Source organism: Neomonachus schauinslandi, chromosome 2, assembly GCF_002201575.2.
Source record: "Neomonachus schauinslandi chromosome 2, ASM220157v2, whole genome shotgun sequence".
NCBI classification, from domain to species: Eukaryota; Metazoa; Chordata; class Mammalia; order Carnivora; family Phocidae; genus Neomonachus; species Neomonachus schauinslandi.
Genome location: NC_058404.1, coordinates 72519158 through 72591246, shown reverse-complemented (window position 1 = coordinate 72591246; position 72089 = coordinate 72519158). Strand labels below are relative to the sequence as shown.

Below are 72089 nucleotides of genomic sequence, written 5' to 3'. Positions count from 1 at the left end.
GTGTTTGTTTTTGTTTTTTGTTTTTCCTATTTATTTATTTTTTGGATGTAGTGTTCCATGATTCATTGTTTGCCTATAATACCCAGTACTCCATTCAGTATGTGCCCTCTTTAATACCCATCACCCCCCTCCCCTGTAGAACCCTCAGTTTGTTTCTCAGAGTCCATAGTCTCTCATGGTTTGTCTCTCCTTCCAACTTCCCCCCCTTCATTTTTCCCTTCCTACTATCTTCTTCTTCTTCTTTTTTTTTTTTTAACATATAATGTATTATTTGTTCCAGAGGTACAGGTCTGTCATTCATCACACAATTCACAGCGCTCACCAGAGCACATACCCTCCCCAGTGTCCATCACCCAGTCACCCCATCCCTCCTACCCCCCTCCACTCCAGCAACCCTCAGTTTGTCTCCTGAGATTAAGAATTCCTCCTATCAGTGAGATCATATGATACATGTCTTTCTCTGATTGACTTATTTGGGTTTTTTTTAAGATTTTATTTATTTATTTGTGAGAGAGAGAGGGAGAGCACAAGCAGGGGCGCGGCAGGCAGAGGGAGAGGGAGAAGCGGACTCCCCGCTGAGCAAGGAGCCCGATGTGGGATGGCACTCGTCGGAAAGCCACAGGATTGGCCTGGTCTCGTAAGTATAGGCCTCCCAGCTCCACGTGGCCCCACTGCGCACCCGTTAGGACCCAGACGGAATGTTTGTAGCAGTGTGAGGGGAAAAAACAGAAAGACTACACCTGGAGTGCACGACGTGAACTGGTGGATGCAGGCCCAGCAGCTGCCTTTCTTGTGATTCTCAAATGGGGCCTAGGGCCAAGTTCAAGAGGCTAAAATGACCCAAAACATCACATGCTGCAGGTTTGAAATCAATGCATGTGCCTTGTTGACAGTTGGTTTGCCAGGCTCCTGCATTAAATGATAAGTTCTTTTAAAGTGTTTCTGAGTGCTTAATAAATTCTAAAAAATGAGTATGATTTCACTGTCTCCCATGTTTTTATTTTCCCCCTACAGACATTCAGCCAAAGGAAGAGCATTCTCTCACTTTTAGATTCGCAGCAGACTTACATTCAAACATCTACCCGGCCACACTTTGGTTCTTTTTCTTTTTACTTTCTTTCTTTCAACAAGTATACATTGAGTATTTGAGTGCAAGGTGCTTTATGTGCTCTGGATGTGGACGATGAGGCCCTAGGTCTTCCTTACCACCAGAAGGCTGTGAGTTGTCTCTCATAGTCTCGTGCCTGGCAGTGTTAATGGTGATATTAATCAGGCTGGGTTTTATAGGCATGAACATGGCACTTATCCCTCAATGTTGTCAATTTCTTTTTCTTTTCTTTTCTTTTTTAACTTAAATTCAATTAGCCAACATATAGTACATCACGAGTGTTGTAATTTTCTTGTTTAATCCTTTGTTCCTCTCATTCCATGATTTAACATCTTGCTTCTTAGCACTTGGTTCTGGGTTTAAGGTACAAATGGCCTTTCTTTTCTCCACCTTGCTAAATTTCTTCTGTTGCCCAGATAACTAATGTACAAGAAAGAGTCTGGGGTTGGGGCGCCTGGGTGGCTCAGTCGGTTGAGCGACTGCCTTTGGCTCGGGTCATGATCCCGGAGTCCCGGGATCGAGTCCCGCATCAGGCTCCCTGCTTGGCGGGGAGTCTGCTTCTCCCTCTGACCCTCCCCCCTCTCATGTGCTCTCTCTCTCTCATTCTCTCTGTCAAATAATAAATAAAATCTTAAAAAAAAAAGAAAAGAAAGAGTCTGGGCCACGCACTGATTTCAAGTGTCTCTGCCTGGATCTGCTTCCCAGGGCGTGGGCCCGTTGCCCAGCTCGCTGCCCCAAGCAGACGCACCGCACCTGTCAGCGAGGTGCATAGGCTTGCAGACTGGCTCCCTGACGCATTCCCTTAATGACTCTGAGAAGCTGCCAAACGCCCTGTTCTGTCTTGCAAGTGTTCCTGTTTGTCCACCATCTAATCTATGGGAGACTGTCAGTATAATTGTATTTCTAGATTTCATGGGAAGAGCATGTATTCATCCTGGAAATGTTGGTGTCCTTTAATCCTTTAATTTTTCTGTTGTTTCATAAACATTATCACATTTATCTGTGATTCCCCACCGTAATTTCACTTGCCCCCTACAGTTGTGTTCAGTCTTCATCAAGGATCCTCTGGGGTAAAATGGAAAGGTCGGGCTGTGGGTCTGGCTCCTGACCAGCTGAGAGTCTTTGGCAAACTAGCTCATTCTTAACGTTTTCCAGTACAAATGGGGGACGATATTTCGTACTTCTCAAGCTTATTGTGAAGGTTACAGCATGTCGAGCCTTTCAGTGGGCTTAGTCCAAAGATGTGCTTAAAACATGCTAACCAAGAGGCTAGAGTTCCATGCTCTAAGCTGTAAGCTCTAATTTCTAGGCTTACAGTTCCCTCTGGGACCCACACACCAATTCTTTCTGTTAATGTTTACCACAGGGATTCTTCTGTTCTCAGCTTCTGCTCTGCGCCTTAGCTCTAGGGAGCAAAGCAGCTGTTTGTCTCCCCTGCTGAGGTGCTTTTGTGGAGCAGGGCCTGGCCAGTGAGGTTCTGGGGCGCTGCATGAGGTTTCCAGGCCAGCAGGGCGCTCAGGCCCCGAGGTCCCTGAATGGTTGTTTAGTTGGTCTGCCCGTTCCAATGATGTGCCCCAGCTGCTGACCTCTTGGAAATCCCAGCAGTGGCCAGGCTGGCGTGGCTCTTTCATGAAGAGAAAGGGCTACTGCCAGTGAAAAGCTTTTTTTAAGTCGAATCTGGGTAATAGAGAAAGTCTGGAAGCAGCCGGGGAGAGGAGGAGGGAAGGAAAATGAAAGTGTGGCCTGAACATAGAGGCCATGAATGTGAACCACAGCTTGGGTCATCACTGGGCACCTCTTTTCTAAAATCGGAACCTAGGAAAGCTAAAATAACTGTTCAGATTCATTAGCAATCATATTGATAACTGGGATTTTACAGAACTCAAGATTCCACCTGAAAGAAAGATTTGATTATGATCAGTCTCTGGATGCGGGGTGGGGAGGGTGTGTGTGTGTGTGTGTTCTCGTTTATTCCAAATACTTGGGAATAGTAGTCCATATATAATAATATGACAATACTTAGCCAACTAATTTTTTTTTATTAACACTCACACCCCATTTCCAGCATTCTTAATAAATGTCAGTTTTCTTTTCAAGGTATACATTTCATTAGGCCTGAGTGCCTCTGTTAAATGGACTGCTTTTTTTTTTATCCTTAGTATCATCCAAAAAAAAAATAAACCTTAATATCATCCAATTCTACTTTTTCCCTTATTATGATTGTCTACAGTACTGTTCTCCAATGTGTACTCCATGGGCCACTTGCATCAGAATCACCCAGGAAATGTGTTGAAATCGCAGATTCCTGGACAACATTCCACATACAGTGGAGCTGGGATTCCTAGTCGGCTATCACAACAGCATTGTTCCTCTCCTCTTCAGTAACATGATCCTTATTTAGTTGGGGCTAGCAAAACACCTATTAAAATACATTTCCTGTCTGCCATTTCCACGGGACAATGTTCTGACCAATCTAATGAAGACAGATGTGCTGTGTAGGATTTCCAGGAAGGTACCTTGAAAGGGAAGGAGTGCTCTTTTTCTTTTCCATTTCTCTCACTGCCAGCCTGGAAGTGGACATAATGGTTTGAGGGCCAGCAGGTGTTCTGGGTCATGAGGTGACTCTATGGATGGGAGCCAGGCACCTAAAATGGTGAAGCAGGAAGAAAGAACCATGAGTCCCTGTGATGACCAAAGGACTGTGTTCCTTCAGAGCAAATAAGCTGTTAATGTATTCAGACAGTTGGAATTATTTTAGAATGTTCTGTTCTGTGCAGTTGACCTAATTGCTATTGCTAAATTTGCTGATTCAAAATCTTGGCAGGCATCTTGAATATCTGCATTTTTAATGACCCTCCCCCAAGACAATTCTTAAACACAGTTGAATTTAAGAATCACTGCCATGATATATAAGGTCCATCAATAGTTTTACAATTACCTCTTGGACCAACCAGACAGGAATGGTGTACATGACACCTTTGCTCTTATCGTTCAGGGTTTAGTACTCTGACAAATACTGGAGATGGTCCATCAAAGCCTACAGAATGAATATTGTCTTCTGTTTCACCCCTAATTTTCTTCCTTTAGCTACCAGAGAAAATACTTCTTTACTGTGGAAATACTTAAGAAATACTTGGAGGTCAAATCTTTTTCTACTGCTTTGAATGTCCGAAGTATACCCCCTCACTGCCACACAGTGAGGAACAGCTTTGCAGTGACAAGTTTCTTGGCGTGGTGCCTCTTCTGCCCCTGGAGTCCTTTCCAGAACTTGTTCCCAGGATAGCACGAGCCCGGTGATCCTACTTAGTCCTTCAGTGAGGCCAGCCCCATGAGGAGTAAATCCAGTTCTAAACACAAAGCAGTTAAATGCTTACCATATTGCTTTAGTGATCTATATCTTTATATAGACACACACATCATTTTATGAACAAAATAAACTTACAAGTTCCTGGGCATTCTATGGCCTCCTATATTATGGTAACTATTAACTGTGATAATCACCCTAGTGAAAAATGCCAGTTATTTGAATGAGAAGTTATGTCTTTCGTTTAGAACTGTGGTGCTAGGGGGTCAAGGATGATGCATGTTAATGACCTACGGGATTCTCACCAAGATTTTTGGAAATAATCCACCTCATGCTTCAAGACATTGATTATCCAACGTTTCTAAAAGGGTGTAAAAAGGGGCGCCTGGGTGGCTCAGTTGGTTGAGCGACTGCCTTCGGCTCAGGTCATGATCCTGGAGTCCCTGGATCGAGTCCCGCATCGGGCTCCCTGCTCGGCGGGGAGTCTGCTTCTCCCTCTGACCCTCCTCCCTCTCATGCTCTCTGTCTCTCGTTCTCTCTGTATCAAATAAATAAATAAAATCTTAAAAAAAAATAAAAAAAAAAAAAATAAAAAAAAAATAAAAGGGTGTAAAAAATCCAGGTTTTTGTTTGTATTTCCATATTCCCTCGGACACTGAATCTGTCAACTTACCCAAGTTATTATCTTTTCTTTTTGCTCTGTGAGCATTGGAATATGCTACTGAGATCTAGTGCCAGAGATTTCATAATTATTATCACAAGGCAATGCTTGATGATAAAGTGGTTGTTAAATTCTTATCTCTACATATCAGGAACACTGAAGTTAAAAAAAAGTGGGGGGGGGGCGGCGCGTGCCTGGCTGGCTCAGTTGGCAGAGCATGTGACTCTTGATCTCAAGGTTGTGAGTTCGAGCCCTATTTTGGGTGTAGAGATTACTTAAAAAAATAAATAAAACTTTAAAAAAGAAGAACAACTAAACTTTCTAAGCTTTGGTTTTCTTCCCTGATGAAACAGAGATAAAAATAGTACTTTTACATCAAATTGTAGTGAAGAATAAGTAAGATAACACATTTAAAGTTCTGAGCACAGGGCGCCTGGGTGGCTCAGTTGGTTAAGCGACTGCCTTCGGCTCAGGTCATGATCCTGGAGTCCCGGGATTGAGTCCCGCATCGGGCTCCCTGCTCGGCGGGGAGTCTGCTTCTCCCTCTGACCCTCCTCCCTCTCATGCTCTCTGTCTCTCGTTCTCTCTGTCTCAAATAAATAAATAAAATCTTTAAAAAAAAATAAAAATAAAAAAAATAAAGTTCTGAGCACAGTGCCAAAACAACGTAAGTGCTCAGTAAATGTTAGCTGTGATTGGTAAATTTTCCTTCTATTAAATGTTTCAGCTTCATTGTGTGTTTCTGACTAGATGATAAAACATCTGTGAGACTTTATTAAATACATTCTCTTAAACCTCTTCTCTGAAGTTTCTAATAAGGGCAAACCAAAATCACTTTCCTTGAACGCAGACATTTTCCAGATCCTGCTTCTAACATTTCCAAAATTAATAACAGAATGGTGACCTGATATTGCCTATGTTCCTGGGAGAACATGGGAACAATTTTTGGAAGAGTTAGTGTTACATCATTTCATTCATTCAAATTCTATTGGAAAGACTAGAATCCCCACAGTGACACTGGGATGCAGAAAAATGGCAGCCCCTAGTGGGAGGAGCGTACCAGGGTGGTACTGGCTGCAGTGAAGAGGGGGTCCTGGAGTTCTCCCTGCTTCCTCCTTTACTCTGGGAGCCTCTGGCCAGCTGCCAACCCCCTAAACTCACCAGCAAGGATACAATATAGGCACTGGGCCTCAGTTCACATTACCAATGAAGAGCGTCAACGTGACCCTGAGCTCGCAAGGAACATTAGAGAGCTGAGGAGCACCACAGCAACCAAAGAACGGGACAAGCTGTAGTGGATGAAGTTACATTAATGAAATAGCTGTCAAATTTAAAATAAGCATCATACATATTCCCGAAGAAATAAGGGAGGCTAATGGTAACGTGAAGCAAGAACTAGTACTTACGAAGAAAGAAACAGAAAAATAGCGTACGAAAAACATGAGCTAAAATAAAAATTTAATAGGAGAGATAAGTAGCACAATGTGTATAACCAAAAATTAACAAGAAGCTGGATAAAACAGGTCAAAAAACTCTACCCGTAGCATTAGGGATAAATAAAGACAAGCTTCAAGGCATAGTGATTTTAAATAAAAATGTGAACTCTGAATTTAGACGCAGAGGTTCAAATCTCAGCTCTGCCACTTACTGGCTGAATGACCCTGAGCAAGTCACTTAATTGTAACCATTTTCTCATCTGTAAAATGGATAGAGTAATAGGACCTACCCTATAGATTTGTAGTGAAGATTAAATTAGTTAATATATGCAAAATGGACAGAAGAGTCTTTGGCACATAGCAAATGCTACATAAATATAAATTATTATTATTATTATTATTAAGGGATAGGATGTATAAGAGAACAATTTTAAATGTAGGAGAGAAGTACATTCAATTAATAGGAATCCTTGAAGAGAAAAACAATTAGGTGGAAAAAAGAAAATGTTTGAGGAAAAGCCTACGACTATTCCAGAATGAAAGAAAGATGAAATATCTCTGAGTGAAGGAGCTCAGAGAGAGCTAAACAAAATGGATGAGAAAAAAAATATATATGTAGAGGGGCACCTGGGTGGCTCAGTCAGTTAAGCGGCTGCCTTCGGCTCAGGTCATGATTCCCGGGTCCTGGGATCGAGCCCCGCATCGGGCTCCCTGCTCAGTGGGGAGTCTGCTTCTCCCTCTCCCTCTGCCCCATCCCCTGCTCATTCTCTTTCTCTCTCTCTGTCTCAAATAAATAAATAAAATCTTTAAAAAAAACTATATGTAGACACATTATGATAAAATTTAATGTCAAAGAAAGAAATTATAAATGCTTCCAGAAAGAAAGAATAGAACACCTTCAAAAGAACAAGACTGACATCAGACATCTCCACAATAACACTGGATACAAGAAGAAAACAAAGTACTATTTCAAGGTGTTGAAATACGAGAGCTGAGAAAGTAAAATTTTATATCCAGGAAAACTATTATTTAAATATGATGGAGCAAGAACGATGGTGTCAGGCATTCAGGGCTCAGAAAGATTGTATTCAAAGGACAACTTTGAAAAGACTATTGGAGGAAATACCCTAAGAAAAAAAAGAAATTAATCTAACCAGTCACCATAAGATATATGGGAATAATGGGTGAATAAATAACTTATTAAATAATTGATAAGAAAAGGAATGTGTGTATGTGTGCATGTGTACACATGTCTGATAATCCAAAGTGAAAATTCCATGTAACAGCAACAAAGCATGTGTGTGTGGTTTGGCTGGGGAGCAGGTAAAGAAAAGAGGGAGCTGAGAGAGTTCTAGAGTCCTTGCCTTAATCATAGAAAAAATAAAAATGTATAGGTCTGAGTATAGGTCTTAGTTAAGTTAGGCATATAGAATGTATAATATTCATATCAACAGAAAAATAATCTATAGTGGAAGTTGGGAAAGGGAAAGAATAAAAGAACCCCATCCTTTTCTTGTCCATCATGTTAAATACTTCCTTTATTCTTAATTTCACCACGCACAAGTTGCCAACCTCATTAGTAGTTAACAATTGGTCACATACTCAATTTGGTTATTCCCTTGTCGCTGCAAAAGGCAGATAAAATGAGGCTAAATTATATGCCAATAGACCTAAAACCTCATTAATTCAGAGCTACACTTTATATTCCTTAACACTACTAACAGGATGGGTTAAAGCTTAATTCTGCAAGAATTTAAGAAAACTAGTAGTGTATTCAAGATTACAAGGCAGAATATTTAAATTGCTTGAGACAATCATTTTAAGGATCCCAAATACTTCTAAAGCAGTCATTTACTCACACCCATTTACTTGCAAATATGCTAAGGTAAATAAATCACTCTTATGTATTCATTAAGTCGGTTCTCAAAAGAATTCTTTCAGTCAGTATTTTATGCTCAAGTTTCTGTTATTAAAATAATAAATGCTTATTGTCAGTCTGGACATGTAAAACATTTGAATTTTTCTTAAATTAAGCTAAAAGCTCTTTCCCCTCTTTTGATCTGAATTAAAGAGGTAAATTTCTACTGTAAAGAGGAATCCAGCATTACATATTTACTAAGTGCAACCTAACACTCTAGCTGACCTCGTGTTAACCTTATTTGATAGCGTAGACTTCATAATAAGAAACCGACCCATCCATGGTGATTCTACTCCTCAGAGTAAGCAGTATCTAGATTTTTTTTAACTTTACATTTATCAGGAGGGTGTGTTCAGATAAGACAAATGGTGCATAATCAAGTAACAGATTCCTTATTAAAACTAAATGCAACACATATTTCTTTGGCGGATTACTAAGTTATCTCTCTTTTCTTCTGTGGCAGATGAAGGCTAATTTTACTGAATGATTGATCTATATAATTGCCTTGGTCACAGTGTACACACAAAGGAGGGGAAGGTTAATTTCTTGGTCTCTTCTTGGACAGATAGCTTCGATGAGCTCCTCCTGGCCTGAAGTGACTCCTCAGGGCACTGGGTGCTTCCTTGGCCTACCTCTGCGGGTCTCAGCCTGGTCAGCCAAGAGCTTCTTGTGGGCTTCTTCAACCCTCAGCTAGTGACGTGTTGCGTGAGAATCCACCTGCTCTTGGACATGATCCCCTTCACTGCTAAGTACAGGCTGTTACACAGGTGACCACCAACCTTAAGATTTGCAGTGCCTTCTGAGCAGCTGGTAGAGAGTTCTCATTCTCCTCATCCAGGTAACCTTCTCGGCATTCGAGCACCAGCAGTACCCTTTGGCTTATCTATGCCCAGATGCCTGCCCTTTTCTGGCATTAAGCCCAGGAACGGGCAGTCACAGGCTTGCACGTGGTCAGCTTCCAGATCTGCCAACCAGAGTTGGTATTGACTATTTCACTGGTCTTATTGGAGTCCAGTCAGATCCTCTTCTTGCCATAACGGAGGATGCTGGAAGCCAGCCTCTTCTGAACCCCAGACATACTCAATGGCTGCCACCACAGTGCAGGAAGAAAAATAAATTATCTGATTTTTTTTCCTTAAAAATCACATTATCTTTTTTCTTTTAACAAAAGAATTATATTACATGTACACTATAGCAGAATAAAATGAATATAGTTTTTTTATTATGTTATGTTAATCACCATACATTACATCCTTAGTTTTGGATGTAGTGTTCCATGATCCATTGTTTGCGTATAACACCCAGTGCTCCATGCAGTACGTGCCCTCCTTAATACCCATCACTGGGCTGACCCATCCTCCCACCGCCCTCCTCTCTAGAACCCTCAGTTTGTTTCTCAGAGTCCATAGTCTCTCATGGTTTGTCGCTCCCTCCCATTTCCCCCCCTTCATCCTTCCCCTCCTGCTATCTTCTTCTTTTTTTTAATATTCTGTTAATATTACATAAGAATATTCTACTTTTAATAAAAATGGGACTCTCCTTTTGCCATTAAAATCATAAGCAGCGTTTTCCACCTCTTAGATATTCTTCCATAACAGAATTTTTAGTGACTATCAAACACACCACCATATGGATGTTTTACAATTTATTTATTCAATCCTTGGATTTTGGACATTTTGCTAGCTGTGTAACCTCTCTTTTCTTCATTTGTACAATGAGATCAATAATAATGCCAACTTTAAGGGTTGTCAGGAGAATTAAAGGAATGAACACATGCAAAATCTTCAGAACCATGCTGACTGATATTCCTCTTTTAGACCACGACCACCATCAAAGCAAGGATCTTGTCTGCCTTTTTCAGTTTTGTTTCTTGAGGGTCGAATATCAATTTGGTACATAGGAGGTGTTCAATAAATGCAAATAGTAGCGTTAGTCTTGGTAGTACCGGAGGTAGAATTAAATTCTCAGTAAATAGTTGTTGAATAAAGTAATTAACATCCTTTTACTGATATACTGATAGAGAACTACTTTAAACAACTAACACACTAGGAAATCTATAATAAATTTCAGAATAAGACATTTTGTTTTTAAATGCTAAGACCTTTTCATTGTCATCCGGAAATTTAGTGAGGCTAAATTTACAGTCATTGGAGTAGCATTTTCCAACAATATGAACCTGTTTGGTAATTAAATAAGTTTGTTAAGGGGCGCCTGGGTGGCTCAGTCAGTTAAACGACTGCCTTCGGCTCAGGTCATGATCCTGGAGTCCCAGGATCGAGTCCCACATGGGGCTCCCTGCTCAGCGAGGAGCCTGCTTCTCTCTCTGACCCTCCCCCCTCTCATGTGCCCTCTCTCTCTCTCAGTCTGTCTCTCTCAAATAAATAAAATCTTTAGAAAAAATAAGTTTGTTAAACCTTGGGTTAAACAGAAGTTAACAGTTATCTTTACCATAGGACATTTCTGAACTTCTAATAAGCTCCTAGACGATAAGAATTCTTAAGAAGGGCGATGTATTGGGAATGGTGTTTTTCAAATTAATTTGATCACATTATTATTTTTTCATGGCGCATTTTCTAGTTCAAGCATTGTACTGAACACAGTCTGTGAATTCAAAGATACTGTTTTTGAAATGCGGGTATCTCTACTTAGTAAACAAGAAGGCATACAGGATGTCACCTTGAGAGAGGAAAGGGACAGATCTGAGGTGGATGCTATCTATACTAAACACTTTATATTTACCATGTATGGCAGTCACTGATTTTGCTGCTCAGCCAAAATGCAGGTGCTCACATTCTGGGTCCCTAGCATTATACCTCTTAGGCCCCTTTGTGAGTGGCACCATGTCACCAGTCGCAGCTAATGCAATGTGACTGGAAGGCTATGTGTCAGTCTGACATCTGGCATGCAATTAAGTGCCTGTGTGAGATGGTCCTTTCCCTCTGCCATGGCAGCCTGCAATGTAATAGCTAGCCGTTCGCCATCAGTCCGGGCTCTTGAGTAAAGGGCTGCAGAATGACTGCATGGGAACCAAACCACAGCTAGTGTAGCTCAAGAGAGAAATAAACCTCTGTTACTTTCAGCTGCGATCCGTGGGATTGTATATTACTGCAGTATAACCTAGTTCATCCTTACTGATAGAGTATCTTATTTCATCTAGACTATCAACATCCAAGGCGGCCAGGATTGCTGTATGCGTAATTGATATGTAGATGGAGACTTTGGGAGGCTAAATTGTTTGTGTCCAAACTTAACACAGCCAGCAGTTGAACTATGTCATTCCAAAGCCTGCTGTATTTCCGCTTTATTACTGTAACTAAAAAAATATTTTGAAACACAGCTCATTAGACTTCCTAAGTGCTTAGAGAACAGTAGGCGGTAGACAAATATTTGTTGAACAGTGTTGCTCATGTCCTTGAACTACTCTTGCAGTGATGCTTGTGGTGGGAGTCCTCTATTGGGCCAGCCAAGTCTACTTCCAGAGGCCAAAGAGAAGGCTGACTGTAAAATTTCCCTTGGGGTTTACAGGAATTTAAGCTTCACTGTAATTTCAAATCCAGGGATAAATAAACAGAGCAGCTTAAGTTGTGCGAAAGCTAATTTTGGAGTCCCGTTTCTATCAGTTTCAAAATACTTCAGTGATAACTTCTCTAAACCCTGACATTATGAAAATCATTTCACTCATATTTTGAAAATAAGTACTTTAGTTTTTCTATAGAGGCAGGGAGATGGAGATAATGTCTATGAAAATTTTAGGAATTTGGGAAATCACATAGGAATTATACTTTCCTTTCATTCAGTCACTTGAAGCATTCAAATTTGAGAAGAAATTAGCTGCCTCTAATTTTTAAACTTTTATTCATTCCTTTGTGTCATTTGACAAATAATTGTTAGGGGCACTGTGCTAAGCACTGGAGATGGGGCAAGGAATAAAATAGTCAAAAATCTCTGCTTTCCTGAATCCTATATTTTAGGAGGAGAGACAGATAATGGTAAGATAAAATATGGAGAGGTAGATGGCGAGAAGCACTGTGGAGAAAAATTAAGCAGAGATAGATACAGCTTGTATGTGTGATGAGGAAGAAGAATGTAATTTACATAGTATGGCCTTGGAGGGTCTTACTGAGAAAGGGGAATTTGAATAAAGCCTTAAAGAAGATGAAATAGCCCTCTACTTGGCCATGTATAGGAAGCACATTCCAGGAATATGGACTAGCAAGAGTAATGGCCCTGAGGCAGAAGTTTGCCTCGTATAATCAAGAACAATCAGGAAGTCAGTGTGGCTGTAGTAAAGTGAAGGCAAGGACATATTTCTGTCTTGTTCACCATGAATCCCCACCCTAGCAACTGGCATTATGCCTGACACGTAGTAGGCACTCCATAAACGTATGTCGAATAAATGAACCTATCAATGGGCAAAGGGAATAAATGGGAGGCCAAAGGAGATTCAATTTTTATCATACGTGTGCATATGTATACACTTTTTTTTTTAAATAAAAGAAGAATTAAAGCAAAGATGACTGGATGTTAACAGCAATCAATTCTGAGTTGTGAGAAAGTTCATTGCACTTAATTTGTTAAATGTCTATTTTTTTTTTAAAGATTTTATTTATTTATTTGACAGAGAGAGACACAGCAAGAGAGGGAACACAAGCAGGGGGAGTGGGAGAGGGAGGAGCAGGCTTCCTGCTGAGCAGAGAGCCTGATGCGGGGTTCGATCCCAGGACCCTGGGATCATGACCTGAGCCAAAGGCAGACGCTTAACGACTGAGCCACCCAGGCGCCCCATTAAATGTCTATTTTTAAACTGCTAAAATTACAATAACACACAACCAACAATACAAAAGATGACACTTAAAAATCTCACATCCCACAAATGAAATGGGCCCTACAGGCCTCTCACTTGTTCCCTCCTCTTACATGACCCGCCTGTGAGACAGTTGGTGTTTTGTCCATTGGACAACCGTGAAAACTGAAGCTCAGAGATGTTGAGTTGACCAAGGCCATATACAACTGGAAAAAGAAGAGCTGAAATTGGCATATAGATTTTTTGGCTCTAATTCCAGTGTTTTCTTTCTTTGTTTGTTTTTTAAACCATCCTACATATGAGATGTATATAAAAACAGGCTTTTCTACAAAGATAAACTAAGATATATATTTAACTGTTGCATGTAATAAATAAGTAGTGAGAAAAACAAACCTGTGTAAAATTTTAATATGATTTGATGCTATTAATATTTGTTCTTAAAACAAAGCAGTCATTATGAATTTAGACCTTATGGTCATTCTACACCTATTCCTTCTTTACTTCTCCACATCTAGCTAATTGATGTATATATTACTCAGCCACTTCCCAGCCCTCTAAACACATACTACAGACTTGCTGTGTCTCTTAGTTATTGTAGTACTAAAGCCCTATCTTTGGGTTACACAGGGCTGCTGGACTGAACCAAAAAAGCGGTTCTAACCCAGTCTGGTTAGCCTGCCTCGTATATACAGGACAGTCCTGATGAAAATCAGAATTACACATCATAGTTCTTTCCACAGTTTACATTTAAATATATTATTTCGACAGAACAAGATTCGGGGGTTTTTTTTGTTTTTGTTTTTTAACTTGCAAGGGCTTAGTAATTCAGTGGTGCTAAGATGTGGGTAGAGATGAAAAGGGAAAGTATCCCATTTATTAAGAATGAGGATTGTAATGGAATAAGTAAAAGTTGGCGAAACTTAAAAGGTCAGTGATTTCAAGGATGCCCTAGAGGTTGTACATATAAGCAGATCAATGCAAATTAAAACAAATATAATGATTTATTAGAAAGATCTGATGCTTTAATTTAAAACACTGACCGGCTGGATTGTGGATTGTAATGGTATTCTACTTCCCCCTTAGAGTTCCATGGACTCTATTCCCTGCATTTGAGAAAATGCAAAAACGTTCTCCTAGGCAAAGAGAGGGAGTCTCCCTCTGCTTCTTTTGCTAAGACAATAACTGAGTTAGAGAGACATAGCTGGAGTCACCTTGGGAGGGCACCACCCATGCAGTGTGAAGAAAGAAATGTCAATACCCAAGAAACTGCTTTGCTTCACACATCCTTTATGGCCAGGTGTATTAATATCCCTGAGCCAAAGCTGACCCTCTTGTCCTCAGCCAAAATAATTTTCTTCATTGAATATATTTATGATGGGGTTTGTTAAACCACTGTAGAATTTAAAGCACAATTTAAAAGTTCTGTGAGAGCCAGGTTTTAAGACTGAAAGTCAGAAGAGAAGCTGGAGATCCCGTATTGCCACGAACTGGCTCTGTGATTTGGGGCAAGCCATTCTGGCTCTCCTCGCTGAACAACTGCTAGGGTGTCGGTCAACTGTAGTTCCACAGTAATTTGTTACCTAAGAAAGCTTCTCCAGTGAGATAAGACAGGAAAGAGTTCATCATACTCTCTCCCCAACCAAGTGTTTAAATTTTTAATCAGAAAGTTAATTTTTAGTGGTGCCTGGGTGGCCCAGGCGGTTAAGCATCGACTCTTGATCTCAGCTCAGGTTTTGATTCCGGGGTCATGAGTCCAAGCCCAGGGTCATGAGCTGAAGCCCGGTGTTGGGCTCCGCATTGGGCTTTGCATTGGGTGTGGAGCCTACTTAAAAAGAGAGAGAGAGAGAGAGAGAAAGTTATTTTTTACATATGCTAGTTATTTCATATGAGTTAAGTCTATATTTCTCAAAGGGGGAAAAAGATGATTTTTATGGGATTGTCAAGCACTATTTCTAATATTGTAGTTGATTAAAAAAATAACAATTGGATGACTGGATCTTGATGTTAACTAACAATTAATACCAATCAGCAAAAGTTGGCTTTACTGCTGCTTCCTTTAGTTAGCACCTATGTTAACTGAGGCCTTAGTTACAGGTTTGGTCCCTGTAGAGACCATTAATTTATGTACAAAGACCTCTATTTCTAATTCGTTGCCTTGGGAAGATAGGTTGTTAATCACGGGAGGTACACTGACTGAATGTAAAGATGGCTCGGGATAGCCTATCACACAATTGGAAAAAGCACCTATTCCACCTTATAATCATCTTGGTGCTGACATTTACACCCCGGAGACATCAAAAGTTCAAATTAATCTGTTAAGCAGAAAGTATCAAATGAGGGTCAGTGAATTGAAATACACATATTTACTCTGAGATTTTTTCTTTTTAAAAGCTCCCATACTTCTGAAAGCATTTTGAGATATCATCTAGACTGGAGAGTCACCAGATTAAAGCATGGTCTTTAGCTTCCAAGCTGTGTCCTGTAGAAAGATCATTAATTCTATCAACACGCAAACAGTTGCTATGTTCCTGGTGGATCTGTGCTAACACTGCCAGATACAGAGGGAGGAAGCTCTAACACTATACAATGCTCTTTTTTGTATGAAACTATTCACCATTTCTTTTGTTAGGACTAAGTTGCACTTTTTTTTTTTTTAAGATTTTATTCATTTATTTGACAGAGGGAGACACAGCGACAGAGAGAGCACAAGCAGGGGGAGCGGGAGAGGGAGAAGCAGGCTTCCTGCTGAGCAGGGAGCCCGATGCGGGGCTCGATCCCAGGACGCTGGGATCATGACCTGAGCCAAAGGCAGATGCTTAACGACTGAGCCGGCCAAGCGCCCCAGGACTAAGTTGGATTTTAAACATTTATATAGACTTCCTTTTGTTTTTCTTCCTTTTTGGGGGGTTTGTCTTTTACAGAAGGTATATGAAGATATTTATTCTGAAAAATTGCATTTCATATGAGAAAAAACACATTTACATGATATCTAGACTACTTGAACCAACTATATTTTTTACATCCCTTTCGATTTTTATTGATAACTTTTCTTCCCAGGTCCCATAGTCATGGAGAGAGCTCCCTTTCTATTTTCTTCCCTTACCAACAAGTATCCAAATTTAAGCTTCTTTTCAGTAAGAAAAAATACCTCCATATCACTTATCTTCATTCTTCCTATTAATATGGATCTCCTTTCCCCATAAACTTGCAAACTTATAACAAACCCTAATTTGGAATTTATTCCTGAAAAAGAATTCTAGTTGGTAAAGGTATTTAAGAGGCTCTTTTCTAGGAGCCTTGAGAAATAAAAGTCATTCCTTTACTTTTATATACAGAGAATATAGTTTTTATAGCATTTGAAAAATACATCTATTAATAGATTTTGGATAGTAAAAAAATTTAGAAGAAATCTGACCAAAAGGACATACAATGTAAGTACTGCAAGGGTCTTTAAATAGCACTGTCTTCATCTAAGCAAGGTTCTATGGCCTGGCTAATGCCAGTTGAGAAGCCTTTGTTTATTTGGTTTTCTTTATATGGGGGTGGGGGAGGGTGTCTGGTGGAAGTTAAAAAGGAAGATAGAAATGTAAAATAACCCTTCAGGCCACTTCCAGGAACTATCTTTTGCACCTCACAAGGTGACATCTCCACCTAGTGAGGTTTTAAGGATCTTACAGCAACTCCTAGAAATACTTTAACTGTTACAAGTCCTAGAAATAGTTTAGTCACTAATGGTAATCAATATGATAGAGCTTGCCACCTTTGCAGTTCTTGAGGTAGAGAATTGACGTGTTAAAAAACAAAACAAAATAACAGCCAAGTAGTTACATTCTATGCCTAGATTTTCTAGTTGTTTTATATTTCATTATCATTTATATAGGCATATAGTCTATATATGTGAGATTGGTGGTATTCATGGACTGAAGGGCAGACAGTTTAGGAAGATATTTGTTAAACTTCTACTTAACATGCTCTGGGCATTACGCCACTTGTTTCTCTGGACACATTTTGAGACAGTATAGCATAGTGGTTATGTTTGCAGGGTTCTGAGGAGAAATAAACTTACTTGCTGTATGACCTTGAACAAACTACTCAAGCTCTCTGTCTGGTTGTCTTCATCTGACACGTGAAGCTACATGGGGCAAGTACCTTTGCCAACGTTATTGTGAGAATTAAATGAACTAATATGTGAAAATACCTTATAGTTGTTTCTGGCACATAACCAAGTGCTCAGTATTTGTTAACATTATTTATCATTAATCCTCCCAATCCCTGGGACACCTGGGTGGCTCAGTTGGTTAAGCATCTGCCTTCTGCTCAGGTCAAGATCCCAGGGTCCTGGGATGCAGTCCTGCATCAGGGCGGGGAGCCTGCTTCTCCCTCTGCCTCTCTCTCTCTGACAAATAAATAAATAAATAAATAAATAAATAAATAAATAAATAAATAAATAAATAATAAAATCTTAAAAAAAAAAAAAATCCTCCCAATCCCCATTTTAAACAGGCTCAGAGAAGTTATGACACAACCACAAAATGGTAACATGGATTTGAGTCCAGCTCTGTCAGACTCCAAAGTCCTTGTTAATTCCTACTGTGAGAGGAGGGGTAAAAAGTACATAAGCATGTCTTGTTAACAAAATTTGAGACATTTGTTAGTGTCTTGAACATATGGAGACAACAAACTGAAATCACTAGTTAATGTGGAAGAAAGCACCTCGAGGTTGGGTATGAGGGCACCTATGTCTTTGTGTAACCCAGTGAATTATTCTGGGCATCAAGTCCCTCATTTGTTAAAGCGGAAGCTACGTGATCGAGGTTCTTTCCAGCCCTGTTCTTCTATTAGTCAACAGAATAGGTCCCTAAAGCCATTTTTATTTTCTTTGCAATTTAAACTCATGTTCTATCTTCAAAGTAAGCAAAATTCAAGGCGTGTATGCAGAATAACACACAACTGTATCTGCGAAAGTTGGTTTTACACAAGCGTAATACCTGGTTCTTCAACTCCGACACCGCCATCTCTCCCCCAAACTGATTACAGGTGGAATCAGGCCTATTATGAGGTCTCCTGATTTAGCCCATTCTCCTAGGCATTTAAAGCACTTAATTTTTATGTGTCTAGTCCTGTTTGCAAATCCGCCTGTTAGCCTTCTACCTTCCCATCCTCCATCCCTACGCCCTTATTAAAAGTGGTCTAAATTAGGAGTTTAAGACTTGAAAACTCCGTCAAATGAGAAGAACCATGGCTCAGTCGTTAGAGAACCATGACCATGTACCCATATTTTCCCCGATGTAAAAAAAGTATGTCAAAATCATAGCCTTTGTTTTTAAACACCTTAACAAAACACGCAGCATTTTCTTTTGGCATCATTACATGTACGCCCACCCCCTAAAACTCGTTTTCCTAATCCCAATTGGTTAAAGTGCCTGTCACTCCAACCGCTTTTACCCCCTTTCGAGAGCCTCCTTCTAATTAAAACCTTGGTCCCGCCCACTCTCCCCTCCCTGACTCCTCCCCGGGGCTGGTCACTGATTGGTTGAGGCTCCACTCCTCGTGGGGCTGCCTAGGCTGCTGCCCGCAGCGCCTGCTGGGAGACAAACCTAGGCGCGAGGACGGCGCGAGCTCCTCCTCGTGGACTCCCCTCCCCCTGTGGCAACCCCCCCCGCCCCCGCCTCCCTCTCCGACCGACTGGTCCCCGATACGGTGGCGGCGGTTTGTGGTCGTTGGTCCCAGGGATTTAGGACCAACATTTGAAGACCCGAAGGGGTGAGGAGGGGATGGGGACAGCGGGGTCACTGCCAAACCGCTGGTAACGGCTGGAGAGCCTGCCTCCCGGCCGCAAAAGGCCCTGTCCGACACACTGTCACGCCAGATACGCAGTGGGGACCCACGCCCCACTGGAGGCAGTGTCTGCGGGATTCGCCCTTCTCACTCCCCTGCCCCGACGGGCATCATAGGCTCGGCTTCCCGGCCCCAGAGGGCATCTTTGACTGGATAGCTCCTGCTGTCATCCTTTGCGCCGCGTGGTCCCAGCCGTCTGGCGCCCAGTTCCCCGTGTCGTCGGGGGCCCTTTGGCGGCTCCTTCCGCCCCCCCGGCGCCCTGCCCTCTCTCTGCCTTATTTCCGCTCTCCCCCGCCACCTTCCGGCTGCTTCCCACCTGCTGCCCTCCATGTTCTAACACTGCGTCCGTCGACCGCCACACGTCAAGGGCGTCTGGCCGTTGTCGCGCCCGCGCGTCCCCTCTAGAGGCTTTGGGACGACGTCCGGGGCGTCCCGACTGCTGGGTGAGATTTGGCTATCAGGTCGCTTTCACTGAGTTCTAACTGGGGATGAGCCTCGAACTTTCTTCTGCCTTTGACTCTATTTATTCCCCAAGTGCTCTCTCGTGTGTAGGGTTTTGAACAGTGGGAGGTTGCGGGTGTGCGGGAAAGATAATTGACCCCCTCTCCCCCCGACACGCGCGGCAGGCAGCCATGGACGGTAATAACACGCAATAGTATCATTTGTGTTTCCTAACGTCAGATAGTTTTAATTACAAACTTTTTAGAGTATTTACTTTGGAGTCCTGGAAAGACCACGAAACCTGGAGTCAGAGACCCGGGACTTAATCGTGGCATTGATGTTAATTCTAAGATCCTTGGGAAGCCAGGACCAGTTAATTGAGCACCAGTTTCTTCCTTTGTGAATTTAGTTAATGTTGAAGTTTCGTTAAGCTCTCTCTTTAGGTTCTTGACAAATAATACATAGCCTTTATAATATACGATGATTTTAATATAGGCCAGTATTGTCGAGGGAGTATCAGGAGGAGCTTTTTAAGACTTGGCTTCTCTTTACAGATCTGTTCCACTTTGTGTTTGAGACTGGCCTTAGAAACAGGAAGCAGGATATATTGAATGTTTAAGTACACTAATATATAAATAACATACGCACATGTCGGTAGAATTTTCCTTATTTGAATAATAGGAAGATATTTTCATTTCAAGAATCACTACAATGTCCAAATGTTGAGCAGTTGGACAAACTTCCATTCAGAGATTTTCAGAATTAAAGCTCCTTCTCAGCTGTAATGATTGCCTTCTTTCCAGGGTACACATCTAAAAGTTTCTTTTTAAAAATTTGTTTGCACCTATATGCCATAATAGACATAAAGATGGCTGCAATTGCTAAATACTAGCAGCACCTTAGTTCCTGTTTAAGACACTGCTCTAATTACTAATTTTCACTTTAGAGGGTGGAGTATTGGACTTGAACATTATTGCCAAAGATTATAATACATATCAACATCTGGAATATAAACGTGTATTATTGGATGTATTATGAGTTAACAATTATGAGAGTATGCCGAATTTATGGACTGAAATTAAGCCTCGTATTTTTAATGCTGTCATTTTTGTTGTTGGAAACAGACATGTTTTAAGGAGTGTTTGTGAATACAAATCAAATAATTGTAAAATCTGTCCAGATTTCTATATTAATGCTGGGTTGTGTCTTATTTTATTTTACTATCTGATCGTTGGTAAAACAAAAAAAAAAAATGAGGAAAGAAAATATTTCTGTGTTCAAATTGTAACATTTTGGATGAAAGCTTATAGAAGACCTTATGTAGGGAATAGCAGTGTATTGTGTAGTGGCATACAAGAATTTTGGTTGTATTGTGGATATCTTTATTCTAAATTCAGAGAATTTTGTGTTCAAAATATTTAAAAAATTTATTTTTAATTATATAATTAAAAACAATACTGCCCTCCACAGTATTACTAAAAGTTGTGAAACACCCTGTACCAACACTTTTTATACATTATATATTTAACTTCTAGGAACAAAAATGTGTCCTCATTTTTTTAATAAAAATAACTTAAAATGGAATTGAATTGATCCATCTATAACCTTTTATTTTGAAATAATGTTAGACTTCTAAATCCATACACTTTTGAGTAATCCTTCTCAGTTTCCAACCATGTGGAAAATAGTGCAGTCTGTCACTAAAATGAGTTGCCACCAAAAAACTTCCACTGACTTGGCAACCGTGGTCTCAGCATACCATACTCAATAACAATTGAACTAACAAATAGGGATTTAATACCATGTAATTTAAGAATTCCATAAAGATCTAATGTGCTTTCTATAAAAGCATTTTGATACCTTAAAAATTAATGTTTTCTTCACTTATTGCATTCACTTTTTAAAAATTATAGTAAAATTTATAAAAATGTTCGTTTTCACTTCATAAATTTTTACAGTAATTCATAAGATGAAGTTTCAATTTAAGTAGTTTGAATTCGGCTGACACATTCCTTTAGATAAGTGATTAATTTCATGTATATTTTGCTAAAATTGTGCTAGTAGTTTTTTTATTAATATATTTTCTATTTTGAAAGTATGAATTTGAAAATTTTTATTTTTGTCAACTTACTAAGATGCTTAAAATTAATGAGGATATAGTTAGCATTTAAAGCTAAAGGCTTGATTCAAACTGTTCCTTGAATACCTATCCTTTGATTGGTTATGCCATTTGGCCTTCTAATTTATAGCTTAGGTTTTTTCTTTAACTTTTCTTCTAATTTTCCTTTTGAAACTGAGCTGGAGAGGAAAGTCCAAAGTTTAGGAAAAAAGGTTTATCTGTGACAACAGATTATTTGTGTTTATATGTGGGTATAACAACTTTTAATCTGCCATCCCCACTTTTTCTTTTCTTTTTTTTTTTTTTCTGTCTATGTCATTCTCTTGCTCAGGACCCTCCTTCCTTTACTCAGATTCCTTGGCTCAGCAAGACTAATTGAGCCTAGAAGCTTCAGTGGTATGTCCGTTTTGTTATAATGTATAGGACTGCTATGCTTCCTTGGAATTTTGGTAATTCTCAGATTGATTCTGGAATGTTTTAGAATAAATATAAAGATATTATATGCCTGTTTTAGATTTGATTTTTAATTCTCTGGTTGAGGTTCTTGGATTCTGGCTTTTTTAGAAATGTATTTTGTTAAATTAAGTGTGGTATTAAAGGTAGATATTTTTAGATTTTTAAATTAGATATGTGTATATGTTACTTTTGTGTGGAGGCTTTAAGATAAAGCTTTACATTCTTTTTTTTTAAAAAAGATTTATTAGAGAGAGAGAGAGAGAGCACAAGCTTGGGGGGCAGAGGAGCAGAGGGAGAGAAGCAGACTCCCTGCTAAGCAGGGAACCTGCCGCGGAACTGGATCCCAGGACCCCAGGATCATGACCTGAGCCAAAAGCAGATGCTTAACTGACTGAGCCACCCAGGTGCCCCAAAACACATTCCTTTCTAAAGAGAGGGTGAGACAAAAAAAAAAAAAATAGGGTGAGATTAGTGACTCTCTGTATGTCTTATACTTCTGTAATTTTAAGTTTTTAAAATATTTTGATTGAGATTTCTTTAAATGTACTAAGTCTAGCATATTTTTCTAGTCATCTATTAAAAAAGAGTCTTTAATGTGTAGATTAACCAATTTCAGCATGACACCCTAGGTAATATCTTTAAAAATACAACTTTAGAGACATGAATTGACCCAAAGTATAGGTCTGTAAGTAATTGCAGGGGTGGGTTGGATTGCACAAATCGGCCATTTAGAGTAAGCTATGAGTTACAGAAAAACAAAACTGTGTATTAGTTAAATTCTACATTTTGGGTAAAATGGAAGCAGAAGGTATATCCGTTGTTTTTATAGCAGTAAATATATATGTAAGGTAGCATATTAAACTAGTAGCATGTTTAAAATATATAAATCGGGGTGCCTGGGTGGCTCAGTCATTAGGCATCTGCCTTCGGCTCAGGTCATGATCCCAGGGTCCTGGGATCGAGCCCCACATTGGGCTCCTTGCTCAGCAGGGAGCCTGCTTCTCCCTCTCCCACTCCCCCTGCTTGTGTTCATTCTCTCACTGTGTCTCTCTCTGTTAAATAAATAAAATCTTAAAAAAAAAATATATATAAATCTCATATTTTCCTATTCTCCACATTGTATCAACATGGTGTCTTTAGTGTAAGGGGCCTAGTGCAGTGTCCCATGGGATGCTTAGACCATTAAGGTCCCTCTGGACTAAATTATGAGAGAGAGCCAGAGTTTATAAATGTCTGAGGGTTTAAGCCACAGGTCTTTTCAGTTAGTAGTTTTGTGACCTTAAGCAAGTCTCTACTTTATTTGCTCTTGGTTTTTTATGTGTAAAATTGGAGGTGGTCTAAGGTCCACTTGCAATTCTAATATTCTCTTAGTAGAAAATCTTCAATGATAGTATAATGTCGAAACCTAGTAAAAACAATCTTAAATGGAGAAAGGTAGCTTTATTATTTAAAAAAAAAGTTCCTTCAGAATATCACATATACTTGTTCTTCAGATGTAAATACATTTTTAAAATGAATTATCAGGACCCAAACAGTATTAATGGGTGGATAATCAGTCACATTACAAGGATGACAGAATGTTGACTATTTAAAAAGAAAATGTAGAATCATTACTATTCACTGGTCCAGCTAGGGCAGTTTTTAGATATTTTCTGATTATATTTGGAAAGTTTGCTCTTAATTAAGCATGAATAAGAAAGTTATGTCTTGGGGGCACCTGGGGGGCCAGTTGGTTAAATGTCCGACTCTGGATTTCAGCTTAGGTCATGATCTTGGGGCTGTGCTGGGTGTGGAGCCTGCTTAGGATTCTCTCTCCTTCTCCCTCTCCCCTCTCTTGCCTCTCTCCCTCCCTTAAAAAAAAAAGTTATGTCTTGGAAAAGGGGGTTAAGTCAGGCCATTTCATAGCTGGGACACAAGTGGGTAAAAGATCAGAGGAGGTTAAGAAGAACTTGTGGGTTGAATCTAATATGAAATTCAGTATGGCTTTAAAATCCAGTTACTTTGACATAGGCTAGGGAAGATTTGGGTATTTTGTTGACGGTGTACTTGATTTGAACCATCAATGCCATGCAGCTGCGTAGAACACTAATGTCATCTTTCCTCTGTAATTTTGGCCACTATGCTTTTAAAGGAAAAAGAGACAGGATAGTGTGGGAACATGAAACTGTATCATGTAAAGAGCAGTTAAGGCAGCATTTTCCAAATAATTTTATAGAAAGTTAATAGAAGTAGCAAGGAAAATTAGGGTATTGTGTTGAAATGTTTGAAAAACAGGAGTTAAAGGTGAAAGGTTTGTTTTAGGTGAAACTTTTCATGGCCTTAAATATGCTGATGTTCATTGCGATACTTTTTTTTTTTTTTTTAAAGATTTTATTTATTTGACAGAGAGACAGTGAGAGAGGGAACACAAGCAGGGGGAGTGGGAGAGGAAGAAGCAGGCTTCCCGCGGAGCAGGGAGCCCGATGCAGGGCTCGATCCCAGGACCCTGGGATCATGACCTGAGCCGAAGGCAGACGCTTAACGACTGAGCTACCCAGGCACCCCTTATTGTGATACTTTTAAGAGAGAGGTATAGTGATTCTCAGATGTATTTAGGTATGGAACACATTTTTGAGGCCTGTTAATAGCTCCTGGAATAATATTCTAAGGGACATAACATTTTAGGAAATGTTGGATTTAAGGAACTGGTAATGTTTAGCTTGAAGAAGAGGAGAATCATTTTTCACGTGCAGTTCTATGAAAGAGGCATGTTCAGTTTGGCCAGAAGAATAAAATGAGGATCTATGTGTGAAAGTTACAAAGGAAGAAATTATCCATTATAAGGAAGAACTTTCTTAAAGAGTTAGCCAAAGTTAAGTTGTTCTAGAGAACAGTGAGTTTCTTGTAAGAATTCAAGAATAAAATAGGTGACTGCTTTGCATCAATTTTGTAAAGGAGATGCAAACATCAGGTGGGTGATAAAATGAAATTATTTTTAAGGTCTCTAATAAATCTGAAATTATTTTATTAGAGTTTTTCCAAAAAGTTTTTTTTATTGACTTTTCTCCCTCTTAAATTAATACAGTTTTTTTTTTAAAATGATGCTATAGTTTTCAAAAGAGGCATGAGTAATTGAATAGTTGTTATAGTTGTGTTAAAGAAAACTATTGATGGGAAAAAGTCTGGATTTAGGTTCAGTTTCACAATTTATATGATTTCAGGCAAATCACATCACTTTTTGGAGATCTCAGATTATTAAATATCTAAAATGAAGGTAATTTAAAGTAGGGCTTTAGGAGCCCAATATTTAGGCAGCAGGTCTCTGATTTGAATATCTACTCTACCAATTTACTAGCACTATAAACGGAATAGAATAATACCTCACATGGTTATTTTAAGTACTAAATGAAATAATGTTTATAAAGTGCCTGTCATCATGCAGGCATAAATAGCTGAATGCAGAAATAAACATAAAATGGAATTTCACAGATTAGGAAAGATAAAGGTTGTAAAGTAATTCATCAAAGTTCTCTTGACTAAGCATAGCACTCAGGTCTTCTCTCATCCAAGCCTATTATTTCTAAATCACAGTATCCCTCCCTTTCTGTCTCATTCACTGAACAGTAATCACATACCAGGGAGTGTACATGGTGGTAGAGATTTGGAAATAAAAGACTAGACCTTTCTTGATAGATGGCAGAATTTAGGGGAGGAGGAGGTAGAAGGGATTGACAGACCAGCACTCTGAGATGGGTTCTGTGATGGTAGTACAAAGAGAGGAATACCTAATTTAGCATTGAGAAGGGAGGGTCGCGGGATGGTTTTCCTGAAGGATATTAGAAATGGGAAAGGCAAAGAGAGTGAGAAAGGACTGTGGGAACAAGCTACACAAAGGCTGGTATGTGAGAACTTGGCACATTTGACAAATTGCAAATAGGTAAGTATTGTTGACATATAGTAAGAAATGAAGTTGGAGAGGTAGGCTGGGCCAGATTATGAAAGGACCTTTATGACTTTTTCTTTTCTTTTTCTTTCTTTCTTTTTAAAGATTTATTTATTGCAGTGAGGGGGAGGACCAGAGGAGGAGGGAGAGACCCAAGCAAGACTCTTCGCTGAGTGCACAGCCCTGGATATGCGCTTGATCTCAAGACCCTGAGATCAGACCTGAGCTGAAACCAAAAGTTGGATGCTTAACCGACTCTGCCACCCAGGCGCCCCTATGGCTTTTTAAAGAGTTTAGATTTTATATTTAAGGAACAGTGGGAAGCCCCTGAAAAGGCTTCTTACTTTCAATACAAGTAGCACATGTTCTTTTTTTTTTTTTTTTTCAATTTATTTATTTAAGACAGAGAGAATGAGAGAGAGAGAGAGCACATGAGAGGGGGGAGGGTCAGAGGCAGAAGCAGGCTCCCTGCCGAGCAGGGAGCCCGACGCGGGACTCGATCCAGGGACTCCAGGATCATGACCTGAGCCGAAGGCAGTCGCTTAACCAACTGAGCCACTCAGGCGCCCCCAAGTAGCACATGTTCTTGACAGTCACAGAAAAGTGAGAAGTTAGGGTGCTTTGATTCCTCATTCCTACTTACCAATGATAACTACTGTTAAAGTTTCTTGTAAATTTTTCTAAAATTTTTTTACGCTTCTACAAACATGTGAATGTATACATGAATATCTTTAAACAAAGCATTCAGTTGTTCTCCAACGTACTTTTTTCCTCATATATTTCTTGAGTATTTGTCCATATCAGTACATAAAAATCTGACATTCTCTGACAGTTACATAATATTCCATTATGTAGTTATACCATAATTTTTGAATACTTTATTTATAGACAAATAGCTATTTTCTAGATTTTTGCTTTTTTTTTTTAAGATTTTATTTATTTAATTGAGAGAGAGCAAGAGCGAGAGAGTGCACAGAGGAAGAGAGAGAAGCAGATGCCCTGCTGAAGAGAGCCTGATGCGGGGCTTGATCCTAGGACCCTGAGCGGAAGGCAGATGCTTAATGGACTGAGCCACCCAGGGGCCCCTCCAGATTTTTGCTTTTACATACATTGTTTCAGTCCACATGCTTGCACATATATATTTTGCATACTTGTGCAACTATATCTGTAGTTAATTTTTTAGTAATTACTAAGTTTATAAACATTTTAGATTTTGATAAATATTGCCAAATTTCCCTCTAAAAAGATAATTCCAATGAAATACATGCCTCTTAACAGTCTATGAAGTCCTGGTAAGGATTTTTCTGAATTTTCTGTTAGACTCCACATCCAACAAATAATTATTGAGTACCTACTGTGTACCAAACACTGTAGGGGATAACAGGCAAAGTGCTCAAGGCAGATGGAATCTCTGCCCTTAAGCAGCCCAGAGTTAAAACCATAGAAAATTTGTAGGTGTTTTGTTTGGTCTGTATAGTTTTTGTTACCGTTTTTATATTTGAAATAATTTTCAGTTTTTTGTTTGGTTTGTTTTGGCTATGCAATACTCTGTTTTTAAGGAACCATGAATCTCTTAGAGAGATTGCTCTTGAAAATGCAGGCTTAAAACAGAAGGCATCTAACTGGATGATGATGATATTACTATATCCTGGATTATAAGTTCTTTTAAGGCAGCATCTATTGCTTTAACTCTGTACTAAATTTTGGAAGGAATGGTAAAAACCACATGGTCCAGCAGTGCCCCCTTTGCTTGAATCTCTATAGCATGTTTAGCCCCTGTTTGAATACTTCCACTTGGCAGGAAGTTACCTTCTGTGGCAGTCCTTTCTAACTTAGTACAGTTCTGTCTGCTTAGTAGAAAGTTATATTAAGGCATACTCTCTGTCCCCAGCACCAAACACTCATGATTGTAGTTCTACCCTTCAGGGTCATCAGTGTGACTGAAAGTCCAGTAAAGTGACTCGGACATAGAAAACATTTAATAAATGTAAGAGAATTGTACTGAATTGTGAGAATTTGACTCATTAAGTTTTGAATTGGAATTTAGAACTAATATATACCCAGGACTAAGTTTGAACATGACTTTCTACCAGATTACTTTTTAGTCATGCCATTTTAATGCCTGTGAGTATTTGCACCTGTAAATGAAATGACATTTATGTAGCTTTGCAATATTTTACTTTATTATTTATTAAAGTATAACATATAGTGTTATGTTAGTTTCAGGTGTACAATATAGTGATTCAGCAATTCTGTACATTTTTCAGTGCTTATCTAACTAAGTATACTGTTAATCCCCTTTATCTGTTTCACCCACCTCCCTTCTGGCAGCTACCAGGTTCTCTGTATTTAAGAGTTTGTTTTGAGGATTTTTTAGGGTCTCTGTTTTGTCTCTTTCATTTGTCCATTTGGTTTTATTTCTTAAATTCCACATATGAGTGAAATCTTATGGTATTTGTCTGTCTCTGACTTATTTTGCTCAGCATAATACCCTCTAAGTTCATCCATGTTGTCACAGATGGCACAATTTCATTCTTTTTTATGACTGAGTGATATTCCGCTGTACCACATCTTCTTTATCCATTCATTTATCAGTGGACACTTAGGTTACTTCCATTTCTTGGTTATTGTAAATAATGCTGCAGTGAACACAGGGGCACATATATCTTTAAATTAGTGTTCTTGTATTCTTTGGGTAAATACCCAGTAATGGAATTACTGGATCATATGGTAATTCTATTTTTAATTTTTTAAGGAACCTCCATACTGTTTTCCGTGGTGGCTGCACCAAATTGCATTCCCACCAGTTTTGCCGTTTTAGTAGGTAAAAGCAGCTCTTTGGTTCTCAAATTTTAAAAATTGCGATTTCACCTAAAAATCTGCAGATTTCTGTCTTCCCTCCTGAAAAATTGGAAAATTTGGCAAACTGGATTTGATCATGGTAACAGTTTGCTAGAATTGGGTAGTCAATGCCCTTTTCAGACGGTGCTTAGCATTTCTTAGAGTTCTATCCTTGGCCTTTCTGCTCATTTAACATTTTTTCCCAGGGCCTTGTAGGCATTTGAGTTGGTCATTTAGTAGATACAGAAACTTAACATGTCCAAAACTGAACTCTGATCCTACCCCTAAAATCTGTTCTAACTCTGTCTTCCTCATCTTTCTGCTTCTCATTGCTCAGGCCAGTACTTGGGTCTTATCCTTGACTTCTCTGTTTATCTCACAATCCATATCTAGTCTGTCAGTGAATTCTGTTGGATATATTTTCAAAATATATCTCATATCAGAGACTACTTTTCTTCTTTTCCCCTTCACCAACCTCTCTGGTCCATGCTGCCATTATCTGTCACCTGAGTTTTAATTATAGTCTTCTCATTGGTCTCCCTGCTTCCACTTTTGCTCTCCTTTGTTGTTGTTGTTAAAGATTTGATTTTTAAGTAAACTCTACACCCGGTGTGGGGCTTGAACTCACAACCTGAGATCAAGAGTCCCATGCTCTACCAACTGAGCCGCCAGGCATCCCACCTCTTTTGACTTTCCAAAACAGTAGCCAAATCATCCTTTTAAAAGGAAAGATCATATTACTCCTGTGTTCAAGAACCTAGGTGGCTCCTCATTTAACTCAGAATAAAAGCTGAAGTCCTTTGTGATCTGACTTACAAGGTCTGTGTCATATGGCAGCTTGTTACCTCTCTGACCTCATCTACTATTCTTATCCCTACCCCCGCTTTACCATACCAGTCCCCTTGCTATACCTTTTGTGTGCCATGCACACTTCTACCTTGTACCTTTGTCTTCGTTTTTCTGTTTGTGAAATAACTGCATGGACAGGTTTCTTAATTCTTTGCTCAGATGTTATCTTCTCATTGAGGTCAGTAGTAGTTATCCTATTTAAAATTGCACCCTGTCTTCTCTCAATTCCTTCCATGTGTCCTATCCCTGTCTCCCCCCACTCCCCCGCCACACTACTACCGTTTAACATATATTATTTCCTTATTACTTTTATTTATTTATTTTTTTTTATAATTTTTTTTTTAAGATTTATTTATTTATTTGAGAGAGCGAGAATGAGAGAGAGTACACGAGAGGGGGGAGGGTCAGAGGGAGAAGCAGGCTCCTCGCTGAGCAGGGAGCCCGATGCGGGACTCGATCCCGGGACTCCAGGATCATGACCTGAGCCGAAGGCAGTTGCTTTAACCAACTGAGCCACCCAGGCGCCCCCTTATTACTTTTATTATCAGTTGTTTTCTGCCACTGGCTAACACGCTATGCCAGGGAGGAATTTTGGTCTTTTATTTACTGATGTATCCAGACAAAAGGAATAGTACAGTGGTGCTCAACAAACATATGTTGAACAAGTGAATGAATCTGAGTTTGCAATTCCTGGTCTGCAGTTTGTGCTTTTCTTATTATTTTATTAATAAATTTACTAGACAATACTTTATTAGAAGTTAGTTTTATTTATTGTATATTAATTAGTAAATACATTTATAGTGTTTATATGCAAAATGCTGTTTTAAGCCCTTTATGCTTGATCCTGGTAACAACCCTGTAAAGTAGAAACTATTAGTATCCATTTTTTAGGGACAAGTAAACTGAAGCCCAAAGTGAGAGCTAGTAAGGGGGAGAACCAGGATTTGCATTTAAGTAATTATTTAGGTACTTGAATTTGCTCTTAATTATGACACCGTGCTGCTCTGTGTTGCAGATCATTTTTCCCTATTTATAATTTTCTGTCTTGATTTTGTTTTTTGCCTTCCAAAATAATAGTTAATATTTATGTAGTAAAAATAATATAGTAATATTTTCCTTTGAGGCTTTTTTGTTTATTTTTTAGAAGGGGCTTCTTGATTCTAAGATTAAACCATAAATGTACTCATTTTTTCCCCTCAGTTTTGATTTGTAGTCAAAGTTTAAGATGATCAGATACGTATTTTATATCACCTTGATAGCATCATGGAGATTTTGTTTGAAGGGCATAAGACTAAAACCTGGAACAACAGTTAGGAACCTAGTGCTAATTCCAGTAAAAAATAATTGAGAACAGGCTGTGGGGATGGATAGGAAGAGATTGATTTCAAGATATATCCAGAGGTAAAATATGCAGGTCTGTGAATCAAAGGAAGACTGCATTAGCTCATGAGTTTCTGGTTGTGAAAGTTTGGAAGAGAGGGGGTATGTTGTGGTGCCATTTATTGGTTGAATGGATGAATTGATAGAGATGTAAAACAGGAAGGAACATAAACAGGTTTGGAAGATAAAGTGATATTCAGTTTTGGATATGTTGAATTCAGGATGCCTACTGAATATCTAATTTTCTTTCCTTTTTTTTTTTTTTTTAAGAGAGAGAGCTGTAGTGGGGGTGCGGGAGGGGCAGAGGGAGAGAGAGAATCCCAAGCAGACTCCTCGCTGAGTGTGGAACCTGATGTGGGGCTGTTTCAGGACCCTGAGATCATGACTTGAGCCGAAATCAAGAATCAGACCCTTAACCGACTGAGCCACCCAGGTGTCCGTAATATCTCATTTTCAATACATTCATTAGGTAGTTTGATAAATGAATCTTAGCGTCATAAAAAAAACTGGGCTACTAAGTTTAAGGAAGTGAGGTAGATGCCAGGTAGAAACTATATGGGTCTAGGAGCTACTTTCCTGCCTTGTTTTCTTCAGAATTATTCCATTGAATGTAATATAACAGCTTGCAAAGAGCTTCTGTCTGTGCCACTTTCTGGCTCTATGATCTTGGATAATTTATCTTTCTTAGCCTCGGTTTTTTTTATCTGTGGAAATAATTTTCTTTTAGCAAGGTTGAGACTCCCTTTTAGTAGTTGTAGAGACTAGAGATAATGTGTAGAAATTTTCTGTCATTTATAATAGTCTACTAAATAAACTGAACCTCTTCTGATTGTTATTTTTAGCCTGTTTCTATCCAGTGTCATACTTCTGTTCTGAAATCAGTTACTGTAAAGATAAATATCTGGATTCTAAGCTATGGTTATTTGCCGATGTTTAATGATTTGAAAGGTTCCAATATATGCATAAACATTGGTTTTTGTGTTCATGTCCAAAAAATGAGTCCTAGAGGTTTTTAAGAACAGTTAACTGACTTAATATTCATAAAAGCTATGAGATAGGCAGTGTATTATCCGCATTTTAAAGATGAGGAAATTAGGATATAGAACGGCTAAGTAACTTACCCAAAATTATAGCTAGTGAGTGCAAAATGATTTGAATCTAGGCAGTCAGAGCTATTGTGCTATACTAAGTACTGGGGAGTAAAACTGCAGTGACAGTTTCACTTACTCTAGAGCAGTGATTCTTTGGTGATGTCTTCTCCATTCCCACCTTCCCTAGGTTTGTGTCTGCCACATCACAATCCCCCCGCCCCAATCTTTGAGAAAATGCAAGATGTTTCTGAAAAAAGCAAAAACAAAAGCCATGTGGCTATGGGAAAAATTAAGATGTGCTGCCCTCTAGTATTTATCAGAACTAACTTTTTAATTAAGCCTCTGGTAATTCTAACAAGACTTTTACATTATTGCCCCATTTAATCCTAACAGCAACTTTGCAATAACTTGTATTGGTATTCTCATTTTACAGTGAGTAAAGAGACAATAAGCTGACCAAGTTTGCACAGCTAGGAAGTGGCAAAGCTAAGTCAAATTGAGGTGCTCTGGCTGAAAATTTCATACTTTTTAAAATGCTGTGCTACAATGACTTGGTTTCCATTTATAATTAGGAAAATTCTGTTGAAAGTCAAAATGGCTTGCCCAGTGCATTTCCCATACTGTGGATTTTAAGTTTTTTTTAAAGAGAATTTTTTTTAAAGATTTTATTTATTTATTTGTCAGAGAGAAAAAGAGAGAGAGAGTGTACAAGCAGAGGGAGTGGCAGGCAGAGGGAGAAGCAGGCTCCCTGCTGAGCAAGGAGTCTGACGCAGGACTCCATCCCAGGACCCTGGGATCATGACCTAAGCTGAAGGCAGAAGCTTAACCGACTGAGCCACCCAGGCGTCCCGGATTTTAATTTTTTAAAAAAAAATTTATTTATTTGACAGAGAGCAAAAGCAGGGAGAGCAGCAGGCAGAGGGAGAGGGAGACCCAGAGCAGGGAGCCCAATGTGGGGCTCGATCCCAGGACCCTGGGATCATGACCTGAGCTGAAGGCAGATGCTTAACCAACTGAGCCACCCAGGCACTGCTGTGGATTTTAATTTTTGTATTTGTTCATGATAGCTCCAAATGAGAGAAAAATAAAATTAAGAAACAGAATAAATCACAGTATTAATCTTTAGGATCAATGCGATTTTTCTGACAACCTAAGGATTTGGTAATTAAGTTCATTTAAAAAAATTAAAAACACATTTTTATATACAGTGGTCAACACAGATCTCAGGTTCTCCCTAGCTCCTGCTTACCCATTAATGTAATTTTCTTTTTTTTTTTTTTTTTAAAGATTTATTTATTTGAGAGAGAGAGTGAGAGAGCATGGGCAGGAGGGGCAGAGGGAGAGGGAGAGAGAACCTCAAGCTGACTTTGCGCTGAGTATGGAGCCAGGCACGGGGCTCAATATCACAATCCTGAGATCACCACTGGGGCTCAAACTAAGAGTCAGATGCTTCACTGTGCCACCGATGAGCCCCTGATATAATTTTCTTAAGCTGCTGCTAGTTGGAAATCACAGTAGTTCCTGTTTCTGCTCAGAGGAAGTGGTTTTGATCCCTACTTTCTCTAGTAGCTTCTTCTGGGAGCAGGGGCTGGTTTGAAGTTCTGTTTACTTACTCCAAGCATCTGTTCAATTTCTGATAACTGGTGGAGCTCTTAATGATTGCTGGCAACATGAGCCATATTGGCATTAGGCTACATTTATCTGAAAAGTGTAAGGCATAGTAAAATCCAGTTGGCCTATATGATAAAAATAATTTAAACCTTGTGCTCTGTAGATCAGCAGTGATCATATAATCATTGATGGCAGTATCTTTGTTACTTCTGCTTTTTTCTTCACTAACTCCTTTTCACTTATTTGTGTTTTATATTTTTTTTGTTTTTCTTTTCTCTTTTTAAATTTTGCCTCCCTTTCTTGTAGCTAAGGCTTTCTAAAGGTACTACTTAATTGATCAGTGACATTAAATGAAGTTCCCAGCATCCATTGTGGAGCAGAACTTTGTGGGCAGGACCACAGTGGTCACCAAATGTAGCAGCCACAACTGTTTTTGGTTTCTTGAAACGCAAAGAAATCCTTCATAGATCTCAGGTGCTTCATGTCATAAACACTGTTTTTGAATTTTGTTTCAGGAACTGCAACCATGAATGAAGAAAACGTAGATGGAACAAATGGATGCAGTAAAGTCAGAACTGGTACTCAGAATGAAGCAGCATTACTTGCTTTGATGGAAAAGACTGGTTACAACATGGTTCAAGAAAATGGGCAAAGGAAATTTGGTGGTCCTCCTCCAGGTATGGATTTATGTTAAAAAATACTGACTCTTTAATGTACATTATGTATGTATATCCACAAATACCCCACACAATAGTTCTTTCCTTATAAATGCTTTAAGACCTTAGCAATCGTTTTTAGTGTTGTGAGGGAGAAGAGATAGATTATATGTGTTATGCATGTTTGACCCTTACATTTTTTTCAACTCTGCTCTTTGTTTAAGAAATAGTAAGGAAGTTTTTTTTTTTTTTCAGTTTTTTATTAAATTCTAGTTAGTTAACATAGTGTAATGTTGGTTTCAGGAGTAGAATTTAGTGATTCATCACTTACATATAATATCCAGTGCTCAGCGCAACAAGTGCCCTCCCTAATAACTATCACCTCTTTAAACCCCCTGTCCCCCAGCCTACCTCTCTTCCAGCAACCCTCAGTTTATTCTCTATAGTTAATAGTCTCTTATGGTTTGCTTCCCTCTCTTTTTTTTTTTCCCCTTCCCCTATGTTCATCTGTTTTGTTTCTTAAATTCCACATATGAGTGAAATCATATGGTATTTGTCTTTTTCTGACTGACTTATTTCACTTAGCATAGTACATTCTAACTCCATCCATGTTGTGGCAAATGGCAAGATTTCATTCTTTTTGATGGCTGAGTAATATTCCATGTATATGTATACCACCACATCTTCTTTATCCATTCATCAGTTGACAGACATTTGGGCTCATTCCGTAATTCGGCTATCATTGATAATGCTGCTGTAGATATTGGGGTGATGTGCCCCTTCAAATCAGTATTTTTGTATCCTTTGGGTAAATAACCTAGTAGGGCAATTGCTGGGTCATATGGTAGTCCTATTTTTAATTTTTTGAGAAACTTCCTGTTTTCCAGAATGGCTGCACAAGTTTGCATTACCACCAACAGTGTAAGAGGGTTCCCCTTTCTTGGCATCCTTGCCAACATTTGTTCTTTCTTGTGTTGTTAATTTCAGCCATTCTGACAGGTGTGACGTGGTATCTCATTGTAGTTTTGATTTGTATTTTCCTGTTGATTAGTGATATTGAGCATCTTTTCATGTCTGTTGGCCATATGGATGTCTTCTTTGGAAAAATGTCTATTCATGTCTTCTGCCCATTTCTTTACTGGATTATTTGTTTTTTGGGGGGTGTTGAGTTTGATAAGTTCTTTATAGATTTTGGATACTAACCCTTTATCAGATATGTCATTTAAATATCTTTCCCCATTCTGTAGGCTGACTTTTAGTTTTGTTGATTGTTTCCTTCACTGTGCAGAAGCTTTTTATCTTGATGAAATCTCAATAGTTCATTTTTGCTTTTGTTTTCTTTGCCTCTGGAGATGTGTCTAGTAAGAAGTTGCTACAGCTGGGATACTTGAGTGGCTCAGTTGGTTAGGCATCTGACTCTTGATTTCAGCTCAGGTCACGATCAGGGTCATGAGATCGAGCCCCACATTGGGCTCCGTACTCAATGGGGAGTCTGCTTGAGATTCTCCCTCTCCCTTTGCCCCTCCCCCTGCTTATGCTTGCATGTGCGCGCTCTCTCTCTCTCTCCAAATAAATAAATAAAAATATTTAAAAAAAAAAGTTGCTATGGCTGAGGTCAAAGAGGTTGCTGCCATGTTCACTTCTAGGATTTTGGTGTTTTCCTTTCTCACACTTAGGTCTTTCATGCATTTTGAATTTATTTTTGTGTGTGGTAAAAGAAAGGGGTCCAGTTTCATTCTTCTGAATGTTCTTGTCCAGTTTTCCCAATACCATTTGCTGAAGAGACTGTCTTTTTTTCCATTGGATATTCTTTCCTGCTTTGTCAAAGATTAGTTGACCATATAGTTGTGGGTCCATTTCTGGGTTTTCTGTTCTGTTCCATTGATCTATGTGTATATTTTTGTGCCAGTACCATACTGTCTTGATGATTATAGCTTTGTAATATAGCTTGAAGTCCAGAATTGTGATGCCTTCAGCTTTTTCTTTTTCAAGATTGCTTTGGCTATTTGGGGTCTTTTGTGGTTGGTTCCATACAAATTTTAGGATTGTTTATTCTAGCTCTGTGAAAAATGCTGGTGGATGGAATGCCTTAATGGTTCAGTTGGTTAAGTGTCTGCCTTTGGCTCAGGACGTGATCCCAGAGTCCCAGGATGAAACTCCATGTTGGGCTCCCTGCTCAGTGGGGAGTCTGCTTCTCCCTCTGACCCTCCCCTGTCTCGTGCTCTCTCTCTCTCAAATAAATAAATAAAATCTTTTAAAAAAAGAAAAATGCTGGTGGTATTTTGATAGGGATTACATTAAATGTGTAGCTTGCTTCAGGTAGTATAGACATTTTAACATTATTTGTTCTAACAATCCATGAGCATGGAATGTTTTTCCATTTCTTTGTGTCCTCTTCATTTTCTTCCATGAGCATTCTATAGTTTTCAGAGTATAGATCTTTTACCTCTTTGGTTAGGTTTATTCCTAGGTATCCTGTGGTTTTTGGTGCAGTTGTAAATGGGATAAATTCCTTGATTTCTTTTTCTGCTTCTTTATTATCAGTGTATAGAAATGCAGCAGATTTCTGTACATTGATTTTATATCTTGCGACTTGGCTGAATTTGTGTATTAGTTCTAGCAACTTTTGTTGGAGTCTTTCAGGTTTTCTAGTTGGGTTTATAAAGAAGTCAGGATTGGGTCACTGGGGAAAAGAGTACTTTAGCTATTAAAGGGGAGGTTGTTTTTGGGAGGATTTTGAAAGCAGTGAGTAGAGAGGAGTGGTGTTTATACTAGAGGCAAACCAGATGGAAACCGCTATATAAATATGATGTCCTGCCTTTCTACTAGTAGCCGGTGTAATTGATTTGCTCAGAACCCTCCAGTTAACTTTCTACTAGACGTAAAATAAAATCTTGACCTCTGGCCACAGGGATGGCAACACTGACCACCACTTTAATTCTGCCTCAGGTATGCGTTAGCTGTACAGGTCTGCGCGCTGTATGTTGTCCTAACGTGTAAAACGCTTGCTCTTTCTTAATGATATATTGTGAAGGTTTATTCCCTCATTTTTCTTTCAGGTCTCCGCTTCAACCTCATATGCTCAGAGAAGGTTTACCTGACTACCAAAAATACCAACTCTTCTGTTGCTTTTTCTTCATAGCACTTATCAGTCATTGTCTCTTTTCTCTATTGAATATAAGCCTTATGAGGGAAGGGTCTTCTGTTTTGTTCACTGCTGTATCGTCAACATCTAGAACAGTGCACAGCACATAGAAGGCACAGTAAATTTGTGGAATGAATGAGTCATTGAATAGTGCATATAAATATCTTACTAGAATTTGTTTATTTTTGTCTTTCAGGTTGGGAAGGTCCACCTCCACCAAGAGGCTGTGAAGTTTTTGTAGGAAAAATACCTCGTGATATGTATGAAGATGAGTTAGTTCCTGTATTTGAAAGAGCTGGAAAGATATATGAATTTCGACTTATGATGGAATTTAGTGGTGAAAATCGAGGGTATGCTTTTGTGATGTACACTACAAAAGAAGAGGCCCAATTAGCCATCAGAATTCTTAATAATTATGAGATTCGACCAGGGAAGTTTATTGGTGTGTGTGTAAGCTTGGATAATTGCAGATTATTTATTGGAGCTATTCCTAAGGAAAAGAAGAAAGAAGAAATTTTGGATGAAATGAAGAAAGTTACAGAAGGAGTTGTAGATGTCATTGTTTATCCAAGTGCAACTGATAAGACCAAAAATCGTGGTTTTGCATTTGTTGAATATGAATCTCACAGAGCTGCTGCTATGGCTAGGAGAAAACTAATTCCAGGTAAACTTGTCCTTCTAAAGTTTATTTTTTCATATTAACCTTATTGTAAATATGGAAAAATGACAGCACCTCATAGATCAATATTTTGAAAATATATAATGCCCTTAAAGAGGTATAGAGATTTTTTGACTAAGGAAGTAAAATAAAGGGTTCTAAAAAGACAAGAAGTTGTTCCTATAAAATGAGTCATTATCTGTAATAATATACTAATTTACTGACTATATACGCTTTTATTGTGGTGGTGTTGTTTGATAAAAATCCAAAGGACAGTACCTGATTCTTTTGATAAAAGTCTTTTTTTTTTTTTAAGCTCTAACCCATTTCAGAGAGAGAGAGACAGCATGAACAGGGGGTGAGGGAAGGAGAGGGGCAGAGGGAGAAGGAGAAGCAGGCTCCCCACCGATGCAGGGCTCCATCCCAAGACCCTGAGAACATGACCTGAGCCAAAGGCAGATGCTTAACTGACTGAGCCACCCAGGCATCCTGATAAAAGTCTGTTTTTGAAATGTATTTGTTCTGTTGATTCTTGAAATGAATTCCACTGTAAGTTCTGGCTGGGTTTGCCTTAGTAAAAACGTTCATGGAAGTTTTCATGTGGAAAAACTAGTGTTTAACCAAATACACTGATAGGTACTTGAGTTCTTGCTTCTTTGGAGAAAGTTTTACTTAATAGTTTTTGACTTTTAGTTGTTTTAATTGTCTTCAGGTTAATTTATTTTTTTACAGGTACATTCCAACTATGGGGCCATACCATTCAGGTAGATTGGGCTGACCCGGAGAAAGAGGTTGATGAGGAAACCATGCAGAGAGTTAAAGTTCTCTATGTAAGAAATTTAATGATCTCAACTACCGAGGAAACTATTAAAGCAGAATTCAACAAATTCAAACCTGGTGCAGTTGAACGAGTAAAGAAACTTAGAGATTATGCTTTTGTTCACTTCTTCAACCGAGAAGATGCAGTGGCTGCTATGTCTGTTATGAATGGAAAATGCATTGATGGAGCAAGTATTGAGGTAACACTGGCAAAACCAGTAAATAAAGAAAACACTTGGAGACAGCATCTTAATGGTCAGATTAGCCCTAATTCTGAAAACCTGATTGTGTTTGCTAACAAGGAAGAGAGCCACCCAAAAACTCTAGGCAAACCGCCAACTCTTCCAGCTCGTCTCAATGGTCAGCATAGCCCAAGCCCCCCCGAAATTGAAAGATGCACTTACCCATTTTTTCCTGGAACAAAGCTTACTCCAATTAGTATGTATTCTTTAAAATCCAATCATTTCAATTCTGCAGTAATGCATTTGGATTATTACTGCAACAAAAATAATTGGGCACCCCCAGAATATTATTTATATTCAACAACAAGTCAAGATGGGAAAGTACTCTTGGTATATAAAATTGTTATTCCTGCTATTGCAAATGGATCCCAGAGTTACTTTATGCCAGACAAGCTCTGTACTACGTTAGAAGATGCAAAGGAACTGGCAGCCCAGTTTACATTACTTCATTTGGGTAAGTTTAAAAATACTTTAAATAATTATTGTAGAATATGAAACTAGGAAATACAGTTATTAAAAATTACTTTGATTTCGTGGTATTTAACATAAATGTTACCTCAATTTTGTGAATTCATGGTAAATTTTGTTGAGACTTTTCTCTCGTATAATCTTCCTATATTTAGCTTTTTAAACATTACTTAGGGGAAAATTTGGTTTTGATTTACTCTTACAGAGTACATGATCTTATTTCATTAATTTATTGTTTTTGTAATGACTAATCCTCATTTAATAATTTCTATGTAAGTTATAGGATGTTACTTAAACCAATTTGTAAGAGTGTCCCTGCATCTTTGGTGAAGTCTACACAGTAATCATTTTGGGGGACAGCGGTAGGGAGTTGGTAAAATCAGAGGTATTCCAGATGGGTTATGTGTAGACACAGTCTTATGCTCACCAATCTGGAAATTTGTCATTATTACTCATAAAAGACAAAAAGCATCACTAAGAGATGTTTATGACCATTCTCTTCTTTAATTTCATGCTTTTAAAAAAGTAAGTTTCTCTAATGCCTTTGAGGGATAGTTAAAAAGGCTTTGGTAACAAAAGAGTTTGCATTATGAAGGAAGAGATGCAATATCACTCTGATATTTCTTTTGTTTTTTATTATGTTAGCATCCCCCCACCACCACTTTTTCTGTTTTTTAACGCAGCTGTAAATAGCAGTTGGTGATTATTTTGTGCCCCAAATGATAGTTATTAGAAGAATAGTGGTTTCTTGAAAAAAACAATAAAAAGGAAGAGTCCCCAAGAAGGATTATAATTGTTTCTTAATTATAATTGTCAAACTCTTAGCTTAACATTGATGATTTGTTATATGGTTGCAGAATCATACTACTGAAGCTTATGTCTATTTAAAATTGATACTCTCAAATTTGTTAAAAAGAAGGCAGTCTAAAAGGAAAACCATTGTCAAGGGGAGAGGGAATTTTATACATTGTATAGATGTATTTTATACAGTGCTTATCCATCATAACCACTCCCACAGTATGCATATTTTTAGGAGATTCTGATCATTAGAATTTTAGGCCTGAAGGTAGGGTTTCTTTCAAAAAAACTTTTTGGTAGTATCTTCGATTATTAGTTGGAAACGTTTGGGAATTTTACAGTCATTGAAATTAATAAATTCTTAAGTATGATTTTCATTAATGCACAAAATAGAGGCCTTCCATTTTTTTCTTTAAATAAAGACAATTAAGTTAAAGAAAAATTATAATAACAGCAAATAATTCAAATTAGGGCTCTTAGAAGAAATGGATCAAATTATTTTTTTGGAGTGGAATACAGGTAATTAGCTGCTGAGCAAGATTTTCTCAAGATACTTGTATCTGATCTAACATAGTAATGCTGAAACATATTTCTATCCCTACTCAGTTTCCTTACAAATTTAAATTGGCTTAAATTTCCAAGATTCTTAAAATATAGTCTTAGTTTATGTCAGATTTTCTATTTAGACATGATATGCCCATCTGGTTATCCCATAAAGAAGATCAGATGTTATATGGAACCAGAGGTTTTTCATCAGCTTTTAATTCCATTATTAAGATGGTTTTTACTTGAGTCCTAGGACCATAGTTAATTTGTATTGACCTTATAGTTCCCAAAGAGAACCCCTGTTCAGGTATAGTATTCCCAACTTGATTTTGTTATTTAGGGATGAAATTAGCTTCAATAAATGAAATACTTAGAGGGCACAGTTTGCTTTAGTCATCTATTTCAGATTTTATCAACCTTATATAAAAAGCTCCTTATAATAAAACAATGGACAATTTGTGTTTCATATATTTTCTCAGTTTCTAATTAGCATCAGAGAGAATACCTAAGATCCAAATATAAGCCAGAAATTTTAATTAAACACTAGGGCTTGTTTGGATGCACTACACGAGGCTTGAGGCCTTGTCTACAGGAAGTAACATAAAAATCCTTACTGCAGTTGACTAGAAATGTGAGTGAAGGTTGAGTAGAGGCAGCGAGGAGAAGGAGGGATAGATTTTAAGGAAGTAGAAGAATCAGAAATCAGGGGTCTAGAAATCTTTGATCAGAAAACAAATGCCTGACCTTTGGAGGTTATTAAAGTAGGGCAGGAACTATAGATAGCCAGGAGGTTACATGTTGCTATATGGGAGATTAAGGTATATATAGATTGAATATTGTTGTGGCAGTATTCTGGTTTGCTTTTTACTTCTGTTAATATTGGAGTCTCTGGGCTTTAAAGAGTTGATGCCTCTTTAGGTGCAGATCTAAAGGTTGCAAGATTTTATTCGTTGGTTTAAGGGTTGAGATCAGTTTGTGGTAGTGGTGTATTCTTAGTGGTGTGTTCTTCTTATCCTGCTAAATATTTACATGTTGCAAGCATTGGATTTTTCTGAGATCTTGAGAGGTTGTTATTGGTTCCCGGAGTCTCTCAAATAGAGTTCATTAAATATTAAATCATCTTTTGTCTCTGTTTTCTAAAGATTGGAATGTACCTCTGTAGATAGTGAATTTAACTATGGTTTTAAGATGTTTTCTTTGGGTGTAGTAATTTTTTTCTTTTTTAAGTTTGTTTTGATACTCTTCTGTTAACCCTTTCAGTTTGATGCTATTTTGAGCATTATTATCCAGTCTTACCTTGATGATCTTTGACTATTACATGTAATATAGTCATTTACCTTTTTATTTCAGAGTCCTTCAAGAATGTATTTTTAATATCCACGTTGTTTTGGTGTTACCATGCCCCTTTTTTGAGTTTGTAAAATAAAAGAGAAAAAGTTAGACTTCAGTTAAAGGATTATCATTGGTGTTATGAGGAAAATAGTTTTCTTATAAAGGGATTATAATAGGTACCTAAATGAGTACTAGAGATCAGTGAGTTTACTTCTAGTGACCATTTAATGCTCTTAGCAGAACCCCAAAAGTTCTTGGTGGGTAGTACTTTAAAATCAATTTTTAAAAAATTTGGGTTTTTTGGTCCTATTTAAAGTGAACTCTGTTTTAAGCAAAATATCCCTAATAGAAGAAGCTAAAAGCTGGGATTAATGCCAAAATTGAACCCTCTTTTTTTTTTTTTTTTAACTTCAAAGTTGGAGACTGTCTTCATCTTCATAATGTCTGAGAATGATCTCCCTAACCTCACTGGAAACTGATCACCCAACCAACGGGATAAGAAATGTCACCTGTTTATATTTAGGCACCTATAATATGTGGGATACATAGTGGGCTTAATACGTAGAATACATACTTGTGGGCTAAGAGATAGATAGGTTCTATGCTAAGTATTTGATGTATGGAGATATCGTGGGTAATTCAATATCATATCTCTTTAAGTATTTTCTGTTTCATAATTTTGTATTTGTTTAATAATGGATCAGACTATCAGTGTGAATAATCTTGCTTTTCCTAAAATTTGCCTCTGTTTTGAGTATGGGCCTTCCAATTTTGCCACTGCTTTCCCCTGGAGGATTCTTCACCACGTAGGAGTGGGATAAGCAAAATCAAGGAGATAAAGGAAGGTCCTGGAGAATTACAGTTTTGAAGAAAGAAAGTCCTGGAGAATACTAACTGGAAGGAGGGAGGTAGCCTCAAGTGTGTATTGACAGTTCACCTTGTTATATAATTTATTAGTAACTAATTGAAGGCAAGGCATTTCTCTTCTTACTTCTGTGTTTGTGTAATACTGACACAAGTGGCAGTTTGTTACTTGTATGAACCACACAAAGCTTTCAACCAGGAGTAAAGAACCTCTATTACAGACCAGCTTGTGCCATTGATTTAATTTCATCTGACTTGTATACTATTGTTTTGGCTATGACTGATGAAGTTTGTTAAAGAACAAATTTTCTTGAATGCCTCTCACGTGCTGAGTATACTTTTGTAGCCTTCAGGGGTTAAATATAAATGAAACTTTGTTTTTGGTCTTAAGGAGTCATCATCTATTGAAGAAGGCAGAGACAAACTCTGCAGAAGTTTTGAGGGTACAAAGAAAGGGCACACCTCCCACCTGATTTGAGTTGTAAATCTTGAGGAGAGTTTATGGGCAGAGGGGCACAATATGAGCAAATACCTGCTAGAAAAATAGCATGTTGGGGGGTTAATGGCAAACAGTTGTGTATAGTGTTTGCTTAGGTGATTTCAGCTGGATTTTAAGGATTAGAAATTGAAAAGATGTGGACATTAGTTAATTGAAATTTCATCAGTTTTGCTTTTTAAAACTTTGCAAGTTTTTTTTAGTACAACTGTGTTGGCTTTAGTTGCTTTTCTTCTGAGCAAGGGATTTTTTTCTGGATGAATCCATCCTAACTTGTGTGGACTATTTTATGTGTCATCTTTCTACTATCTCCTGTACTTGAAAAGTATTCATTTTGTGGCTGACTTGCATATTGCTTCTCATATTTGACTTTGTAATGACATACTCATTAGAATTTTTAATATTTTCTGGTCATAGAGTGGTAAAATATTTAGATATATATTCTAAGCATGATAGCCATTATCTTTGCTATCCCTTTAATATCATTAAAATTAGGTTTTGATTTTTGCTACCACTTGTAATTTGGTTGAAAGTTATAAAATAGAAGACACAATAGGATGAAAGTAAAACTTCTGAGAAGTTTTAATCTGAAAAATAATTGGTGCTTTTTTTTCTTACGAGCTATCATTATTTCCAGATTGATGGGCAGAAATGCAAAAATAAAATTTTGATTTAAAAAATTTGCTAACAAATTGCTTTGAAACAGAGAAACTTTTTTTTTTTTAATTTAGGAAATAATTTTGGGAGACAAGCTAAATATATATAATGGTTGTATCATAACGAAATTTATTATAAATAATTAAAAGAAAAATAATGCTTTTTAGAAAGTTCTTCTTTCCAGTTTTAATTACAGACCTAACTTCAATGATACTATTTCAAATTGATGTTTTAAAGAAAAATAATTTGCTGAATTTGCTTTAAAATTCGCCTAGTTAAATAAGTAGGAATAGCATCAACATGTGTACATTAATTTGTTTTCATATGACCAAATAATGAAATGAAAATTCCATTAACTCAACTATGTGTCTTTGACCCTCCAGAGGGCCCAGTGCTAATGAAAATGTATTTTTGTTCCTCTTGAAACATACTATTTTTTCCTGCAATATCATCATCTGGTATTACTCATAATTCTTATTATTACTTTTGTATTAATGAACCATAATTATCATGGAGTTAGAATGTGAGAGAAGCAGCTTATTAACACAGAGTATTGAGTGAAAATATAAGGACCTGTAGCCTCAACCACCAACAAACCGTGACCTTGGATGGCAAATGAATCATTCACTCTTTGTGCACCTCCATGCCTTCACCTCTAAAATATCAGGGTTTTTACTTGGTGAGCTTTAAGGATTCCTCTATCCCCCCAACTTATGGTTTTGTTTAAAATACTGTAAAAAGTTTTATGAAGGACCAGAAATAATATTTGAATTTTTATATATACCAAAACATATATTTGAATTCAAATAGTTTAAAACCAAGAGCTGCTTTTGTAAGAATTAATTATCAGTTTAATATCCCTTTCTTTATATAATTGAAAGCTTTTATCTGTCTACTTCACGGCAGAGCAGTTGGTAAGAAAAAGGAGAGTCACCTATTTTATTTGCATGAAGACAAGTAATTGCTTTTTGGTTATTTCCTTCCCTGAATTTTTTCAGTTAAATATAATCAAAACTAAGATTTTATAAAACAGCTTAATTACTTAAAAGTTTGGAAATTTGTTTTCTTTTATAACAGAGAATCTAGGAAAATAATGATATGTATTAAAACATATCATGTGACCAGTATTTATTCCATAGTTATGTTATTAACTGGCTAATGTGATCTGTGATTTCATTTGCTTTATATATTTAATCATGTTTGATCCTTTTTTCTTTTGTATCTTTGGTTAATACATTCCTAAAATACTTGTTCTAATACACGTTTTAACAGTAGCTACTGCTTTTTTTTTAAATTTAATATCTGATCTTGTCATTTAATATTTAAAAAATAATGGTTTGTAAATTTTCCTCTCTTGTATCAAATGCCACAATAAATTTTGCATGTATACTCCATTCTTGGATGTCAGCAGCAGTTTATAATTTTGCCACATCATGTCCTCTAAATATATTTTTTTAGTGTGGCTTTGAAAGGAATTTCAATGTTATATTGATATTTCTCTCCTTTATGGCTTATTTTTTTGGGGGGGGTGGTTAGAATTAGCAAAATCTGTATGAAAAGCTGCATTAGTCTTCTGCCTGTCATGCCCCTATTTCTGTTTCCTATTTAAAATTTAGTAGACAATAATTACTTATGCTATAGCAATATAATTTAGTGAGTGGACTAGTGAATGGAGACAAAAGGTTTTGGAAAGATGGTTTTACTGTGATGATTTTATTCAAGTAATTATCTGTGCTTTTAACTACTTTAAAATTATTCAGTGTCAGTTGCTTCCAGGCCATTTGGATAGATTAAATATAGTATCTACTTTTATTAGTTAATTTCAGATATATCATCTACTGTAGAGCAATTTCCTCTGTTCTAGAGTAATACATCCTCTATGTAAGACATGGTAGTGTACTACCTCCAAGAGTGGTGCTCTTACTTACGGGGATTCAAAACAAAAGAAAACAAGATAAAAAACTTTAGTCCCCCCATCTAATTAGAAGTTTTAAATCACCAGAATATTAATAAGTACTCTAATTTTCTTGCTCCCTAAATTTGTAGTATTTGCCTAAAGATATGCTAGTTACATGTGAGCCATTATTATCTCATAGTAAGTGACATTTGAACTATAAAAATGACCTGTATGTAGGTTTTTATATATATAATATAGTTCAAATTTTAAGAAAGTGATTTGTTTATATACCTTCCTGCATTGTTTTGATTCGGTAAATATCATCTGTATACCACACTGATAATGAATTCTACTATAATTGTATCTATAACTTTAGGTTAAAAAGTAAGTAGGAATGCAATCATTAGAAAACAGTCTGTTGTATTGCCTGATAATTTGGTGAGTGTACTCTGAAATGTCTCTTTTGTTTTGTGTTTAAACAGCATAGCTTGATTTTTATATGCAGATTAACTCAAGGGATTTGCATTTGAATAAACTTGAATAAATAAAAAAAAGTGTAAACTAGGATGTACAACTCCAGCTTCCTTATACAGTAGATATCTATGTTGACTGTCACTTTTTCTCTTGCACATTTTGATTTTCTTTCATTATGTTTCCTAGAAAGGATATTACTAGAAATACTTTACTTTTTTAACTTTTTTTTTGTAATCCAGGTTTTTTTTTAAGATTTTATTTATTTATTTGACAGAGGGAGACACAGCAAGAGAGGGAACACAAGCAGGGGGAGTGGGAGAGGGAAAAGCAGGCTCCCCGCTGAGCCAGGAGCCCAATGTGCAGCTCCATTGCAAGACCCTGGGATCATGACCTGAGCCAGGGGCAGATGCTTAATGACTGAGCCACCCAGGCACCCTTGTAATCCTGTTTTGTATGTAGATTTTTGTAAGACTGCAGTGCAGGCCCATTAACTTAGTATTTTTTTTTGTTACCTTTGTTTTCATAATACGTTTTTCAGTCACTGGCTAGGTTATGGGATAAACAAATCAGTTTGCAGCTTTTGTGCCATATATGTGTATGGCTTTTTTTTTTTTTCTTCCACTGCTGTGTTAATTTTTGGTTCAAGAATGACCAAATCAGTAGTTACGAATTTATGAAAATTACAGATTATTTTGGGCACAGAATTTATAAGACTCCAAGTGAGCCATTATGAATCTTTGGAAAAAAAGGTTTAAAGTTATATTCTGCACTAACTAAAGTTAATAATTTTTACCAAAAGTAAAAAACTAATTCAAGCAGGGACATGTTTATTAATTTAAATGATTCTTACCTGTGTGTATTATGTCTCCATGTTTCCTTGAGCTCTCACAAATCAAGTTTCCTTGAGTGATTAAGAATCCCTTAGGGATTCCTTGGTATGAAACTTAGCTTTATCAAGTACGGAAATAGTGATGATACTAGAGCATTGGAAAGCTTATTCCTTTTCTCTTAAGAACTAGAGGGAAAAAGGAGATACTAAGCAAAAATAGGATTACTTGCCCCATGAAAGCACTCTCCTAGCTTCTGAGGGGGATTTACAAATATGAAATAGTCATAATTGTTTTTCCTTTTTCATTTCTTAAATTTTTGTCCTATGATTTACTTAGTAGTAGACAAGATTTTTTAGCTTCTTGTATTGCAGTGCAGCTAGGATACCTGTGCTTTTTCTGTTCTTTTTGCAATCATCTACTTTTATTTATGTACCAGTGTTTTTTAAAAAACTTCACTTCTGTTGGCTTTTAAAAACCTTTGTACTTTATTTTTACTTATTTATTTATTTGCATTTATTGTAGTTCATGTGCAAACAAGAAGGAGTTGCTACATTAGTGAACATGACTTGGGGAGGGAGATGGACAAGCTTTTTCATCAGTCCTCTAAGGCTTCAGAAAGTAGGTTGGTGATGTCAGGCACTCTTTCATTTGAATTGGTAACTAAGGGGATGATTCCATTGCCTTAAGATTTTAAATTAATTTTCAGGTAATTTTTATTTTCATTTCCTTCAATGACAAGAAAAATTTCATTTTCGTTTCTATGACAAAAATTCTATAGTCAACTCCCAAATATTTATGTTTAGATATGAGGTATGAATAAACCAAAACTTAATAATCCAAGTATAATTGGCTTATTTATTTAATTATATTTATTTATCCCAGGATGCTGTTTACATGTATGGTTCATCAATTCAGGGACTTTACATACATTCTAAAGCCCTGTTATAAAACCCAACTTAGGAAAAGTTGAAAACTTCTCCTCAGCTCAGTTTCCTGTTGGGGAGGATGGCATTTTCTCATGCTGGTGGAGTGCACAGACTTAAGTAGAATATTCATCGTCCCTCTGTCTTATCTCTTTTTTTTTTTTTTTTGCTGGTAATGGGCAGGTTATTCACTTTAATCCTTCATTTTATGAAAGATGTGAAGTGGATTATTAAAAATGTGTAAAATACGAAAGGATTCAAATTTTAAAGATTTATTTATTTATTTTAGAGAGAGAGCACACACGAGCTAGGGAGGGGCAGAGTTGGAGAAGACTGAATCTCAAGCAGACTCCCCGGTGAGCAGGGAGCCTGATTTGGGGCTTGATCCCATGACCCTGAGATCCTGAGATCCTGACCTGAGCCAAAATCAAGAGTCAGATGCTAAACCGACTGAGCCATCCAGAACACCCCAAGATTCAAATTTTAAATTGAAAGAATTGAAGCAATGGGAAATTATGAGTAGGAAAATAAAGCCTAGCAAAACTAAACAATTTATTGTTTAGGGGTATATTAATATGTGGCAAAACCATAGAGAAAAGCAAGGGAATGATTAACACTTAAAAATTAGGATCATGATTACTTTAAGGGTTAGAAGGAGAAATTGGAAAGGATGCAAGAGAGACTTCTAAGTTATTGATAATTTTCTGTTTCTAAGCCTGGGGGGTGAGTACATATTTTTATTTTGTAAATAATGTAACTGTACATTTATATTTTATATATTTTTCTCTTTGTATAACATACTTTTACAATTAAGTAAATAAGCTGGCAAAAAATGAAAGTTAGCCAACCAGCCAAGAGTTAAGAACTTGAATTATTTTATCAAAATTAGAGTGAGTTGTACTCTAGAGATTCTCAAATTCATATAATTAAGAGTAATATAGGAAAGTTGTGTTGTTTCCAGACCAAATATTTTTATCCTGCTCAGACTATATGTGAACTGTTTTGTTTTCTTTTGGGCACTAGGGTTTGTTTAATTCTTGACAACTAGGGAGGACTTGGAAACTCTAATGCGAAGTAGGACAGTGAACAACTGAACAATTTGGGGCTTTTTAGTCCATAAATACTAATATTTACAGGGAAAATATGATTGCTGCCTTCAAGTGTTTGAAGAGCTGGCACATAGGAAAAAGACTTTAATATGAAGTCCAGGGGTTAGAATTAGGTCTAATAGAGGAAAATTTCGGGGGGGGGCATATTATGATTTAATACAACCCAGAACCATGTAAGTGTTTAAAGTACTAAAAGCTCTGTTGCACTCAGTTTAAGAAAAAAAAAATAACCTTTGTTTTAAATCTGTTTATACTGTTAAAGAAATGTATGGGGAAAGGAAAGACTATTTCCTTTATTTACTATACTATTATAACTCCGAATTATCTTCCATAACATCACTTAGAGTAGATTAGCCTTGCAGTTTTGAAGCCCTCTGAAAAATGTGCTTTTCGAAACTTTAACATAAGAAAGTTTGGTTTTGGCATTTTTATTCTCATATGAATAACCCTTTTGTTTATTATTCACTCCTTTAGGCTTTCTGTTCTCCTTTTTGGTTTATTAACTGGCAGCTGATTGATTGTTAATCCTTGTTAATATGTGTGTTCATTCAATAAATACTTACTGAACACTGTACTTTGTCTATAAAGTCCTGAGGATCTCTAGTGAATCAGATTCAGTTGCTGCCTTCATAGGGTTTACCTTCTATGAGGAAGATACTCAGTTACAGTTCTGATAAATACTCTGAAGAGGTACAGGGTGTCTGAGAATATGTAACTGGATGACCTGACCTAATCTGAGATGAGAGGGTCAGGGTCAGGAAATAGTACATTACATTTAGAAAGAATTTCAGCAAAATGAAATTCAGTACTTTAAATTTAGTATAGCATATAGACTTCCTAGACTAAAAGGGTATGGCATTTAGAGCCAGATTTCCTGAGTTCATATCCCAGCTTCATTACTTATTTGGAAAAGTTATTTTAACCTCTTTGTTCTTTAGTTTCCTCATCTGTAAAATGGGAATGTTAACAGTATTTATCTCGTAGGGTAATGGTATATATTAAATGAGTTAAAATGTTAAAAGGCCCACAATAGTGCCTTTTGTATATAAAAATGTACCATATAAGTATTGAAAAATAACATTTACTCAGAAAACAAATCTAAGAAAACAGTTTCTAATCATTTATAATAATGAATATTATTAGTAATAATAGTTAAGATTCTTTGAACACTTATATAGGTACTATGCTAAATGCCTTTATATAATACATTATTCTGACACTTCCTTGAGGTAAATATTACTTTAATGTCTACACTTTTTTTTGGTAACAAATGAAGAAACTGAGCCTTTAGGAAATCAAATAGTTTGTCCAGGATCCCCCAGTTAGCTAAGAGGCCGTATGCTCTTAGCTGCTGGTCTTTGTAATATCACGTGATTCAAGTGAAAAACTGACCTGAGTCTAATGTTAAACATTTGATAACAAACTGTGAACTTGTAGGATATTATTGGCCAGTTATTCTTCTAAAAATTAAAATAGAAGGAGATGGGTCTTTGTTCCATGCTTTACATCCTTTTCAGAGACAGTTTATCTTTACCAGTCCTACAAGCCCATATATCAGACCACTTCAGTGTAGTGTGGACCTAGGACATCTGTCTCAAACCTAAATGAATCATTCTAAATTACAGAGATCTTGTGAACATATTTTGTTTACAAGGTGACTTTGGGATTTTTAAGTTTAGGATGAACACTGACAACCAGTAGCATGTGTGTCAAGGGGCAGATGATGTTTTAACCTCTATCAGATGCTAGACAGAATTTCAAATAGGCAGAGTTTGTTTATATCTATTTCATGGTCTCTTGTTGTTTGGTACTCTCATTTGCTCTCTGATTATACTCAAAACATCTCAAACACATAATTCAACCATATAAATTTTCACTCCAGTTGTATCTGTGTTTTTTCATTGTTATTTCCTTGTTCAGGAACCAGCAGTGGCTTGCTATTGTGGTATGATCAGGTCCTCTGAAATCCACATTCTCTTGTTCAGAATGTTCTCCTGGTTTTCCCCATCTTACCTAACCATAGACAAATACCTCTTGTTTTGATCATCTGAATTTATCATGTTCATTGGCACTTCCGGGCTTTTCTTAGTGTTGGTCACTCTGCTTGGAATATTCTTCTACTTACTTTCATTTACTTAACCTCTTATATTAAGCTTTTCTTAGACATAGTAACTGCTGAGGATGACTTGTTCTTTATAATATTACTCAACAATATAGTAATTTTTAGATTACTGTTTATTTACTATTATAAAATTTTTGATCCCTCAGGATTGTAAAGCCAAGGGACTTTGTACGTGTTTTTTTTTTAATTATTATTATTTACGGCGTTTATATAGTTTAGTACTGTCTCCTTTAATATTTAGCATATAGTGCTTTTCAAATAATTGAAAATTATCAACATGCTCTAAGATTAAAAGATAAAGATTCTTAGGAAAGATAAAGACTATGCTTTGAGCAGGAAGTGAAAAAAGTGATATTGGAAAAGAAATATCTGAGATATGGAGTTGGTAGCTATAAACACAGAACAATTACATTATGAATGGTGGTTAACAGGATGATATATAATTATAGTTCAATTAAGTAGAAATTACAAGTATATAGTTATTAAAATGCTGATGAAATGAGTATTTCAAAATAGTGAAATCCTTGAAATATAGACTTGAGTCATGGATTATTTTATATTAAAGATGTATATGTTATATATATGTATTTATAAATGAAATTTGGATAGTGGAAGAATAGGAGATTTTGATTATAGTAGTATGGAATATAATAGATCATATTACATACAGTTTTATAATTTTATTAACCATTATGATAACTTCTTAAGTTTATTACATAAGCCATAGTTACATTTAGTGCCATCTATAACATTTGTTAAGACTTCACAAATGGAAAATAATTGGCAATAGCTTATTTATTGTATGTTATTTCTAAACTTATTATACTAGCTTGCATTTCTTCTTCATCCTTCTAAACAGGTATAGACTAAGAAGATGGAGTTCTTTCAGTTTAGTTTTCTAAAGGCAGGAAAAACCCTGAAAATTCAGGTTGCTAATATAGAAGTTGGAATATACTGGAATCCTGTGCATTCAGTTATTTTCTGTTTTGAAAAGAAGAAAGAGCAGTATGCCATACCTGAAAGTCTGAAACACAGTTCTTCATTTTTTGTACCAGTTACTTAAAAATTTATATGGAATTCTTCTTCAAACTGAAAACCAGTGAAATCTTCAAAGATACACAGTATGCTTATACAATTATTTTTAAGTGACTTTTAAAAATTTTTTTTTAATTTTATTTTATTATGTTAGGCACCATACATTACATCATTAGTTTTTGATTTAGTGTTGTTTATAGAACAATTCATATCTACAATGTTAGGTCTTAGTGGATATAATGAAAATAAATACCCTAATTAGTAAGAATTTTACCTAGTTTACCTTTTTTTTTTGGCTTTTATTCCTACATAACAGAAGACTAAAAATACTGTATCTAATGATTGTAGTTTTATAGAAAACAAGATCCTGTTTCTGATCTTTGAAGTTTAATGTATCCTATTCTTATTCTTGACTTTTTGACAGGCCTTTTCTTTTCTCTAGCTTTTCCCTTGTGTCTGGATTACTGAATAATCCCTTACTGAATAATCATTATGTTGTATACCTGGAACTAAAAAAAAAAAAAAAATTCGTTTGAAATAATTTCTTAGACTAAATTTATTAACAGTCTATACTTTTTTTTTTTTTTTAAAGATTTTATTTATTTATTTGAGACAGAGAGAATGAGAGAGACAGAGAGCACATGAGAGGGGGGAGGGTCAGAGGGAGAAGCAGGCTCCCCGCCGAGCAGGGAGCCCGATGCGGGACTCGATCCAGGGACTCCAGGATCATGACCTGAGCCGAAGGCAGTCGCTTAACCAACTGAGCCACCCAGGCGCCCCAGTCTATACTTTTTAAAAGGAATGACGCTAACAAATGACAAAGCACCAGTAGTAACCTTGTGTTTGACATTTACTTGAGATTCTGCTGATGGTTTTTACTTTTCCTTTGAGGATTATCATCATCTCTTCTGTACATTAACAGAAATGTAATTGTTCCAGACTGATAATTTAAATGCCAGCATTTTATCATCTTAAACTTAACTAAAGATTAACAAAAAATTAATTGTAAAACTCCAGGTCATAGTATGTGAAGGCCTTATGGAAGGACGACTGGTTCCATATTTAACAGTAATTTCAGTTAGCATCTTTACTGAAAATCACCATTATAGTTTTTAAATTACTCTGAATCATTTTTATTTTATTTTGGTAACTATGTTATGAATAGTTTTATTTTTTAATCATAATTATAAATGATCAGTTTCTTATTTATGTATATCACTATGGTAGCTATTGTAATTCCCCACTTTTTTTTTTAACTTAGTAAGTTATTACATTACATACAGAAATCATGACTGTAAGCTTTGTGAATTACTACAGAGGGACCGCATCTGTTTAACTACCAGCTGAAGACATAAAATATCAACACTCCAAAAAGCTTCTTCGTTTGTACCCTGATGCACATATTACCTTCTTTCTTCCCAAACCATCCTTCTGACTTCTGTGTTTTTGAAATTTATACAGCATTTTATATACTTTTGTCTGGCTTCTTTTAACATTATGCTTATGAATAAAGATTGGTCCATGTTGTTGCATGTGGCAGTACGGTTCATTCACTCTCTCTGATAGTAATATTCCAACAGGATGTTAGGATTTATTTGCTGTTTTCTATTGTTGATAGGAATTTGAGGTGCTTTCAGTTTGTGTTGTTCAAATAATGATGCTGTGAATATTCTTGCATGCATTCCTGTTGAATACATGGGAATAAAAGTGGGTCATATTTTTAAAACTTTAGTAAATAATGCCAGTTTTTCAAAGTGATTATATAAATTTACACTTCATGAGCAGCATATGGGTTTTGGTTGTTCCAAATTCCTGCCAACACTTGGGTATTATTAACCTTTGAAAATTTTGAACATTCTGGTTAGTATATATTGCTATCTCATTGAGATTATAACTTTTTTTTTTAAGATTTTATTTATTTATTTATTTGAGAGAGAATGAGATAGAGAGTGCATGAAAGGGGGGAAGGTCAGAGGGAGAAGCAGATTCCCTGCTGAGCAGGGAGCCCGATGCTGGACTCGAATCCCGGGGCTCCAGGATCATGACCTCAGCCGAAGGCAGTCACTTAACCAACTGAGCCACCCAGGCGCCCCAAGATTATAACTTTTATATCATTGTTTACTAATGATATCAAACATCTTTTAATAGGATTATAGGGCATTAAGATACCCTCTTTCTTTTTTTAAAGATTTTATTCATTCACTCTTGATGAAATGTCTTTCTTGTTTTAAGTTTCTTGTCTCTTTATTGTTGTGCGTTGTTTGTTTTTGCCTTTATTAAGATACAAGCCCCTTGTTGGGTGTATTTTCTACAAATACCTTCTTCTACTGTGTGGCTTACTACTCTACTTTATTTCTACTCTGTTCATGGTACACTTTGAAAAATAGAGAAGTTCTTAATTTTAGTATGATTCAATTTATCAATCTTTTAAAGTTAGTCTTGTTTGTGTCCTGCTTAAGAAATCATTGCTTACCTCAAAGTCATGAAATATTCTCCTATATTATATTTTAGAAATTTTTTTATCTTTTAAATTTAGTGAGGGTGTGAAGTACATGTTCAAGTTTTATTTTACCTTCAGTATGTATAATCATTTACATAGTACTATTTATTGAAAAGACTACCCTTTTCCCATGATTCTGAAGTGCCACCTTTAATGTAAATCGAGTATGGATGTATATGTACACACATGCACACCTATATGCACATACATGCCTTATTCTGGATTCTTTATTCCATTGATCTAATTTAATTTACTACATTGTCTTAATTACATAACTTTGAAAAGTCTTAATATTTAGTAGAGAACATCTTTACATGTTTTTTCTTAATTATCTTGGCTCTTCTCAGCCCTTACATTTCCATATGAATTTTACAATTAGATTATAAATTTATACCAAATTTATACCAAAAAGAAGTCCTACTGGAACTTTGATTAAAATTGAATTGTATCTGCAGATCAATTTGCAAAGAAATGACATTTTACAATATTGGAACTTTTGATCCATGAACATTATAGATCTCCATTTATTTAGGCTTTCTTTAATTTTTCCAAATACTCCGTAGTCTACTGTGTAAATTTCTCCTACATCTTTTATTAGATTGATTTGTAGGTATTTAATGTTGTTCAATGCCATTGTAAAAGTGCCTTTTAATTTTGATTTCTGATTGTTCCTGTTTATATAAATACAATTTATTTTTTATGTATTGAATAAAACTATTTATTTGATTCTAATGGTTTGATCCTACATAATTTTAAATTTTCTACCTACACAGTCATGTCAACTGCAAATAAGGAGCCTTTTCCTTCCTTTCTATCCTTACACTTTTCTTTTTTCTCTTGCCTTACTGCACTGGCTATACTGCTGGATATATTATAGGCCTTACTGCCCTATAATCCAGCATTGAATACAAATGATGATAAAAGGCATCCTTTTAAACTTTCACTATTTCTCCATTAAGGTGTGATGTTTGTTGTAGCTTTTATTATAGAAGCCCTTTGTCACATTAAGGACATATTCTTCTATTCCTAGTTTGCTAAGAGTTTTTACCAAGAATGAGTTGGGTGATGAATTTTATCAAATGCTTTTTTTGTATATACTTAGATAATTATATAATTTTCATCTTTTATTCTTTTAATGTGAATTGCATTGGTGTTTCAATGTGACATCAACATTGTATTTCTATAACAGATGCAATTTGGTCATCATGCATTATCCTTTTTATGTGTTGCTAAATTTGGTTTTTGATATTTTCTTTAGGATTTTACACTTGTGTTCATTAGTGAGATTGGCCCCTACCTTTCCTCCTAAAAACAGGAAGTTTTTTCTCTTTGTTCTGTGGAAGAGTTTTTATACAATTGGTGTGATATATTTTTTGAATATGTGAAATATCATCTAGGAAACCATCCTTAGTTTAGAGTTTTCAGCCTTTCTTTTACTATAATAATGCATATTCAGGCTACAGATTTCCCTCCTAAAGTATGGCTATAGCTGCAACACTTATGTTTTGCTCTATTTTATTTTTATAATTTATTTCAAAATATTTTGTTTTAATTTCTTCTTGAACACGAGAAATTCTAAATTCTAAACATGGGAATTTTTGTAGTTACTTATATATATTTTTTACTATGATCAGAAAGTATGATTTCAGTCCTTTTGATTTTTATCAACCAATTAATGTACATATTCCATGCCTGCTTAAAAAGAATGTGTTTGCAGTTGTTAATGGCGGTGTATTTACGAGGGTCGCTGTGGCAAAGTACCACAATCTGGGTGACTTAAGCAACAGAAATTTATTCGCCCACAATTCTGAAGGCTAAATTAAGTCAAAAATCGAGGTGTTGGCAGGGCCATGTTCCCGTTCAAGCCAGTAGGAGAGAATTTCCTTGCCCATTTTAGCTTCTGTTGTCAGCAGTCCTCGAGTTGTTGGCTTACAGATACATAACTCTAGTCACTTCCTCTGTTGTAATATTGTCTTCTCTGTGTGTCTTTGTCTTCACAAGGCAGTTTCCTTTCTGTTTTCTCTACTCCTGTAGGGATACCAATCATATTAGATTAAGGCTCTATCATACTCCACTATGACCTCATCTTAACTAATTACATTTGCAATGGCTCTATTTCCGAATAAGGTCACATTCAGAGGTGTGAGCATTTGGGACTTCAGCATATCTTTTTGGGGCACACAATTCAGTTAGGTCAAGTTTGTTAGTCATATTTAAATTTGTTTTTGTTTCATGATTTTTTTGTCTGCTCATTCTGTAATTAAGAGAGGGTTATAAAAACCACCCACTGTGATTATGGGTCTATTTTTATTTCTCCTTTGGTTCTGTCAATTTTTGCTTTTTATATTTTGAGGTTATGTATTAGGTGCATAGAAATCTAGAATTGTTATATTTTTCTGGTGAAGTGTACCTTTTATCATTATACTGTCATTCTAGCTCTATCATGCATTCTTGCCTTAAAGTGTACTGTACTTCCTCTGATGTTAACATAAGCTTATAAACTGTCTTTTGGTTAGTTTGCATATTATATATTTTTCCACTTTGTAACTTTTACTTTTCCTATATCTTAGCCGTAAGATGAGACCAATATATAGTTAGGTTCTGTTGTTGTTGTTCTTGTTGCTGTTGTTTTTGTTGAAAGTCTGTTCTTTGAGTGTTTGGTCAGCTTGCATTTAATGTACTTATTGATTTGCTTAGAATTTCTCATCTTGCCATTTGCTTTCCATTCCTTGTTCTTTTGCCCTGTTCTCTTTTCTGACCTTTAGAGAGATGATTACTTGGCCCCTTTCTCTTCTTTTAGCTGTAGAGTCTTTACTATTCTTTTAGTGATTGCCTTGTAGACTCCAACTTTCATTCTTAACTTATTGAAGTCTAATATTAATGCTTTTATCACATTTCTAAACAGTGTAAGAACCTTTGTACACTTTATTTCTTCCAGTTTCCATAGTGTCTTGGTATTACCATATGTTTTATCTTTTTTTTTTATAAGTAGGCTCCACACCCAGCATGGAGCCCAATGCAAGGCTCGAACTCATGACCCTGAGATCGAGACCTGAGCTGAGATCAAGAGTCAGACACTTAACTGGCTGAGCCACCCAGTTACACCCTGGTATTTCCAAAGTTTTAAACTTGTATATTTTAACCCCCACATACCTAATTATAATAGTTTTTTGTTCATATACATTTGTATTCATTTACCATTTACATATTTACCATTTCCTTTGCTCTTCATTTCCTGTTACATCTTCAAGTTTCCACTATGATTATATTCTGCCCAAAGAACATTCATTTGTATTTCCTTTGGTGTGGATATGCTTATGACAGATTACTTCAGTTTTGTTTACCTGAATATGTCTTTGATTCACCCGCCTTTTGAAAGGATATATATATATATTTAGATCAGCAGTTATTTTCCTTCAGTCCTTTGAAGTTATAATTCCACTCACTGTCTTCTGGTTTCCTTTGTTTCTGCCAAGAAGTCAGCTGTAATTTACTTATTGTTCCTTTGAACATAAATTCTCGTCACCCCTGTAGGGAGTTTTAATGTTTTCTCATTATCTGTGATTGTTGGGAGTGTCACTATGATGGGCTTACATACTATTTTCTTGTTTTTTTATGTTAACTGAGACTTTTCACCACTTCTAAAATCTGTGGATCAATGTTATTCACTTGTTGTAGAAAGTTCTAAGTTATTCTGTTTTCAAATACTGCTTTTGTCTCATTTTTTCTTCCTTTTTATATGGTACTCCAGTTACACCTATGTTAGACCTCTTTACTATATTCCATGTATCTATTATGTTCTTTCTGCATTTTCCACCCTTTTTTTTTTTAAGATTTTATTTATTTATTTAACAGAGAGATACACAGCGAGAGAGGGAACACAAGTAGGGGGAGTGGGAGAGGGAGAGGCAGGCTTCCCGCAAAGCAGGGAGCTGGATGCGGGGCTCGATCCCAGGACCCTGGGACCATGACCTGAGCTGAAGGCAGACGCTTAACCATCTGAGCCACCCAGGCGCCCCAGCATTTTCCACTTTTTTATATGTTTAGTCTGTGTATTTTCTTCAGGCCTTTTGTCTGGTTCATTTTTTTTTTTTTTTTAAATCTGTGTCTAACATGCTGATAAAACCATTTATTTGGATTTATTTCTTAGTTCTAGAATTTCATTTGACTCTTTTATGATTTACATTTTTCCTTAAAAAATTTTAGTCTTTTATTTCTTTGAGCCTATTAGGCATAGTTATTTTAATATCCAGTTCTGAAAACTTAGATTATCTAAGTTCCCTGTAGATCAGTTACTGTTGACTGTTGTTTCTGTTGGTTTTAGGTCACATTGTTTTATCTTTGTATGACTGGTTATTTTTTATTGAATGTCAGATATTGTCTATGAAAAATATAGGGACAGTTTGAAAGCTAGTATGCTGTTATGTTTATTTCAGGGAAGATTTATTTTGCTTCAGAAAGATGGCCAAGGGACTGGCAATCACAGATTGCCTTATTAATCCAGGCAGGGATTGGTAAGAGTTAAAGTTGAATTTAGTCTCTTTTAAAGTTGGTCTACTTCTAGTTCAGTTTTTTTTTTTTTTTTTTTTTTTTTTAAAGATTTTATTTATTTATTTGAGACAGAGAGAATGAGAGAGACAGAGAGCACATGAGAGGGGGAAGGGTCAGAGGGAGAAGCAGGCTCCCTGCTGAGCAGGGAGCCCGATGCGGGACTCGATCCCAGGACTCCAGGATCATGACCTGAGCTGAAGGCAGTCGCTTAACCAATTGAGCCACCCAGGCACCCTCTAGTTCAGTTTTATTCAGGTTCCAGGCATGCCTTATCACTAGCTCCTCAGTTCTGATTTTGTCCTTTTATCCTCAGAAATTTGTCTCTTGTTATCTTCCGTTGATTGTCAGATCCCTGTTCAGAATTGGTCAGTCCTTCTAGGGGAAACACACCTCCAAAAGATGTGAAAACTATTTTGGGTTTCCTTATTGGAGATCATGGTGCCATAATTCTTCACTGTCTTCCTTGGTCCTTCTCAGTGCTTTTTGATAAGTACTTTTGCTTTTTAATAATTACCTGCATTTTCTAATTCTCACCAGGAGGGTTGATTGAGGTTACCTAATTTCATTATGTACATATCAAGAAAATATTGTGACTATTTTTTCTACTGAGTTAAAATCTTTAAGATGGCTATTTAAAAATCTGTAGTTCTATGTGGATCATCAAACATTTTCATTTGTTCATACTTTTTTGCACAATATCTTAGCATAGGGTTGGATGTACATCCCTACCAGAAAGCTTTAAGGGATATAAAGATAACCACTAAAATGTATGGATGTCCAAAGTTGTACTATATATGGTTATATTAGGCTTCAAGTAGATAAAGTTTAGCTGTTAATAAGCAACATGTTTTTTTAAGCTTAGTATTATTTTGGCCATCTATCTCTTTTTATGACAGAAGGAAAGGATATTTGATTATTTTTCAAATTTGTTTAGATTCTTTGGGCTGTCTGCTTATCAGAAATTGGGCAATCTTATTTGTTTTTAAAGTCCTTTATTTTATTAGTACTTCTTGGAAAAACCAACTAATAAGGACTTAATTGGTATAGAAAGATTTTTTTTGATTATGTATTAACTCATACTTTTCATTCATATATCAAAGTACTGTTCTCTTTGTTCATCTTTGCCGAGATTCAGAAATGATAATTATTTGTCACTTGTTTCTTTTGTTCTTTAAGTTTATTTTCCTATTTACTGATCAGAAGGTTTTTAAAGTTATCAAGGATTCCATGCACTTCCAAGATTAGGGATAACATCAATCTAAAGACTCAATTCTTTTCTGTCTTCACTGCTTACAGACAGGGAACACAATCTCTTCAGCCTGGACCTATGTAGAAGAATTTGGAGAAAATAAACAGGTAAGAAAAAGTCCTTTAGGAATATTAAGTGATATATTTAGTTTTCAGAAAGCCAGTTATAAATTATTCTTCTTATGGTTATAAGAAGAAATATTTAAAATTGTCTAAAGAAGCTTGTGAAATATTTGGTTATAATAGCTTTGTTAATCATAGATTCATTAAGCAAAGTTCTAAAAAATTAAACTGGTTTCCATATTTCAGGTTCTTCTCAAAGCTTATAACATACTAGTGTATGTTGTGAACCATTGCAGATGGCAAACAGTATTTTAATGTAGATGTTGGAGTGAGTGTGTTATATGTAGATTATTCAGCATTTCTCAAGCTTATCTGAAAATTTCTTATCTGTTTTTTTGAACAAATAAAACCACAGTTATTGTTGATACAATTTAGAATAAAAGTTATTTACCAGGATTCACTCTAGTTTTTCCAACATGGTACTGAGAGGATAAGTTTTAGTAGAATGTTAAAGGTAGTTTATAGTTTGAATAAAGATTACTTTCATTCAAATTCCTTTTCACGTGTTGAGGCAAAAAGAAATGTTGTGGTTCCCTGGGTAGAATCCATGTTTTAGTTCTGTATTCTTAAGGAAGCTAAAACTTCATCTTTCTGTGCCTCAATTTCCTTGTTTATTAAAGAGGAAAATAATACTATTTGTTTTGTAAGGCTTTTATAAGGATTAAGTAGTGCTGATGTTGTATAGTTATTTTTGGCACTTAATAAGTACTCAATAAATATTAACTCATTAATAGAACTCATACTTCAGATACAAGGAAATGTATTTATTATGCTTGAGGCTTATAACTTTATTTTGTAGATCCTAATCTTAACATAAAAATTTGAATATGTGATGCTATTCTCAGAAATACCTTTTCTTATAAGATTCTATAGTTCAAATTTTGAATTATGAGGACTAATTTTACTGATAGAAATGAAACTTGAAAGAGTTGCTATCTTTCCTAAGACCTTTATCTTCTCTTCACTTTTGCCCAGATAATTTTTCTAATGAGCTGCAATTTTTGAGTCATACTGAAGCTTAGATAAACTGTAGCACTCCGATCGTAATTTTCCTCTCTTATAGGTTGCCTTTCTATTAATCTCTTCCAAATGGTTTAGAAACTATCTTTAAAAGGAATTTGACATAATCTATTAAACAACGGTAGCAAACTGGAAGCTCTAGATACGGTCTGTTTGGTCTCTTTGTTTTTTTGAAAGGAAAGCAACTAGATTTAATTTCAGTACAAATAGCTAGACACCTGTTTTACATTTGATCCTCTTTGAGTTCTTTTTTCATTTGTTTGTTACATCTTAGCCTCTGAGGGCACTTGAATTTGTAATCACTGTGTTTAGCACAGTTCAAGAATATTTCTGTTTTGTTTTTAATGTTTCCCTATTACATATTAGCCCCATTAAAATTCTTCCCAAAGTGATTTGCAAAGTTTGTCAGTGAAATAACTGTTCCTTAGGTCAAACGAGTTTGGGAAAAGTTGTGTACTATATACTGCCCTAGGAAAAATCATAATGCTTATTAGCATATTGAAAATCATTGTAGTAGCAACCTGTGTAAGTGTTAAATCCGGTTTTACTAGATTTTTTTCAAGATTTTATTTGGCTAAGGGATTCTTGTTTTGAGGTACTTGAATCGTACGGGGATATAGGTTCGGAAACACTGAAACTAACTCAAACACTTGGGTTTGTTTGTTTGTTTATTTATTTATTTGACAGAGATAGCAAGAGAGGGAACACAAGCAGGGGAGGGTTGAAGGGAGAAGCAGGCTTCCCGCCGAGCAGGGAGCCCAATGCAGGGCTCGATCCCAGGACCCTGGGATCATGACCTGAGCTGAAGGCAGACGCTTAACAGACTGAGCCACCCAGGCGCCCCTCAAACACTTGGGTTTTGTTTATAACCTTATTGGAGTATAATTGAAATACAATAAAGTACACACTTAAAGTGTACACTTTGGTCAGTTGGGTTTATATATACATCTGTGAAATGATATCACAATCAAGAAAACAAATATTTCTGTCACCTCTGCAGTAACCTGTTCCTCCTTCTCTCTTCTTTTCCAGGCAACCACCGATCTGATTGCTATTACTATAGATTAGTTTGCTTTTCCTAGACTTTCAAACCTTTGTTTTTGAAAGCTTAAATTACAATCTTTAGATAACTTAGAATGAAACAGTAGTAAATTCTTAAAAATAAAAGTACAGGTATCTGACAATTACATTTATGAAAATTGTTATATACTGTCAAAGTTTCACAGTAAGAATTTGAAACTCAAATCACTCTTTCAAAGTTGTATAGAAAATATATTGTAAATTTAGAAAATACTTTAATTAAAAACAAAAGCAGATGATTTTTTCCCCAAAACTGAATCTGAAAAATATAATTACTCTAGTAAAAACAGAGAACTAACCAACTAGAACTTTATAAAAAAGGAGTTAGAGATAATAACTTTCATTCTTATCCAAGCCACCATTACTAAGATTAACATACCTCCTAAAAATCATCTTAAAACAGAAAAACTGACCTAAACTACTCTGTGAGCCTAGTCTTAGAAGAAAACATTGGTCATTTCATGTCTACTTCTTGCTCTTTGCTATCAGTTGCCTATAGCAAAAATTAAGTAGAGGGTAAAAATACCTTGTTTTGGTCAAAATTTAATTTAATTTTGTAATAGGGAAAGTAAAGGAGATAAAAATGCCAGTAAATTTGATAATAACTAATTTGTTGTAGCCAAAAATATCACTTAAAAATTTCTAGTTAATGATTTTTAAATATGTCATAGGTTATGAGTTGTTTAATAATTAGCAATTTTGAAAATTCCTTCCTCTGCTTTACCGTTAGTTCTTGACAATTCTTTACTAGTATGGAAAGTATAAAATAAATGATAAATGTCATTTACACTATAATATAGATTTTTTAAATCTTTCTTTGAACCCAGCCATGTTTTATGTTCTGTGTATATACAGTGCTGTGTTAACAAGTGTTAACACTTTAGCAGATGGAGTTCAGTGAAAGAAAGTTACTGAGTTATTTCAGTTGTGGCCTGTTTGAATGTTAGAAATTGAAATAATAAAATGGCGAAATGATATTTTTTCAAAAATTTTAATAAAGATCCTATAGAAATCTAAAGAAGTACTTAAAATATGTATTAAAGGTATGGAATATGTATTACAGGTATGGGAAATGTATTTCATAGATGTGAGTATCAGGGGCTTCATTCTTATACACTGCTTTTGGGAGGGGAAAACAGTATAGCTGTCTTATAGTCGCCTCAAAAAGTTAAACATAAACCTACCTTATGACCCAGCATGTCAATTTCTAGGTATTTACTCCAGAGAATTGGAAGCATATGTCCACATGAAATTTTGTACACATTACTCCTTAGCAGCATTATTCATAACAGCCAACAGGTAGAAACAACCTAAATGTCCATTGACTGATGAGTGTATAAACAAAATGTGGTGTTTTCATGCAAGGGATCTAAAGAGGAATGAAGTTCTGATATATATTACAACATGGGTAAACCTTGAAAACAAATGCTAAGGAACTAGTTAAAAAAGACAACATAAATTGTATGATTCCATTTATATCAAAAATCCAGAACAGGCAAATCAATAGAAACAGAAAAATTAGTGGTTGCTGGACCTGGGGGAGAGGGAGGGGAGTGACTGCTAATAGGTACAGAGTTTCTGTTTAGGGTGATGAAAATGTTCTGGATAGTGGTACTGGTTGCACAACTTTGTGAATCTATTAAAAACCACTGAATTGTACACTTAAGCGTACATCAAAAAGAGGGAGAGGATGTAAAGGTAGAGCTGAAATAGTTAAGGAGAAGAAAAAAATAGTTAACAAGAATTATGAGGACTGTACTTATTAATGGAAAATTAATGAGTACGGTCAGAAACAAACCAGAAGAAAAAGATAGCCAAAATAAGCATAAGAAGACACTTTGAACTCAATTTAAAGTCTCCATTAAGGGTTTCCTCCCTCTTCACATGAAGCAGAAAAGCAGTTTGAGAATCCATGGTGTTTGACCAAGATGTGTAGGAGAATTAGAAACAAACAAATGAGACACAAATGGAGTAAAGCAGTGTATATCCATTGCTTAGATGTTCACCGAGGAGCGTCCTGGTGGTGTTTATCTCTTGTGTCAGACAGAGAAAGGTAGTAGACCGAATTATCACTTACAAAAGTGGGACTGACAAACAGGTGGTGAATGTGCTGCCAGTCTCTGCCCTCGCTCCCAGGTCAGTGGCCCAACAGTTATTCTGCTCGTCCTAGCCACAGCTTCTGAATCCTTGGGAATCTGGGGTCCTTTGAGCCATTACTGCTTGATGAGAATTGGCACTTAAGGTTAAGCCTATTTGCTGTATAGACCAAAGTTATTCTCTGAAAATGTTTGATTCTTTCATGTTATAAATATGAAATTCTATACGATTTGATCAAAATGCTCTCTCTAATCATTACATTAGAGCAAGTCGTTTTATTATTAGTAGTATTTTTTTTTTTTTGCAAAAGGGCTTTTCTTCAAGTGGCATTCTTAGATAACATTGAGCGTATAAAACGGGAATGCAGAGCTGTGTGGGTCGAAATGGAAAATGTGGGGGTGGGTAGGTGCAAGCAGCAGCCAGATAGCTTAGAGCACCATCTATTGTATTTCTACTCTCTGTCTGTAGCAACGTCTTGAGACACTTTCCTCAACCCAGTTTTGAGAAGATTGCCAGAGTGCAAAAGCTTGGTCAAGTAGAAATAATACTTTCCTAGGAATTAGGAGACCTAATTTTTAATTCATTTTTCTTCATTTAACTGTGAGAGTATCCAGCAGTCACTTAATCAACCATCTTTTGTCTGTGTCATTCTTTAGTGAAAGAGGTGGTTGGAATTAGAGACTTATGAGGACCAACCTATCCCTGGTTTATGATTTTGAATTAGAGAATTTGATTAGTTAAAAATTTTATTAATATCAACAATAAAAAGTAAAACCAATAAAAATGAGCAAAAGGCTTGAATACATACTTTACTAAAGAACATGTTCAAATGGGCGACTAAACACATTATTAGTCATGAGAGAAATCCAAATTAAAACCAAGATGAGATACCATTTCACATCACTGGAATAGGTATGATTCAAAACACTGGCAATACCGAATGTTGGTGAGGATGTGGAACAGCCAGAACTCTGATAGTTTACTGGTGTGGATGTAGGATGGTCACACTGGGGAACTGTTGAGCAGTATCTGTCTGCCCTATGACCCAGCAGTTTCACTCCTAGTTATTTACCCAAAAGAAATGAAAACATATCAAAACAAAAAAGACTTGTATAAGAATGTTCGTAACAGCTTTATTCATAATAGTCAAAAGTTAGAAACAACTAACACATTTATCTGTCAATAGGTAAATGGATAAAAAAATGTTACAGTGTATACATACAACAGAATACTGCTGAACAATAAAAAGGAGTAAACTGACATACACAACATAATGAGTCTTAGAAATTATATTGAGAGAAAGAAGCTAGGCTTAAAATTTCTTTAAAAATTCATTTTATATGGAGTCCCAGAACAGACAAATCTAAGCTATAGTGAGAAATCAGAAAGTGGTTGCCTCCAACAGAAGGGCTGTTAACTGGAAAGGAGCACAAGGAGCTTCTTCTGGATTGATGGATATGTTTTCTATCTTGTTTTGGGTGTTGGTTGCATAGGTTTATAGAGTTATCAGAACTCATTGAAATGAACACATAGGACATATGTATTTCACTGTATGTAAATTTTACCTCAGTTTAAAAAGTATTAAGACAGTTGAATGATTATCAGTGTAAAACTTAAATTCTGAAATTGGCTCTATCATTCCCTTAAGAAGGGGAAAGGGGAGGACAGATCCAAGTCTGAGACAGAAACAGTGGGATTGAAGAGCTAAGGATATTCATTGGGAAGAAAAACCAGGGGTGGGCAAGTAAGTATATGCTAGGAATTCTGACTCACTTACTCATTTATTTCATAAAAATCAGTGATGCTTTCTGATTTTTATTTTCTGAGATATGTGTTAGATCTAAGGAAAACATGATTCATATAGGTTTATGCCAGTAATTACTATCTTAAGTTTGATATGTATTATATTTTCTAATTACCCAGATTTTTTCTGAACATATTTAGATTCTTATAATAAAATTTATTTTTGAAATGCTTGTAAAATCTTATGAACATTGAAGCTTTTCATTTCCTAACCTTTGTAGTACTAGGGGGAAATTGTTTTCTCTTGATGTATCCTGTGTGAATGAGGTCATCAAAGTCAACTTTTAATTTTGTATTTTAATTTAGTTTCCTTAGAAATGTGAGAAGACGACAGTTGATTAGTGTATTTTTAAATTAAAGGTTTACAGTAGGAGACTATTTAAAATGCCCATTTTCAGACCTAAGTACTATGCCAGTAGCCAGTTGTCTGGCTATCTTCTTTGTGAAATCATTCCCTGAAGATATATATCTCTTTTATCTACATTTCAGTGAATAGGCTGCATTAACTGTCACATGGATATAAACCCAAAATGAAAGTGATTTCTCTGAAAACTACATTTTCCCCACCTACAGAAGTGTAACTAAAAATCTGCTCCTCTGAATCATATAGTCTATGACCACATTGTTAAAAATTGAAAGAGCTAGTTGTATCATAGATACATGTCTAATAAGGAATTGACTGTATTTGTGTAATATTCTTTAAGAGGAGAGAATCAGAACTTTTTTTTTAAGCAATTAATTTGAATTATAGGAGCACTAAGGTTTCTGTTAATACTAAATACCATACCCTTTAGGCATAGTGGATCCTTTAAGAGAAGAAAAACAATTCAGGCGCCTGGGTGGCTCAGTTGGTTAAGCAACTGCCTTCGGCTCAGGTCATAATCCTGGAGTCCCTGGATCGAGTCCCGCGTCGGGCTCCCTGCTCGGCGGGGAGTCTGCTTCTCCCTCTGACCCTTCCCCCCTCTCATGTGCTCTCTCTCATTCTCTCTCTCTCAAATAAATAAATAAAATCTTTTAAAAAAAAGAAAAACAATTCTGTGATAATCTATTTATCCTACTTTGGATATTAGAAAAGCAAATGGTATCAAAGTAATTCCTTATCCAATTTCAAAATACTGAAAATATTTTGAACTGGATATCTTAAATGTATTTGTCTTCTTGGAACAGACTGCTTTTATTGATTTTATGGTACCATTAATAAAAATAAAAAGATTATAGAATTAATCAAGTTAGAGTTTTGCAGTGCTAGAAATTAAACCTATATTTAACTGATTTTTATTTTTTCCATTTTTTTTCTTAACTAGGTCCTTACTGATGTTGCTTGAGCTTATTCTCCTGCAGTTGATCTCATTCCTGTTGGCTAAATATTAAGTCCCATGACAACATTAAGTTAATGCTCATATGTTTTAGGCCTCATCTATAAAACCAGGAAAATATAGAAAAAACTTGACTTGTACATTAGATTACCTAATTCCTTTTCTTCCATTCCTAAAAACACCATAACTTTTATAAATAGTCATTTTATAGTCATTGTTAGACCCTTGGCTTATTCTACCCTAAAGAACATAGTTGAGTTTTTGGAAAGTACAGGATTTACAAATTTGGTCTTTAATATTCATACACACATATAAACATTACAATTAATGAAGCAGGAAATTATTGGTGCATAAGATGAATGTTTATTGTGAAATAGTAATATTTCAAATATAACTGGTTTTTAAAAAAATAATTTGGTTTTAATTTTTGGATTTTTCTATACTATAAGTTGATAATGGTTTCTTGAAGTTTATTTTATAAACATGATTCATTTTACTGTTTTATGGTACAAATAGGAACACTAATGTTAAATTGGTGTATTGAGTTATACAGATGTTAAATTAAATAAATTAAATAATGAAATATCGGACAGTTAGTTTACACCAAATGTTTTTGCAGTCCAGGGGAGGATGTTTCTGCTGGTTTAATGCCTAATACAGTTAAAAAAAATAAGCAAATATGAATTCGCTGTTTTTTATCTTTTCTTCATGGACTACGCCTTAGCATCAGAACCAAATTTAAAAGGAGCTGCATTGTGGAACAAGAGAAATCAGAGGTTCTCTTTTTTCTGTGATCAAAAAAACACAAAACAATTAATAGATATGCAAGTAAAAGATATCCAAGAATGCATTATAGTAAGATCTCTGAAGTGTTGTGTCAGTGAAAGGAACAGGACTGACTGATAAAATTATCAGGATTTGCAATGCTGTGAATGTTGAAATAGTCTTTACCAGCGAGATAATATTAGCAGGATTTTGAATGTTAGAACATTATGTTAAACTGTGATTATAGTTTTAATGCTTTGTCTCTTTGAATTAAATTTGTATCCATAAAGATGTGCAGCATAATTGTTCATGTATTTATTTACAGACTACAATTTCCGTCGCAGCTCAATAAATAGTCTTTCCCCTGTTAGTACTACTCTCTCTTCTGGGACTCCCAGCGTGCTTCCTTATACTTCAAGGCCTTATTCTTATCCAAGCTATCCCTTGTCACCAACAATATCACTTGCTAATGGCAGCCATGTTGGACAGCGACTATATATCTCCAATCAGGCCTCATTCTTCTGAAGAAGATATTGTAAACATGAGTATGCAAGTTTCTTTGTAAAGCATGCAAATTAAAATACTGTTTTATTTTAGAATTGGTTTGCACATTTAGTTTTAAAATGATAAATATATATTTATTTCAACATAGTAAACATCAACCATAATTCAGAAGAACCTACAGTTGTAGAACTTGTAAAAATGCTAAGTTTAAAAAGTTATTCAGTGGTTTCTCTTGATAAAGGTATAGCAAACTACTCTTTTTAAACTTTTGGGATTTTAAATACTTCTAATTCCTGAGAGGGCAGTAGAACCCAATAGTTTATGTTAAATTTTTGCATAATAACTTTGCCAAATAGCATTTCACAAGTATTTAAGCACTTGCAAACGATCGTTATACTAGATTTGATTACCAAGGATCACTTATCTGTATTAGAGATTATAACAGTTACATAACCAGAAGCATCTAACTATTATGTATAAAGAAATGAAGGGCAAAAAGATTAAGATACAAATTTTATGCAGTACTAAAGGAAAAGCAGTCTACCATTGTGGTCCTTGAAAATAACTATAAATATTTTAGTTAATTATTTGTTATAGAAATAAATTTTATTTTTGCTGTTAATGTATTTCAGGTTTTTATAGTTACGCTTCTTTTGTGTTTTTGATATTCTCTGTATAGTTGTTTGAATAATAAGTGTTCCGGTTTTTTAAATGTTGAAATCATGTGTTGTTTAATTTTTGTACTTGAATTCAAATTCTTTGACATTAAATATGTGATGCTTCTAATATGCATGTGTTTTATTTTTGTTTATTAGTATGCACAAAAAAGTTAGCTCTCACAGTCACCTTGACCTCTTCAGAGGCCATGGTCCTCTGGTCATGGTCCATGGGACCAAAGCAAAGCATACTGCAGACAAAAAATTGTTAGTTTTGTGAAACATAGTAACCAAAATCCTTTTCAGGAGCCAATAGAAATACTTTGTTGATGAAGCCAGTGAAGTTTCCTTCTTTTATTTATGAATACTTAGTGAATCCAGCCATTTTGACTGTTTAATGGTTTGGTAATGTACATTTATGATGAATTTCTAATGATGGTTTACGTAATTGATAATCAGGGACAAAAATTTTTCCACTCTTAGATACCAGATGTTAACTTTGTTGATTAACTCATTATGTAGCAGCATAGGACATGGGATTTGCATACGTAGAATATGAAATGGTTGCAAATATTTCTTCTAGCTTAAGTTTCTAGCAGAAGTTGTATGGAGAATAAATTACAGTTGACCCTTGAACAACACAGGTTTGAACTGGGCGGATTCATTTATACAAGGATTTTTTTATACTGTTCAGTAGTGTAAATCTATTTTCCTTATGATTTTCTTAATAAACATATTCTTTTCTCTAGCTTTATTGTAAGAATACAGTATATAATACATATAGCATACAAAGTATGTTAATAGACTGTTTATGTCACTGGTAAGGCTTCAGATCAACAGACTCTTAGTAGTTAAGTTTTGGGGGAGTCTAAGGTTATATGTGGATTTTTGACTATGTGGGGGTTGGTGTGTGGGGGGGGAGTTGGTGCCCCAGCCTCTGTGTTTGTTGTTCATGGGTCAACTGTAGTCTCATTTTTTTTCACCCTCTAGAATGATCATTCCATATAACCATTTGCAGTACTTAACTTTCCAGGTTACTGCCTTAGATTTTCTAATTTAAATGAGCATAGATACTATACTTAACCAAAATTAATTTTTTTTCCTGACATAGATTGTGTAGATCTTGCAGTTTAATTACCATGATTTACAGGTTCATGTCACTCCTTTGGCAAACACATAGAGTGTTTAGTAGTCACTGCTGTGCTAATACCCTTCGGATATGGAGGTGACTCAGATTCCAAACCAAAAGAAAACACATTAATACAGTTTTTCATAGGAATGTTTGTAATGGCCCAAATAATCATAATTACAAGTTCCCACATAGTATTTTTCATTAAAAAACAAAGCCACAAACAATTGAGAGAGCTTACCAGCCACACAGTGTATTTGGAGATCCATAGTAATATGGAAAATATGTAAGCTTTGGCTATCATATTGGATTACCACTTCTGCCAAGTAACAGTTCTTTGAACTTAAAGACAGTTTTTGATCTGTCGGGGCCATACTTTTCCATCTGTAAAATGGTGATGTTAAAAATACCTGGCAAGTAGAAGGCACTCAAATGGCAGCTGATGTT

At 36.1% G+C, this 72089-nt stretch overlaps 1 protein-coding gene across 2 annotated transcripts; it reads left to right on the top strand.

The window, feature by feature from the left end:
- Positions 1–34299: 34299 nt before the first annotated feature.
- On the top strand, positions 34300–70403 carry RBM46 (RNA binding motif protein 46). 2 transcript variants are annotated; one of them, XM_021698930.2, is made up of 5 exons: positions 34300–34456; positions 37777–38244; positions 38971–39753; positions 61198–61257; positions 68577–70403. In XM_021698930.2, the coding sequence occupies exons 1-4, from the start codon at positions 34306–34308 to the stop codon at positions 61251–61253; spliced, it is 1458 nt and encodes a 485-aa protein (XP_021554605.1). In that variant the 5' UTR covers positions 34300–34305; the 3' UTR covers positions 61254–61257; positions 68577–70403. The 2 variants fall into 2 exon arrangements, with proteins under 2 accessions (XP_021554605.1, XP_044768528.1); XM_044912593.1 differs by lacking the exon at positions 61198–61257 and having other exon boundaries at positions 34306–34456; positions 69679–69916.
- The last annotated feature ends 1686 nt before the right edge of the window (positions 70404–72089 follow it).

What these genes read in the sequence shown, in the direction of transcription:
- RBM46 (XM_044912593.1), top strand. Translation starts at nt 34,306, where the DNA reads ATGAATGAAGAAAACGTAGATGGAACAAATGGATGCAGTAAAGTCAGA. An exon ending in ATTTGGTGGTCCTCCTCCAG is followed by an intron (nt 34,457 to 37,776) that starts GTATGGATTTAT and finishes TTTGTCTTTCAG; the next exon opens with GTTGGGAAGGTCCACCTCCA. An exon ending in GTTTACATTACTTCATTTGG is followed by an intron (nt 39,754 to 69,678) that starts GTAAGTTTAAAA and finishes ATTTATTTACAG; the next exon opens with ACTACAATTTCCGTCGCAGC.